Here is a 71923-nt window from a genome sequence, read left to right as displayed (position 1 = left end):
TTCCCACTAAGTTACCTGTAAAAATTAAGGGATAATAACTAAACACATACACAGAGTCTTCGCAGAAAGGCTAATGGAATTGGAATCTAACCTTAACCTAGTTATCACTAACTCACTCACTCACTGTCACTATTATTGTTATGTTTGTTGTTGTTGTTGCTGCTATGGTGATTGCTTGAGTTGCCACCTTTTCTCCCAAGCTTGAGCTGAGAAATCTCCAACTGTGTCTTCATGAAAAACTGCATTCTCTGCAACTCCAAGTCCTTGGCAAACTTCATCCTCTGCTTCTCCATCTCCACCACCTGCTGCAGCTTCGAGCTCTCTGCTTGCTCGTAAGCCTCACCAAACTTGAGAATCGCCTGAGTCAGTTCCCTCACCGCACTACCCCAACCCTTCCCCTTTCTTACTCCTTCCCTTCCTTTCACTGAATTCGAATTCATCACCCTCGGCCTCTTCCTCTCATAGCTTTCCGGCGGAAAACTGTCGCTAGAAACCGGCGACGACACTTCTCTTTCCGATGAATCGGAATCCACCGTAGGAGCACGCCGCCGGAACTGAATCTTCTGGTTCTTCAACTGAACCTGTTGCTGTTGCTGCGGCGGCGGCGGCTGATGCTTTTGAGGATGATACTGATTCGCGCCGCCGCGAATTCCTACCGGAATCCCTAACGGCACTTTCTGCTGCTGCAAATTGCTGTTCCCGACGCCGCTGGTTCCGGCGACGCCGGGGATCTTGGCGGTAGGGCCGATCAGCTGTTCTAATCTCTCGAAGAACGGCCACTTACTGGTTGCGCCGCCGCCTCCGGCAGCGATCTTCGCCTTTTCCGATTTGTACTTCTTCTTCACCGTGTCGATCCGGTTCTTGCACTGGATGTCGGTCTTCGGCGCCTTCGTGTAGTCCTCCCTGCCGCTCACGATCTCCGCCACCTCCTGCCAGTGCTTCTGCTTCAGATTCCCCCTGCTCAGTTCCAGATACCTCTCTCCCCACGCGTCGATCAGCACCGCCGTCGCGCCTTCGCTCCAGCAATCCTCCCTCCCTCCGCCGCCGTTGTTTCCCCTCGGCTGCTGCTGAATCGGAAGCGCTAATGCCAAGCTGTTCGCCGCCGGAGGCGGCTGCGGCGCCGGCGCCGCAACCGTCACCGTTATCCTACCATTCTCCCTCGGGGAAGACGCCGGAGATCCGCTCGCCGGCGACGGGTGTGACTGGATCTCGTCGTCGTCGTCCATGATCTCCTCGCCGCCGATCTACCGTGAAAATTCGCAGAAACGAAGAGAGAGAACGAGAGAAACTAGAGAGAGAGAGAGAGAGAAACAAAACGAAGTTAGGGTTTTTATTTATTTTTATTTTTATTTTTATTTAATTTAATTTTTGCCGGCGAGAATTTATCGACGCCTTTTCTTGCTTTGTTCGTTTTTTTTTTTTTTAACGAAAATTGGGAAAAAATGTTTAGCACCTTTTTTTGGGTTTTGTTTGGATGGAGTGACGGAAGGGGTGAGTTGACGGTGACCGTCGACACGTGGGAGGAAGAAGGTTTACGTGGCAGAATGTGATTGGATTGGAGCTAGCACTCCGTCACCGGCTAGTTGGTAAACCTTCTCTGTTATCACTCTGGTTGGTTCATGATTTTGACGATAAACACTACGTTCGTGTCTCTGAATTACCCATCAAACCTGCCTCCGTGGTCTCCGGCGATATTCCCAATTTACCCTCTTCATTTATTACCTTTTTAAACATATTGTTTTTTTTTTTTGATTAAACAAAAAACCATTTATTACGGGATATGGTGTCTTTTAAAATATTGATAATTGTAGATATTAATTAAGGGAAAAGTATTTGTTATTTTAAATGACATAAAGTTATGTCATTTTAAGAGAGATACAGACACAGAAAATTTGAATTTTAAATTAAAAAAACACCCACTTTCTCTCTCCCATGATTTCCGTTTTTCTGTGTCTATCTCTCTCCTAAAATAACATAACTTATGTCATTTAAAATGACAAACACCAAACCCATTAATTAATTAAATTGAATTTTTTTTTCTTTTTTACCGGAGAGTGAGGGTAAGAAAGGAAAGGGGGAAATTTATTGGTTGTGGCATTGTGGGTGAGGTGTAGCCTGGTTGAAGGAGAGATGACGTAGAAGAACCGGTAACTCATAGGCCACGGGGAGGAACAGCTTTTTTGTGTTGTTTTTGTTTTAATTTTACCTCTTTAGAGGCGTGACGTCAATTGTGTTTCCCGTTAAGTGATTTGTAGGTGTGCCTAAGTATGGTGTGTTATGATGCAATGTTTCCACTCTTTTTTCTATGGATTTATGTGAGGAGGGATATTTTTACTATCAAAATTTTTTACTACCAACTAATTACCTATCTAATCACCATTGGATTAATATTTTCTCTTTTTTGAAAAAGTTTTTAGCGTTCTCTCTTTGATTCAATGGTGATTAGATAGATAGTAAGTTAGTAGTAGAAAATTTTGATAGTAAGAATATCCCCTCTCGGATTCATACATAAGAGAGAGGCTTGGGAAAATGGAATGGCTAAGTTCATAATCTAGTTCTATATGGGTAAGTTTTATTTACATTAAAATTTTCAAACCTATTAAAAGTATTTCGTAACGGGGTAAGCTAATTCTCCTAAATGAGAGAGAGATAGTACAATAGGTTAAGGTGCATGAGAGTTCCGCATCAAAAGATCACCTCTCTTTTTTCTTTCTCTGAGTTGTTATGCATGATTAAGACATTACAACATGATTAAGACATTATAGATTCCTCACTCCCTAGTCCATGCCCCATTGTCTCTCCGTTGTCAATCTACCTCCGGTCCTTTCAACGGTTTGTTCTTCACATACCATCGTCTCCTTGTGGATAAAACTGTATCTCTGAACCCATCGATTTCTGCATCTCAATTGATTATATTGATAAGCAACCATCTGAATTAGCGAAATTTTTTGAGAGGGAGGATATTTACTAATAATTTACTACCAATCTAATCATCATTGGATCAAAAAGAGAGAATGCTAAAAAGTTTATGAAAAGAGAGAAATGTTGATCCAATGGTGATTAAATTGATAGTAAGTTAGTAGTGAAAAATTTTGGTAGTAAAAATATCTCCCTCTAAGAATTATAGCATTTTGGAAGAAAAGTTTGTGAAGATACTCTTTCCTCCTTGTGATCATGCAAGTATATATCAGGCTCAGCTAATAGTTGGATGCTTTGATTACAACTCATCAAGGAAAAAATATGCAGTTCTAAATAAGGAGAGACTTGAAAGATCAATCACTTATAAGATGTTTGTTTCCAATGAGCAACACTCAATCAAGATGTGCCCCCCAATACTTCTAAGTGCATACAATGATTTTTAGGAAAAAAAATTCAAAGAACTTTTTTTTTTGGTCCAATTTCAAAGATTTTTTTTTTTGGGTCCAATTTCAAAGATTTTTCCAATTAAATCACATTTTTAATCATACTTCTAAGTGCGTACAATGATTTTTAGGGAAAAAATTTCAAAGATTTTTTTTTTTTGGGTACAATTTCAAAGATTTTTTAATAAGAAGCCAAACACTATCACAAATGCAACCCCCCATAAATGGAGATGCGGGGTATCAAACCCCGTACCTCTCGCATGCAAAGCGAGCGCTCTACCGTTTGAGCTACATCCCCAATTGTTGGCTATTGTTCGTGACTATACTACAGATAAAATAATTCGTATTTATTCATTTCAATTTCAAAAATATGACCAATAGAACTTGTACAGGACTTTAAAAACTGTATAAAAGACAATTGAATGATATAAATAATGAAATTTATAATGAATTGTGAATAGATAAATTATATTAAGATAGAAGAGACGTAAAAATGTAATGCCATAGAACTCCATTTTATATTTCTTAGGATTATATCTATATCATAATTCAATAATTATGGGATCACCGATCACTTTAGAAAAATAAACAACAATTTTAAGCTCAAAACACGTCTAGAAAATTAGGAAGAAGAGCTATACGTAGACTTAGTTTCAGTAGTTAAGGTGATTGGTGATCAAGGTTGAAATTCTTTATTATTATTCTTGTTATTATTTTATTTCTTTGTGAAGAGGATGAAATTAAAATTATAAAGCAGAACAAAGTCTACGGCTAGCAATGCCCTTGAAGTCTCTATTAACTAGTACATTACATTTATCCGAAGCTTCTCGCAAAATGTGTAACTCCCAATCAGCAAAAGAATAATCCATATATGATAATTTATCTTCAACTAATGTTGTCAAAATTGAGTTTCTACGTAAAAACGAAAGAGGATGGTAGAAACGTAAACCGTAGAAACGACAAGAAACATAAAGTTTCTACTATTTAAGGTCAAGATACAAAATTATATATATATGCATATAAAAAATCACATAAGTCACTACTCAAAATTCAATGAACAACTTCATATTTAAAATATATAAATCTTATAACAATATAAGACATAAGTCCAAAAAAATAAAAAAAAGTTTAACAACTTATACAACCAAGTTCCAAAACATCAAAGAATAAAGTTTAATAACTACTAAATTATATCAATTGATTCAAATCAAATACATCATTTTGCATCAGTTGCGTGTCCTCAATGTTCTCTTCTCTTCCTCTTATAACAAGTTCATTTGCAAAAAAATACAATAGATTGATTAAAAACTCACCTCAGTTTGGTACCCAAACTTTTCACTAGTGGCTTCTCCCTCTTCTTTCTTTGCAATAGTGACCTCGCAAGAGGGATTTTTTTTTCCAAATAACTAGAAGAAGATATTGTGCATTTTGATTTAGGGGAAGTGGAAATAGATTCTTTTTTTAAAAAAGGGTCATGTGTTTTTATCATTTTTACACGAAGTTTTTACCAGTTTTTACTGAGGAGAATTTTTACTTGCGTTTTAACACGTATCACTTTAGTAAAAACATAGAAACGTAAGTTTTTACACTAGCTTTTGACAACAATGTCTGCAACCATATAGCCCTCCCTATAGGTGTGTTCCAACCTAGTATTCCATTGCCGCTACATTAGATCACCAATCCTATTAACTAGAGGAGTTAGGGGTGCTGTCTAGGGGTGTTAATAGGCCAAGTCGGGCCGAGCTTTGATCTTAAAAGGCTAAGCTTATGTTTAAATGTGTCAGTCTAGCCTTGCCTGTTACCTGTCATGAATATAATTATCAGCATGTGGCCTGACTTTTTTACAAAAAATAAAAGTCTGGTTTAACCTGTTAGCTTGTTAAAAAAAATAAGAACAAAAATTTATTCAAACAGAAAATATAATCAACAACACTAATAATTCCATGAAGGTTCATAAATTTAATATATATCCAAACAGCATAATATAGAACAAAATTATTCAAAAAGTCTGTTTAACCAATAAAATGGGGTGAAATGGGTTGAGAAGAGAGAGGAGGATATTATGAGTAGTATAAAAAATATAAAATAAAATAAAAAGTTAGTATACTGGGCCAGCCTGAGAGGCTTTAAGACCGAGCTTTTGAATTTCAGCCTGAGACTTTTTTATTAAACGACTTTTTATACAAGTCCAAGCCTAGTTCTAACAATCAATTTTAAACATGTAAGCTCAAACCTTCACGAGTCGAGCCAAAGACCCCTGGTTTGTTTACCACCCCTAGTGTTGTCCCTCACAACCCTTCAAAATAAGATTGATGGCTACTGGAGAATCCCAATTAATACAAGGTTTCCTTAGTTCGAGATTCCACGCAAGAGTCATGCTATTGAGTAATCTCCACGGTTCCGCTCTGGTGGATGATCCCATCCCAAGGTTTTTGCAAAACCCAATCAGCCACTTGCCAGAATCATCTTTGATCATACCTCCGCAGCTTGATCTCCTACCTCCATCATACTTGAACCATCTACATTAAGCTTACACCATTTTTCGACTGGGAATTTCCAGCTAATGAGTCTCTGCATTTTACCACGTGCTTGAAGACCTTGATTACGCAATATTCTATGAGTTTCATTTGAATGGGAAATAAAGGTTTTCGCTCTTCTTATGGTTGATTGTTGGTTTATGTTCTTCTATTCAAAAATCCAACTATTTCGAGCTCTCCAAATCAACCAGCATATAGTTCCAAAGAGTTTGACCCAGTCATAGCTCTGAAATAGCATTTTCGTCTCCAAATTTTGTTTAAACCAGCTGGTAAAAAAAACTTGGAAGAAGTCAGGTCACCACTGTGTCACTCCAAGAGAGTCCCATAATTACATATTCCAACTACAATCTCTGAGAACATGTAAAATATCTTCCTCTACCTCATTGCATCTTATACACATGCCATTGTTTGAGAGATGCCTTTGAAGTATCTTTATATTAGTCAAAATAAGATTATTGGATGTCATTCAGAGAAACATCTGAATTCTCTTATTCCCTTTCCAAGACCATGCCACGTCCACTGTCGCCAACTGATTCCCCTCTACTTCCTCCATAAGAATCCTATAAGCCTACTTTGTTGAAAAATTTCCATCATTGATGTGGCCCCATATGACAGAATCAGAGCCTTGGTCAATGTTATTATTCTTGTTATTATATATACTAAAGTTGAGCTTTAGAGTAACAATTCACTAGAGTTCAAAATAATTGGAAAACAGAGTATGGATTGTTTTGTCTAATTGACATTTTGTGGATCAATTCTGAAGCTTACAAAGAAGTTCATACATGTGTCATAAGACTCATAACCGTTTTAAACGAGAGAGACAAATATAAAAATAAAATTGTAAGATCACGGTGGGTCATGTATGTCCAATCAGAGATTAGTATGTCTATGTAGGATCAAGATGCTTTCTCTCAAGTATCTATCGATGAAATACCTTAGAAAGTAGAAAATCACTATACACTATAATAGACGGCATAGTCAGGGCGTAGAGTGTATGCGCAGTGACAACTAAAAGAGAGAGTCAAGAAGTGTATGTATACGTAGGCTTTACCTTTTATTTAAGGGGGTAGCAAAACAGCTCATGACCAGCGGGTCGAGCCACACGCGACACGCTAAAATATGTGTTGTGTTGAACCGCGAGTTCAAAAGGGTTGTGTACGGGTTCAAGTTTTTGACACAAATTAGTGTCGTGTTGTGTCACGAATCGAGTATATTTTTATAATTCACATTATAAAATTATATTTGTGTCGTGTTAATTTGTGGGTATGCGTATCAATTTAAGGTTTATTTTTCTTTATTTTTTCTAAAAAAACAAATTATTAATTTTTTCGTGTCGTGTCGACCCACGACCCGTAGCGGGTCGTATCCAGGTTTGAGTTTGTGACCCATAAATGAAAACGTGTCGTGTACGGGTTGAGCGATTTCTTGTTCGTGTCGTGTCGACTCGTTTTGTCTTCCCTATTTATAGAGTTTATATGTTGATAGTGAAATTCTGGATCTCTGGTGGATTTTTTAGGTCCAATGCTTGATCCAGTGATATCGTACTAGGATTAGTATAATTAAAAAAATCTTAATATCCCTCTTAATTGTTTTCCCTTCTCAACCATTCTAGAATGTAAGCCGTAACATCAGGTGCACAACAAAAACTAATGAACACTTAAATAAATAATAGTAGGTATTATCATAATTATTTTGCAACTTTTTATTTTATAACATTTGCTTTATTATAGGCAAAAAAATTAATTTAATGCTTTTTAATAAAAAAATTACACATTTATTACACTTTTTCAAAAAATTACACATATGTTGCACAATGTCACGCCCAAATTGGGCGTCACATGTGACGCCCCATTTCGGCATGACACCCTAATGGGTGACCTAAATAGGGCGTCACATGTGACGCCCAATTTGAGCGTGACACATGCGGCCCTGATGCCCCCTTTGGGCGTGAATGGGTCAAAAAATTCTATATAATCCCTACCACTCTATGCATTCTTCACATCTCTTCTCTACCATCAATTCTTACATCTTACAAACACAATTGTTATCTTTAAATTAATATTTGACTTTTATTTCTTATTTTATTTAAGAATGAGTTCACATTCTAATTCTGTTCGTGTTGTGTTATATTACAATGGTAGGAAGGTAGAAGGTCGACGATGTGTCATGTTTGAAGGTGAAAAAAGTCGACACGTATCAAACGCAACACAATCGTTGGCGAACTGCATCAGAGAATTTGGCAAAATTTAAGTCTTTAAGGTAACCAATGTATCACTCATATCACCACAAGGTTATGGCAATCCGAACAATACATTAGTTTGCAAGTGGTTGACGATGAAGACGTGGAGATGATAATGGAAGAATTTTTCAACTAGTCAATGAAAGATTTTATGGAGTTGTATGTCGACATCGCCGCATCGGAGGATGTTCCAGTACCGGTGAAGTCAGTTGCTTTAAATTCTCCTCGTCTTCCTCCAACATCTGTCGCTCATGCTTCTCCAGTTGGTAACATTTCTGAGGGAGATGAAAATGATCCGACTTGGGAAATGCATGACGAAGACGACGACGATGATGATGAAAATATCGCAATGGAAGAACGTCTTCTGGCGGAGGATGCTAGTGCTTCAGAAGGAGATGAAGGTGGTGATATGGGCGCGTCACAAATCCCAGTATACCATGAACCAGTGGTCGCGCAACTCCCGCAACTGCATGACGTTGCATCCTCAAATTAGGTAATCATGATGAGGTTAATTTATGTAATTTATATAATTTATAAATTTATATAATCATGATCACCCTCTGCATCAGTCCACCGGGTATATAAACGATCCAAGAATGAGATGCGGAGGTCACCTGATCCACGAAACTCACTGGCCAGTGGCTCCGCACCAAAAACGGCAGCACAAACAGCAGGCCAATCCTCGTTTGTAGATCTGGTAACGACAAGGTCGTCAGTAGGTAATCCAAGTATGCCGGCCACATCCTGCAAGGTGATCGTCATCTCACCCTGGTTCATGTGGAAAGTATGTGTCTCTGGTCTCCATCGCTCGACCAGAGCACTAATCAATGGGGCATCAATCTGAGATAAGTTATACAATTATCACATGTTAACGAATCGTATTACATAATCACATAAATACATAAGTCGAAAATTGCATACCTTGATATGCGCATGCGTGCAACATGTATAAATCCAGCTTGTGTGAGGTAGTCAACGACAACCTCTAGAATATTGCCGGTAGGTGGCCCCCCTTGTGGTTTCCCACACTTGGTTTTCAACTTTCGCACATGTTCTGTATTCCACACTCGCTGTGAAATATGGGCACTCTGCGTCATTTTACGAAGGACCCCCCTTTTATACGACCCAGGGATGATGTACATGGTAGGATCGGTAGGCTCTCGATCCGATGCAGATCCCGCAGATGATGATGAATCACACATGAGAACAAACTATATAATATAAAACAACATTGCAATTAATCACATATAACAGCAAATTTTACGTACAAATTAATTAAGCTATACCCTAATTTATTACCCAAAAATATTAAGCATAAATGCTACGTATTTACTTCAATCGTAATTAATGACATAATATTAATACGTTGTACACTAATTTATTTGTAACTAAATAAGACGGAAACCACGGACACTAATTAAATCGTAATGACATAATATTTAACCCAGAGTCACTAATAATTTCATAATTGTATACTAATAATAACACCTAAGTCTTTAAAAAGTTCTCAATGCACTACCGCATTCATAACATCATACAAAAATTACGAAGTCATTATCACTATTTTCTAAGTCACTAATATACGCTAAACCTTAATGCATAATGAAATAATAATACTAAGTCATTACAACATCCATAGCATGGTAAAAAATTCTTAAGTCACTATTATTATTTTCTAAGTCTCTAATATACGATAAATACTAACATATTTGTAACGTAGCACTGTAATTTAAACGTATATATAGCAGGTATTAGAAACTTACCTAAGTTGGCAGAGCTTCGTACGAAAATTTCACCGTTGACTTGAGAGCACAATTTGGTTAGAGAGAGGTTAGAGTGAGAGTGAAATAGTAAAAATAGAAAAATGAGGATTTTTATAGGGCTGGTGGGTGACGCCCCTTTTGGGCGTCACATGTCACGCCTGGTTTGGGCATGACCCACCAGGACGTGACGCCCCTTTTGGGCGTGATATGTGACGCCCAGTAGGGACATGACATTGTACAATAAATGTGTAATTTTTTGAAAAAATGTAATAATGCGTAATTTTTTTATTAAAAAACATTAAATTAATTTTTTTGCCGTTTATTATATGAATAAAAAAACATAGAGAGTCCAAAAAGAACTCTTTTATTATTTAATTTAGTTATACAAAGCCGTATAATCTGGCACATTTTCTGGTGCAATTCGCCCAGAATGTTCATGAACCATTTATTCTGAATGACTCATGAACCAAAAAAAAAAAAAAGACTCATAAGGAACGTTTCTTTGTAAAAGTTTATAATCTGAATCACTATTATATAACTCATAAGCTTTTAGCTGTTGAAGCTAAATCACAATTATATAATCTGAATGACATGAACCATTTAACATCTGCATTAGAATATAGCCTAAAAGTTTTTTCATCTAAAAGCAATGTTCTTCTGCAGCTACATTTGTCTAGTTTAATTATTCTTCCCCAAATAAGGTATGGCTTCTGTTCTATTCACTTCGTCAACTTCTATGGCCACCCTCTCCTTCAATTCTGGCGTCAGAACAACAACAACTCGCCAAATGAAGAACCTATTATGCAGGGAAGCTCTATGTTTGGGGGGCTAAGACTTGTGAATAAAATCCAGTTGAAAAGGGCAACACCATCATCTTTTTCACTCGCTGGTGGCATTGAAACTAAAATATCTTGCTCAATTGAAATAATTTCACACATTTTCTCATAATAAATATTTCTATCTTAGGTCTCTATTGGCTTATTTAATGTGTTGCATCTACTGGCTGAAGGCTCAACCAAAAACTTTGCAAATTGTCCAAACTCCAAAGCACCATTGCAAAGCAACTTTCCATTGATGAAGCCACATTGACTCCCCAAACTAAATTTGCAGATTTGGGTGCTTATTCTCTAGACACTGTGAGGCCTCAAATATTAAACAGTACCTTTTAGTTGTATGATAGAAAATAAGTATTAACCAATGCAACAGGTGCATTGTCAAATGTTTTGGTATGTTCATATATATTTGAACAGGTTGAAATCATGATGGCTTTGGAAGAAGATGCTGCTGATCTGATTGAGAAGGTGAAGATTGCAGTCACACCATAGCTTTCTTTAGTTACTGTCCTTGATATTTTGACAAAGTTGATCATAGAAAGATTAATTTAATTTCTAAGTGTTTGTTATCTCCACATTCTCTTCAAAAGTGATTTTTCTTTGCATTCTTCAAATAATTAGTCTTTTGAGTTGATTGCTTGAGATCATAACTTTTCATGTAACGATTATCAATGACTTAATATTTAATACACACTCAACCTTGGGAGTATGTATATATGAAGATCTTTCAATGAAATTTCTCATAAAATGAGCATTACTTAGGCCCCAAATGGAAGTATAAAATATGGAAGAATAGCCTTGAATACAAACTAATTGTATTGAAACATCAAACATTAAGCTACAGAGGTCTAACAAAAGCAGAAACATAATAACTTAAAAAGCTTCATTGAGTTCTAGCGAAAGAGATTTCAGAGTACAGAACCGATATTTACAACAGCCAAAAACTCGGAAAAGGGAAAAACAAAAACCGTATGTTCAAATATACAGAAGGTGGCTTTCTTCTCCTTTACATCCTCAGAATCCCATTAAGCATGTGGTGAGTCTGATGCAAAAGACCCTGCATAATCTGAGCCGTTTTATTTGTAGCTTACTCATACATAATATATATATATATATATATTAATAAGAAGAAGAAGATATGTCATGCAAGATGATATATGATTCCCTTTGGAAATTGGAATCTTTGTTGTCATATGTACAGAAAACGTAGTCCCTCTGCCTCTGCCTAACGATAATCAAAGCAAAACATGTAACTTCCTCTCTCAACAACGATCCAAAGCACTCATAATCACCCTGCAAACCATTAAAAAAAGTTGACACCAAAAAAAATAAAAAAATTTAAAAAAGTGAATGAAATTGCAAAGGGCATATGTGTCATTTCACGAAGTAGAAATAAAAAACAAAAACAAAAATTAGAGAACCAGTCTATACTCAGACTTCTATGCTCGCCGCTCGCCGCCGCACCCTCTGACGATTTTCTCCTCGTGAATTTCTTGAAATCCCCACCTGGCGTCTCCGCTACAAAAAAAAAAAAAATTAAAAAGATTATTTTGTTAAGAAATTAAGTCACAAAACTTTAATTAAAAAAACTATGGCATAATATTGTAACTATCATATTAAAAAAAAAAAAATTAAGAGTTTAAGAAATTACACTAATTGTATATTGATTTAGCCCAATTGAAGAAATGTAACAATTTTTGTTAGACTCAAATTCAACTAAAAGTTGAACTTTTAACATTTTATTTTGTTAAACTCAATCCAAAAATCTGACCAATTCTCATAACTATGGATTTGTATTTTTATAGTAATTGAAGAAATGAAAAAAAAAAAAAAAAAACAGAGAAACAGAGAGTATAAGAGCATGAGGCTTGCTATTAAGGAAAGAAAAAAGAAAAAGAAAAAAACTTTAGAAAAGTTCATAAAAAGAATAAGTAACAAAAAGTATTCAGAATAACACGATAATATTAAATTGAGTTAAAATGAACGTTGGAAGGTTCTGTTTCCTTCTTCTTGTTTTTTTTGTTTATTTTCATGTCATGCAAACATAGTACAAACAGGAAGAAACGAAAACATCTGAGTATTACAAGCAACAACGAAGAGAGAGAGAGAGAGAGAGAGAGAGAGAGAGAGGTGTTACGGGTTAAAGGGGAGCGAGGGGTGATAGGCACAGAAGGAGAGACAGGATCCGAGGTTGTGGTTCTGAAATTGGAGTGGGTCCGAACAATGGTGATGCTGCGACTGATGGGTACATCCTTCCCCACCGGCGCCACCTGTGACCGGTTGGTTGTGGTGGAGAAGGAGTTGTACTTGCGGAGTTTGCCCAAGCCCGTTTCCGGTGTGGGCCCGGCCAACGTTTCGTCCCATAGCTTGTGAAGAAAACCCATCAAATATATATATGTGTTCTAGCAATTTACAACACAAAGTTCAAAGATTGAGGGAACGAAACGACAGAGAGAAGAAGAACAGGTTAAGGTGGAAACAAAATCTGTTTTTTATTTTTTATTTTTTATTTTTTTATGTGTGTTTGGTGAGAGTGTGAGGGGGTCTTTATAGAGAGAAGATGAAGATCAGGCTGATGACGTGATAAGGTTAATGGAATTATTGACGGCTAAGTTAGTTTGTAAACTTAGCTCCGACTAATGTGGCTTTGTTATCAGCCATCAAATTGATACCCCCTTTTGCTATAATTTAACTTCTTCTATATTGACTCCTCCTAATTTTGCACAATTTTCTTTTGCAAATCTAGTAGCCGAAATTAGTATTTTTGTAATTTGTAGTATGACTTGCTAATTTGTTATCTTTCTTTATTGAACATGTGGCTTGTAATCGAGAAATATAAAATTATTAACTAAATCTCACCAACCGACTTCTTTAAAAAATTAAAATAATTTTTTATATGATAAAAAAGTGTTGTGAATGACTTTGATTTTTTTGTATAGGTGACAATATGTGTTGAGTCTGGCGGGTCAACCCGTCAACCCGTCAAAACGGGACAGATTGTGTTGAAGTTTTCAATTCACCAACCCACTTAAACCGTCCCGCCTAAAAGTGGATCAAAATAAATTCAATCCATCGCGGGACAGTTGACCCGTTGGGTTATAATTTCTTTTTTTATAATTAAATAGTATTTCATTTGTCATTAAATTTTTGTAATATCCAAATTTTTTTTATCTTAGTACTTCCTAGAAAAAATAAAGAATAACAATTTTATTTATAACAAATGTTACCTATATTTGAAAACAAATAAGTTTTTAACGAATATTTAACTGAATATTAGTATACATTTAAAATTGAGATCGGAAAAATTAAAAGAAGTGTAAAATAATATTACAAAAATTCAAAAACTACTTTTTTTTTTAAAATTTTAATTAATTTTTTTTAATTGACGGGTTGGTGGGTTGACCGGCCAACCTAATATAAAATGGGATAGATTCATTTTTTCAGCCCACATCTAATGTCGGGCCAACCCGTCCCACCCTATTTTTGGCAGATCGGGGCGGATTATCTCAAATTGTCACCCCTAATTATTAGTGTTCTTATATTAATAAAAATAATTAGATATTATAAAATTTCTTGATGCAGGTATAATATTATCATCCACTCTTTAAATACCATGGGTTTTAATGAAAACGCATGTTAGAGAAATATAAAATTATTAATATAATATTATCCAACTACTTAATATTTTGGTTATTGAAAGGGTTACATTTATAACTATTTTTGTTTACAACTCTTAAAATTTAATTATATTTCGAGAAATACACTCTCAAATATATATATATATATATATATATATATATATGGGGCAAGATATTCTTACAGCAGTGTAAGAGTTAGAAGTCTTACACTCAATCTTGACCATTGATCCACTTGTATCCAATGACTCACATTACTAAAAAATTAAAGCCCTTAGATATAATTGGGATCAACGGACAAGATTGAGAGTGTAACTTACACTGGTGTAAAATGATCCTGACCCTATATATATAGGTACTTCAACTGCCAAGTATTCTTTAGAATATAGTTAAAGTAATAAAAGTTGTAAATAAAAAAAAAATTGCTAACATAACCTAACCCTTTAATTAGTAAAGTTTTTAATAAAACTATTGGGACTAGTAGCATATAAAAATTTCCATCACTCGAGAAGAGAAAGGATGTAATATAGTGAATAATTAGTGAGCCGAAAAAGAGAACCAAGCCAGCCGCTAATAAGATCCAAAAACATGGGAAGGAAGTAAAAAGGACACCAAGTCAAAGTAGAAAAAACTGGGCCCCAATTCATTTTTACTCACCACTTACAAGTTGCAACTACACATCAATTGGATAAGTTCCCACGAAATCTTGTATGATTATCATAGTAGTTTAATATTATATACTGAATTTCTGAATTTTTTACTCACCATTTTCAAGTTACAACTACACGTCAACCGGATAAGCTCCCATTAAATTTGGGATGATTATTGTATATAGTAATTTAATATTAATATTATGTATTTAATTTCTAAATTACAAGTTGTAGTTTGTTAATTTTTTTAATTATTAGTGAAATGTTTCAAGATATGTGACAAATTAAATCATTAAGACTTTTACTCCCTTAATTAGTGTAAAGAGGGAAAACAACCGAACTAGTTTTCACATCTCAATACATTACGACCAACTTATAAAGATCCATTAAGGAGTCACATTTCTATTTTCTCATAATGGGCATATGAACTTTACTATAGAAAATCACTTTCTCGTTGCACACAATGTACACATAGTGGTGTGCATTCTCACTCACACTAATGAAGCAACAACGGGCAAAACAATTTAACTCCCCTCTCTTTTATTATTAGAGAATATTTTTCACTTATATATATATATATATATATATATATATATATATATATATAGAGGTAGGATCTTTTGATATCGGTGTCAAATTTGAAGTTTGACACCTTATCTGAGAGCCGTTAGATCAAAAAAGATCAACGACTCTGATTTGTAAGCATGTGATACCATTAATCTTTTTTGATCTAACGGCTCTCAGATGAGGTGTCAAATTTTAAATTTGACACCGGTGTCAAAGGATCCTATCTCATATATATATATATATATCTCCACCTGAAGATATATCTTGCACCCATCACCTTTATAAATTATTACTCTGTCAAATTCTAGAGTCACCATGCCCTTTTACATTCTCTCTCTCAGCCACACATCAGATAACACTTATGGTGACTCTCCTAATTAAAGCTCTGTACCACCACTTTCTTGAATACCTATATAAGAAGATATTACATCCCTTTAGAGACACAGACTTAACTCTAACTCCACATTAGCTCACAAACTCTCTTTATGTAGGAACAAAATTTTAGTACTCTCATCCCATGTGCACCTTGTAACATCCCTAAACGAGCCGGTTCAATTAACATATATATGATACAAACAGAAACAGCGGAAGACTTAACTTACGAAAATATGAGCTAACTTTTTCTTTTTCTTTAATCCTTTTTCACATGACATATCACATTGCATACTTCTTCTTTGACGGAGACGAAAATCGAACAGAGCAACCTCTGTAAATCGGACAACTGGGGATTTGCAAATCCCACTCTCAAGGTACCCTGATATAAAATTTATACAATATATACTTTCAGACATACCAGATATCCATATAGGATCATATACCCATCCATGGGCGCATGCATAACTTGACTCTGAGTCACTATGTCTAACATCATGCAATCCAACACATAAACATAAACTGAATACTACATCATCATATCAACATGCCTGAATACTCAAATGTACATGCATCCAACTGAAAGACATGTACAAAATATATACAGGCCATATACAAAATAAAGGATCAGACATCATGATCACCAAATGAATAGAACACTATACAACAGTATATGTTCTCCAAAAATAACATCTATAATAAAGAGTAGCCTCCGGCTACCCAGAACTCCATATTCTCATACTAGTACCTCTAGCCACGGGTGGTGTCCTTATCCCATGAGGGCTCTTCAATTAACTGTGTTCCTGAAATCATATCCCCAAACGGGGTTAGAGACGAATCTCAAGTAAGCTCCAGGTTTATAGAGAACTCTTTATACCCTGGGCTCACTTCCTGCATGACAGTCAGATGCATAATATACAAAACATCATATATCATAATATATTGAACATATCTCGTATAACATATCATATAATCAAATATCATAACTAAAAAAAGCATATACACAAATCTTATCAGGGACGTACACAGTCATTCCCAAGGGATGACCCCAAGCGGAAATCAACGCACGTAACAAATATCATATACAAAACCATCACAATAATCACATCAGGACAAAGCATATCATATCAGAGATGTACGTAGTCATTTCCAAGGGATGACCCCAAGTAGAAATCAACATACATGTTCCCAAGGGAGGACCTCAAGCGAAACCAAAAACATATCAGAGATGTACACTATCAATCCTGAGGGATGACCCCAAGCAGACATCAGTGCACATAGGATCAATGGCCAGAGATCATCACATAACAGAGTGTACACAATCAATCCCAAGGGAAGACCCTAAGCGGAAATCAGTGCACATATTCCCAAGGGAGAACCCCAAACGGAACTCAACATATAACAGATATATACACAGTCAGACCCAAGGGAGGACCCCAAGCGGACATCAGTGCATAAACAAATCAATGTCCAAAAATCATTACAGAAATCATATCGAAACATATCAAAGTAAACACATCAAAAGATATCAAAGTAAACACATCAAAATATATCGAATCAAACACATCAAAACATATCAAATTAAACACATCAAAACATATCATATCACATCATTATATAGCTCTATATGAATGCATCTATATCATATATCTCATATATATCATGCAACCTGACCACAGTCTGTATACTATGGCGGAACACAAAGTAGGAGCGCACCCCATAAACATAGAGCTTACCTCTTGGAGCTTTACAATTTGCTCACTTGTAACACAAGTTACCTATTTAGCTCCAAAGGAATCCAAACACGCTCAGTCCCTAAGCAACCTAGAGAAAGAATCCAAAACAAAACTCAATAAAATAATATAATGTCATGTAAATATACAAGAAACATACTTTAGTGTTTATTTTCTTTTTACTTAATCATATTAAGTCATGAGTGAGTGGTTCTTTGTTCAACAAATTCCCACAAAATTTCACATATTCACTTAGTCTTAGGATAGTCCCAAAAGGCATTTAAAACACTCATTACTCCTCTTAGCACCTAAAAGCCTATTTTTCCCAATTTAAGGCAGAGTGCCCTTTACAAAGGAGCTATAAGATTTCTCTTCAAAATCATACTAAAGCCATGCATTAGAAACTAAACACATCACCAAAATAATTTTTAACATAATCAACCCGCACATAACCCTATAGGCCAAATTCAAAGAGAAGGGTTTTCCAAAAGGATTATCTTTTATACTTCCAATTTAATCACTCAATTCACACTTCCAAATACATATAATCCTCCACAAACCAAGCAATTAAATTTTTGCACATACACCCCTACCATCACTACATGGCTGAATTCAAGGGAGGGAGATGCAAGGAAATTTCTCAACATTCAAACTCATAGTCATGCTTATTTAGCACTATAACTTCATTAACAACACTAATCCATCATAAATTTCAATATTCCAACTCAATAATATTCCATAACATATGCTCATAATATTCAAAACTTAAATCATGACATTTAAACCATTGGAATAATGATCTCTTACCTCAAATCACCTATACAAGGCTTGGGGAACAAAACCCAAGCTTGGTTCCATCTAAAAATTCACTTCTCTCACTTGGATGAATAGTAACCGAATTTTGAGAGGAAGAGATCTCTTCACACAAGCCTTTTCAGCCTAAGCAAAGTAGTGGAATGGATTCACCATGATCTCTACTTAAAATTTCATGTATAGCACTTTGTGTTTTGGTGGCTAGATGAGTGAGAAAGAGAGGAGAGAGAGAGAGAAAAAACCCTAACCCCTCCCACAACCATGAAGCTGAAGAAGGAAGCCGACAGTGGCGCGAGAAAAGGAAGAGAATTTAAAGGATTTTACGGTAAGTAAAGTTAAGTTACTTTAACTGGGTAACAACTTATCTATCTACACACCACCATTCAATAACAAACTTTACCCAATGAACTAGAATATTTTTCTAGTCATATTTCTAATTTTACTTTCACTTTTTGGGTAACTTTGCTTACACGCATTTTTATCCATTAACTGTCATTTTAATTCCTTTTTCATCAAATGTGACTTTATTTCTCTTACTTCTAATTATTCTTCAATATTAAATCCACAACTACTAGTGAAGGTTATTATACACCTCATCAATGGGTGTATCACACATCAGCCTGACATATTTTTTGAAAAGATAAGGGAGAAAAACTTTAATATTCAATTATATATTCTCCGAAACACATAGTTTATAATTTTATTTTAAACTAATTTTTCAGTTTACGTAGTAGGTTTAGCAATGAATTTTATCTAAGTGTCACACCCCATGAACTTATCTCATGTGATAAATCAATGAAATTTGTAGATAAAATTAGGGATGTAAATGAGCTGTGCCGAGTCAAGCTTTAGCTTAAACGAGCCAAGCCTACAAAAATATTTTGATCTTGGTTTGACCCATTAGCCTAGTACGAGCTAAATTATAGGTTTGACTTGAGTCATTTATAATTATAAAATATATTTTTTCCAAACGTATACATCCAAATGTTGAGACTATAAATGCATCAAATTCTGTATTCCTTCGTCAGAGAAAAACAATCAAATAATCCACTAAGTCCTCATATAATTACATCTTTCATGCTAGAAGCAGATCTTCTTGCAGACCTTTTTGGTTTTTTGTTAGAATATGTCAGGATTTATAAATAATATGTAATAAATTGAGAAAAGTAAAGAAGAAGAAATTCAATTAAAATTTAAAAGGGATTTTAAAGGAATGCAATTAGTTTATTGGGCATCTTTTTGGTTTGGTCAGTTGCTTGCTTGTGGAGTTAAAAATGATTATTGTTTTATTAGTTACCAGAGTTGCGATAAGTAGAAGGTTAGGGTAAAGTCGTGAAAAGGCGAGTGACTGAGGGAGGAAATGAGAGACCAGTAGTCAGAGAGCTTATTTGTGAAAATGTGTCTGTGAGAGAATGCCAATAGACAACCCTAAAAAAATAAGGTTACAAAAGTAGGATTAATGATTCAATGACATAAAAATATATTATTTATTAGGAAAAACTTCATTTTCACCCATTGTGATTTTGTGATTTATCATTTAACCCCTGAGATTTTAAACTTATCACTTAGACCCACTGTGCTGAAATATTTTGTCATTTAACCTCCTATGATTTTAAATTTTCACTTAGACCCCTTGTGGTTACAAATTTTTTCACTTAGACATCTTATGATTTAGAAAATAATTTTTTTTTTTAAAAATATTTTCTCTTCTTTTTGTTTTATATCCTCATGTAAATGCATTTAAGGTTTAAAAAATATTTTAAGTTATTTATTCTGAATTTTAAAAAATATCCTCATTTATCTTAATTTTTTTATTTATTTTAAAAATATATTTGTAATTAAAAAATATTATTTAAGATAAATTAAATATGTATTATCAAAATAAGATATTTACTTTCTTTAGATAATTTTATAACGATATCGGGTAAAAAATAGATAAAATAAAATAATATTTGATTTGAATTTATTTTCTTGATAAAAATAAGTGAATTATTTAAAAAATTATTTTTATTTTTTAAACACAATGCATTCGGTGAGGATCAAAAATAAAAAAGAGGGAACATTTATTTTAAATTTTTATTTTTGTAACCATAAGGGGTTTAAGTAAAAAAATTTCTAACCACGATGTGTTTAAGTGAAAGTTTGAAACCACGAGGGGCTAAATGATAAAATATTTAAGCACAATGGGTCTAAGCGATAAGTTTAAAATCACAGGGGGTCAAATGATAAAACACAAAACCATAATGGGTGAAAATGAAGTTTTCCCTATTTATTATAATAATATATCAGGGCAGTTCATGGGCTTTCAAGCCAAACCTAATTAAATTAGGTCTGGGCTTGTTTGCTAAACAAACTTTTTTTAAAGTTTGAGTCCGTTTTATTTATTAAATATGTCAAACCAAACCAAGCTTAAAGCAAGTCAAGTCTTGGACCCTGACAAATCACTTAACCCATTTACACCCCCATAAAATCAAGTAATTCAATAAATGAAACATGTAATGTGGAAAAAAATGAACTTGGATTATTTTGAACCAATCCAAGTACAATTTCTAAACTGCCACTACTGTCTAAATCTTATGGAACTATGAAAACACAGCAAATTGCTATAAAATCCTTAAAAAAATTAAAGTGACTTTTTGGTAATTAGCTTTCCTATTGTAAAAGAAGAGTGTGGGGTCTTCAAATTTTTTCTGCCTAATGTCTGATAAAGGATAAGATATATTAAGTTAGTTATGTCAGTTATTTGTTAGTCAGATTCTTCTTTTATCTGTTCTAGTCTTTCTCCTCTGTTATATATATAGCAGCTTGTAATCCTTTCCTTATATAATACAATACATTGAGAATTGTTCAGTTTACATTCCATTTACATTTCTTGTTTTCACTCTGAGAGTGAGATTTCGTTTATGTCATCAAGGTCTGATACCTTACATGGTATCAGAGCCAGCAACGATCCATGGAGTCCCCTAAATCTACTGCATCATCGACAAGCAATGCAAATGCATCAGCAACAGCAACCAAACTCATCATGAAGAGTTTCTATAATCCGATTGGTGACAAGCTAGATGAAGATACCTTTCTTCCTTGGCAACAGCTTGCCCTTGCTTCCATTCATGGGCACAATCTTCAACATCATCTCACCAATGACAAGATTCCTCCTCAATATACCGAAGAAGCAAATCAAGATCCTAAAACTGAAACACCAGACTACATCCATTGGCATCAACAGGACAATCTTCTAGTTTCTTGGCTTCTTTCCTCCATGAATATGTCCTTCAAAAATCGAATGGTAGGTTGCCATTTTGCTCATGAAATTTGGACCAAACTACAAGTCTATTTTGCTTCTCATACTCAAGCCAAAATCAAGCAATTAAAGAATCAATTAAAGTCAGTCAAGAAGACTTGCCCAGCATGCGAATACCTTCTGCAGATCAAGAAAGTGGTAGACTCATTAGGAGCAGATGGTTCTCCTCTCACAGAAGCTGAACATTCAGAAGCAATTCTTGATGGCCTCAATGAAGAATATGCTCCCCTCATCTCTTCTGCAATGTCCAGAACTCCCCCTTTTACAGTCATTGAATTAGAAGCCTTTTTACTTGCTCAAGAAAACATGCTTGAAAGATTCAAGAAACCTGATAATGTCACACCTATTCAATCTCATTTTATGCAAAGACCTCCATCTCAACCCAACAATGGTGGTCGTTTCTTTGCAGGCCGCAGAGGCAGAGGTGGAAGATTCTTTAGAGGTGGTAGAGGTTCACCCTAATCTTGGAACACAAATCGTTTACAGTGCCACATTTGCGGAAGACCAGGTCACCTTGCATGGAGGTGTTTCTATCGGTTTGATTCTTCTTACCAGAATGCTTCTCAAAGCACCACTCCATCCTCCTCACAAAACACTCAACATATGCGCATACCTCTACCTCCACCTCTTTCCTTTCATAATCCTGCAACTTACTTAGCAGAACCTGCTACACTTCTTGAAAATTCTTGGTATCCTGATTCTGGCACCACCAATCACCTCACACATGACATTGGTAATCTCTCTTCCATATCTGAGTATAGTGGCTCAGATCATGTTCTAGCTGGTAATGGTGCAGGTATGCCTATTACACATACTGGTTTTTCATCTTTTACTTCGCATGATTCCTCCTTTACTTTCAGACTTGACAATCTTCTCCATGTCCCTCACATTACCAAAAATTTAATTAGTGTATCACAGTTTGCAAGGGATAACAAGCTATACTTTGAATTTTACCCTGATTTTTGCCTTGTTAAATGTCAGGTAACCAAGGATATAGTCCTCAAGGGCAAGCTTAAAGATGGCCTCTATCAATTCACTGATGTTCATATTAATAAAATGCCCCATAATCCCAATCCCCCCATGGCATTGTCCACTTCTTCTGTTTCTTTTGATTTGTGGCACAAACGATTAGGCCATGCTAGTTCTCCTATTGTAAAATCTGTATTGCAACAATGTAACATTTTTGTTTCTGTCAATAACCTCAATCTTCATCCATCTGTGTGTGAAGCTTGTAGTCTTGGAAAAATCCACCAGTTACCTCATTTTTCGTCTACTACTCACTATGCTGCTCCCTTGGACTTAATTTTTTCTGATGTTTGGGGTCCAACACCCTTTGTTGGTTTATCAGGTAGTAGATATTATGTATTATTTGTGGATGCTTATACAAGATTTGGTACTCTTTATCTTATCCAAAATAAATCTCAAGTATATTCTGTGTTTATGCAATATAAGGCAATGATTGAAACCTTAACTGGCTTAAAAATCAAGAACCTACAAACTGACAATGCTAAGGAGTTTATTTCCACTTCCTTTGTTCAGTTTCTTCACACTCATGGCATCACACATAGACTGACTGTTCCTTACTCTCATCAACAGAATGGGAGAATCGAAAGAAAGCATAGACACATCACAGAAGTAGGTTTGGCTCTTTTAGCAAATGCCAAATTACCCTTTTCTTATTGGGAAGAGGCATTCTCCACTGCCATTTATCTTATAAACAGATTACCAACTCCTGTTCTTCAATACAAGTCACCTTTTGAATTGTTGTATCATAATAAACCCGATTATAGTTTTCTTAAGGTATTTGGATGTACTTGTTTTCCTTTGCTTAGACCTTACAACAAAAATAAACTCAATTTCAAATCCCATAAATGTGTATTTTTAGGTTATGCTATGAACCACAAAGGCTCCAAATGCCTCTCACCTACAGGAAAAATTTTCATTTCCAGAGATGTTATATTTGATGAAAATGATTTCTCTTATGCTACTCTTTTTCCTACTGTTTCCATGTCAACTCATACACCCACTTCCACTACAATTCCTCAAATACCTCTAGTTTCTCAAGAATTTGTTATCACTCATCCAACAATCTCCACTTCTATACCTACAGGTTCTACTAATACATCTTCTAGTCCTCCAATTCTAGGTTCAGCTCAGACATCTACTTCACATTTTTCTGCTGATGCACCAATACCACCACATCAGTCTTCAACTCATACTTCTGACCCTCCACTAATTCATCACATGCAAACCAGAAGCAAGTCTGGCATCTACAAACCCAAAACTTACAATACTTCTGTTCAACAGCATCTTTCTAATCTACATGACACTGAACCCGCAAACATCTCTCAAGCTATCAACTGTCCTCACTGGAAGCAGGCCATGACAGAAGAATTTCAAGCTCTTATCAACAATAATACTTGGACTTTGGTACCTCCTCCACCTGGAATTCAACCAATTGGTTGTAAATGGATATTTAGAATTAAAAGGAAACTTGATGGCAGCATCCAAAGATACAAAGCCAGGCTTGTGGCAAAAGGTTTCCAACAAAAGGAAGGCTTCGATTTCGGTGAAGTTTTTATCCCTGTTGTAAAACCTACAACCATTCAATTGATTCTGTCCATAGCCCTTACTCAAGGATGGATCATTAGACAATTTGACTTCAATAATGCTTTCCTATGTGGAGTTCTAGATGAGATTGTCTATATGTCCCAGCCTGATGGTTTTCACGCCACAGATTCTCCACATGTTTGCAAACTCAACAAGGCTATCTATGGTCTCAAACAAGCTCCTCAAGCTTGGTTTCATACCCTCACTCTGACTTTGCAGAAATTTGGCTTCACTAACACCAAATCTGATGCCTCCCTCTTCACCAGATTCACATCTACTTCAATCACCTATATTTTAGTATATGTTGATGATATTCTCATCACTGGTAACAATTCCTCTGAAATAGCCTCTCTTATATCCAACCTCAACAGTATCTTCTCTTTAAAAGATCTTGGTTCCCTTCACTATTTCCTTGGTTTAGAAGTTGTTCACACCTCACCTACTATTCTCCTTTTAACTCAAACCAAATACATCTCTGATCTCCTCGACAAAGCCCATATGACTTCCGCTAAACCTATGCCAACTCCTATGATAACAAATCAGAAGTTGTCTGCAACAGGTGACACTGCTTTCTCTGATCCCACTTTATACAGATCAATTGTTGGAGGACTTCAATATGCCACCATAACAAGACCAGATCTTTCCTTTGTTGTCAACAAAGTCAGTCAATTTATGCACAATCCTCTTGAAGTTCATTGGAAAGCAGTAAAACGAATCTTAAGATATCTTGCTGGCACTCTTACTCATGGTATTGTTTTTCACAAGTCCACAGATTTTCGGTTAATAGCTTTTTGTGATTCAGACTGGGGGTCTGACATTGATGATCGCAAGTCAACTAGTGGTTTTTGTGTGTTTCTTGGATCCAATCTAATTTCTTGGTAAAGCAAGAAACAACATGTAGTCTCCAGGTCCAGCACAGAGGCAGAATTTCGTAGTTTAGTCTTTGGCTGAAATTGCTTGGCTTCAGTCACTACTTCTTGAATTACACATATCCTGCAGCACTTTACCTACTGTATTTTGTGATAACTCTAGTGCTGTGATGTTGGCAGCAAATCCAATCCTCCATAATAGAACCAAGCATTTCGAATTGGATCTCTATTTTGTCAGAGATCGTGTTCTTCAAAAACAGGTTTTTGTTCAGCATATTCCAGGTTCAGAACAAATAGCTGACATCCTTACAAAACATATTCCTGCTGCTGCTTATTCTAAATTTCGATACAAACTCAGGGTTATTCCATTGCCCATGAGTTTGAGGGGGATCATAAAGGATAAGATATATTAAGTTAGTTATGTCAGTTATTTGTTAGTTAGATTCTTCTTTTATCTGTTCTAGTCTTTCTCCTCTGCTATATATATAGCAGCTTGTAATCCTTTTCTTATATAATACAACACATTGAGAATTGTTCAGTTTACATTCCTTTTACATTTCTTGTTTTCACTCTGAGAGTGGGATTTCATTTATGTCATCAAGGTCTGATACCTTACAATGTCACTAAGACTTCTTATTTTTTTGCTAATGTAACTAGCTTGATCTTGCAATGTGAATCCTTCATTTTGTGTGATTTTGCAGTCTGTCCGGCCTCCATGATTAATTACTTATACTTTATGCGTGTTCTTCCATTTATTAATGATGGTTTGTGCTCAGTTAAATAAAATGGGAAATATAATTGCCACTTTTAATTGTGTATAAACACCAAATAAGCGTGCATGCATTTAGCATAAAAAGAAATGGCTATCGTGCTATTTAATAGCTCTTCTACATCATTTATAACATTCAATTCCTCTAAGTTTTTTTTTTATATAGAATTCTTATTTACAACGTCAATATTGTCATTATACAACTTATGAGAATCAATTAACTCCAAAATTTATATGCGGGTCAGTTGTCCTATTGCCAACATTAGTATCGCTACTCATTATTCTTTATATAGCAATCTCGATACTATTAGCATTTTTGGGTAATTTTAGCATTAAAATGTGATAACATTAATACTATATAGCTTTTATTCATGTAAGACAATCTCATTATCAAGCAAATTCATATTTTACCAGTTAAGGGAGTAAAGTTTTCATTATCAAGCTCATTCAAATATTATCGCCTGATTAGAAAATCAACTGGAAGACATGCTATCCAAATCCTACAGCTGCTAATTTTTTAATTGCATTTTTGTTTATTATAAAATAAAGTTTTTTTTTTCCCTACGTTGGTTATAGTTTATAATTGAAAAACAATCGCACATCATTGGAGCCCTCGTTAGCCATTATCATTGTAGAACTTACATAAAACACATTCAGATGTTTTATTTTTTTTGTTAGTTATTATCTTGTGATGGGTCTTTAGTTAACATCAGAATAAAGTAAACGTGCTCTTTGGTTGAGTGTTTCCTATAAGATGCCTATGCAAATAAAAGTGGCAAACTAAGACAATCATGTTTGGTAGACCGTTTTTCTTAAGTTCTCCATCTAATATATTTGCATAGCATTCTTCATCTGGTCCCAAGTTCTCCATCTAATATATTTGCATAGCATTCTTCATCTGGTCCCAGAAAGCAGGCTATTGTCACTGTCAGGAAAGACAAATTGGAGGTGGTTTTTCATCGTTACCCAGCTAAATGCAAAAGTGCAATCGGAAGTCAGACCATAATACCCTTATCCTTACCCAGCTTAATTTCATCGTTACCCAGTCTGAGTTGAGTTGATCTTCCGTTCGCCGCCGTCGCTATTCTCTACTCCACTGGCAGGCTCGACAATGATGGCGGTGGAGGTATGTTATCATTGCTGTCAAAAATCCAATCTTTTTGCTGTTTAGAAAAATGGGTTTTCCATAATCTTCACTCCTCTATCTGTCTCTTCTTCAATGGTTCCTTTTGGAGGTTGTTTGATTTATAGAAGAACAAAAAACCCCATTGCATTGCTTATGGTTTCAATCCTTAAAATTCTTGAGATATTGTCACTGGGAATGGAATAAAAATTTGAACTTGGCCCCAAACGAGAAGAAGCAAAGCAGGGTTTTGGGTTCAAACTATTTTGGATAAGCCACAAGCTGCTGACGTTGCATTACAAAGTCGCATGGTGGATATCATGGATCATAGACGAGTTGAGTGTATTGTACTTGTATCAGATGATTATGATTTCCTTGATGTAATCAAGGAAGCAAAGCTACGATGTCTCAAGACAGTTGTAATTGGGGATATTTTTGTAATTGTCACTTATTTTCTCATTTATATTTTACCTCAAATCAAACATATACTTTGTAAATCTTACCTAATTTGCCAGGTAAATTTTTTTACAACCAAACAATTTTTTTACATTTTCCTACCATACTCACTTTCCAATCATTTTCCTATCAATTACATTTCCCTAGTATTCAAAAAAATTCTCTTGTTATCAAAAAAAAAAAAAAAAAAATTCTCTTTCTCTAAGTGTCAAGCACTTTCAACCTTGCTTGGAAATGTCCCGCCATCTTAAAAGACCCCACAAAGACTTATATTTTGTGGATCTAAAGACTAAGGATAATAGACCCATACAAACTCGTAGAACTTTCAGGGTCAATGCTGCCTCCAATAATGCTGCTTCCTATGATAGTGAAAGCTACCAGCACTAATTAGGGTTTTAAATATTGTACAATGTCATAGCTTCTTTTACACTTCTCTTTTCCCCTAAAAGACACAGTAATAATAATAAAATAAAAGTTTTAGATAATATACGAGAGTTATTAATCTTATGTTACATAAGATATGTATCTTGTATGGATGAAACAAAGTTGTGGGACCCACAATTTAAAAAAATATAAAAAAAGAAAAGAAAAAATGGACACAAAATTTCATGAGTGTGTAACATAAAATAGTTGTCTTATGTGACCTAAGACAACTATTTCCCTAATATATATTAAAACTGTTTCCATTTCTTCTTTGTTGAAAACGACATTTGAGTTATGATTTTTATGACTTGAAATTTGAAAGAAAAACACAAGCTTTCAAAGTACTGTTTTTGTGAACAGTTACCAAATAAGCCTAACTTTCACAGTTTTTTTTTTTTTTTTCTGAAGATTGATGTTGTCATTTTTTGAAACCTTTTTACATTATATATTTTAAGGAAAAGCCTATTTTCAAAATCAATCTTGTCGTAAATTATTAATGAAACGCATATAATAAAACAAATGATATATAGCACATGATATATCTACCAAAAGGCTTAAAATTCCATGAATTTATGACAGCTGACAACTTCAAATTTTATATATGTAAATTTTATGAACTCTACCTATCTATAGACTTCATTTGCCAATGCAGGATTCAAATTTTATTAGCAGTACTCTGTGATTAAGGCCCACAATGCCTAAGCAAAGATTAATTCTTAACTCAAAAAGTGTGAGGACTGAGGAGCCACTTGGTAATCTTATATGGATTTAATGTTAAATTTTTTTTTCTGCTACAGTTGTATCAAACTAAATGGGTTCCATTATAAAGAAAAAAGAGAAAAAAATTAATGGAACTCACTCATTTTTATATGGGTGTAGTAGAGACATTTTTTTCTATAATAAAAATAAAAATATTTTTCCCATCTTTTATATATATATATAGAGATAAACATTTCTACAGCCACTTTATATAAAATTATCTACAGTTATCCAAAAATTATGTCATTTTGATTAATGAAGGGTGTTTCTGTAATTTTAGGTGAATTAATGAAGGATGTTTCCGTAATTTTGTTTATTTTTTTATCATAAGCATTTTACTGAAACACCCTTCACTAGTTCACCTAAAATTACAGAAACACCATTCATTAATCAAAACGATGTAGTTTTTGAATAGCTGTAGATAACCTTATATAAAATGGTTGTAAAAATATTTTTTCCATATATATACATGAGTCACAAAAGAGGATAATTTGCCATTTTCATTCACTAAAATAATATCAAGACTAAAAATATTCAATTATGTAAGTTGTCATAATATTACGGAGACTTCTTTCAAATGTACAATTTAAGTAAATTTCTAGAATTGCCATACTGGCATTTATATTATTTTTCTTTCATAATTTTTCTTTCACCAATTTTTTCTTTTTTAAAAGTCATTGACAAGTTCATTCTAAATTTTGGAGATGTTCATATTATCATATAAGCATGATTTTCTTTGCCATAGTTATTTTCTAGAGTTGATGAATGCTTAATTTTATGGCCGAGCACTTAATTTTGTCCTGACCCGAACTCCAATAGGCCCTTATATGCCTAATTTTTGTTTACCCATAAGGTATTCTGATCAGGCCTAACAATATAACTACACTCAAAATTATTTACATAATCAAAAGCATTTCAAAGTAAATTGATTTTTTTTTTTTTTTGATAACAAGTAAATTGATTTTTAACGCAATGAAGACAAGTACAAATACCGTACAAGATACATGAAAAAGCGACAAGTTAATTTTTGTAAAAAATGCATGTCAAATATTGACTCGCAATCAATATTTTCTAGCATATGGTTATTGCTTTGACATATGTTCGACTTACGATCAATATTTTTTTATATGCAGTCAACATTTATGCAGATTCAAATTTTATTTCCTTTTATTTTATTTTTAACTATATATGAAAAATTAATTTATAAATTAAATATTTTCTGTTATAAAATTTGATATAAAAAATTAACAAGATATGAAAAATTATATTTATGTTAAGAAATTTGAATATTTAATTGGTTATATAATTTATTATGGGCTGCTATATGTATTAAATATAAACTATATTATATATATTAAAAATTATTTAATATTAAAATGTGTCCAAATATATCAAAATATAATATTTTTTGAAATTAACATATTAAAATATCATGTCATATCGTATCTTGGTATAATATAAAGTAGTGCAACATAACTGCTTGTTCAGTGAAAATTCAGGGTTTTTCCTAAAAAAAGTAAACATTCACTAGAGGTGTTCGCGATCTGGATTGGATCGGTTTTGAAAGCAAAAATCATCGGATCCAATCCCTTCGGTTTGATTATATAATCATCCATTCGGTTTGGATTTTTTTTTCAAATCCGATCCAATCCAATTTTTTCGGTTTGGATTAAATCGATTTTTGATTTTTTGAAAATCCTAAAATTTATTTCATAATTATTGTGCAAATAATATTTTTTGTATATATTGACTTTGTAATTTTTTTTTTTTGAAATACAAAAGCATTAGTAAACTGTAATATATATTTTTTTGGCAATGAGGTATGAAACTCTACAAAGATAAAATTTGGTTGATGAGATGTGACTAAATTTTTTCTTGGATTTAGTTGATGGGTTAATGAGTCTTGGGTTTAGAAATTTTTAGCCTATGATTAGAGAAAGACCCAAGTAGGTAGAGGAAAATTAATATATTGGATCGGTTTAGATTGGATCGATTTTCATCAACCCATCAAAAAACCAATCCAATCTAATTAAAATTTGTGGTTTTTTTTCAGTTTTCGGTTTATTCGATTTTCGATTTTTCAATTCGGTCATCGCGGTTTGAATCGATTTGGATCGGTTGATGAACACTCCTACTATGTACAGTCTAGTTACTATTTATTGCAATATATATATATAAATATATATATATATGTATTATATATATATATATATAATATATATATGTATTTCAACAAAATAAATAAATAAATCACGATACTTCAAATTGTGAAGAAGTTGATAATAATAAAAAAAATTCAGACTAAAATGATAAAATTTATATTTTTAAAGAAAAAAAAAAAGAGATTTAATTTTTTGTTTTTTCAAGTTTTTAAGGTAAGAAAATGCTTTAATCGAGGCAAATAGTAGTATAGTGCGATAAGTTGATGATTTAATCAACACTTACATTATACTTACCGATAATTTAATATCAACGGAGGTTTTGGATCCTTTTATGAAAAATTGATTATATGATCACGTTATTTGCTCATAATCACTTTTTTAAAAATTATATATTTTTTTCTCTTATCTCATTATCAATAACTATGATTAAAAAATATATATTTACAAAAAATAAAAATAAAAAAATATAATCACTTTTTAACATGAGAAGATCCAAATCCACTTTTTATTCAAATCTAAACCATCTATATAATAATGAGGGCCCTATTCATTACTCCTGCTAAAAACTAGCTTCGATTTTTTCTTAAAGAGAACTTGCACGTATTAACTTTATCTTTGTGTAATTTGATTTTAGGATTTAATTATTATTTAGGATTAATGTTTCTACTGCAATAATCGGAGATAAAGTTATTTTTTTAATTTCAAAATATATCATTTTAGAATTTGAAAAAAAAGATGTAGGTATTTTAATAAAACTCATAATAAAAATAAGTAAAATATAAAATGGGATTAACGTTATCTTATCATAGTAAAAATAAAATTATTTTCTTCAATCCCAAAATAAAGTTGTTTTGCGGCTTAGAACAAAACAAATAAAGGGTATTTTTGAATTTTTTTTGTCATAACATGTATTTTACTAAAATATTCTTTATTTATTTTTTAAACATTAAAATGACGTCATTTTGATATCCACTTTTAGGGTGTGTTTGATTGGAGGTTTTTGAGGAGATTGATAGGCAAATGTGAAGTGGGGAAATTAGGTGCCCATGTTTGGTTGAGAGAAGCTCCAAATTTATCTACATAAATGAGTATGCTAGCAAACCACTTTGTCTATCATTTTGGGAAGAGATTGTCGGCCAAAAAAACCGTTTTCATATGTGGTATTTTTGGTTAGCTATGTATTTGGTTTAGTGGGTGTAATCATTGTTGTCAAAAACTAGTGTAAAAACGTAAAAACTTACGTTTTTACTAGAGTGGTGCGTGTTAAAACTCAAGTAAAAACTATCATTGATAAAAACTGGTAGAAACGTCGCGTAAAAATGGTAAAAATTTGCGTTTTTACCGTTTTGACCGTTTTTACATAAACTAAAAAATTAATAATAAAAAAATATTTACAATTTTTTTAAAAAAAAATCAAATTTTTTCGTTTTCCTCAAATCATATTCACAGTATCTTAATATCTTTTTGTTTAGATATATGTTTTTTATAATTATGTCTTATGAAGCTGCAATTTTATTATAAGTTATGCTATGAGAATCATTTTGTGTTTTTGGATCATTGTATGCATTAAAAGAAGTGGAATTATATCCTTATGAGCGATGATCCAAAATTTGCATAGTGTATAAAGCAGTTAGAGCAGATTGATTATTCATTACTTGTTAATTATCACTGTTTATAATTTTGATACTTTGTTATGAAAAATAATTTTTCTTTTTAGATAGATAAGTGGCTCAACACACATTTTCATTATGTGATATTTTTTTACATGCATATATATAATTTTGTATCTTGACTTTAAATGGTAGAAAGTAAAAACTTTATGTTTCGTATCGTTTCTACGTTTTACATTTCTATCAACCCTTTCCATTTCTATGTAGAAACTCGAGTATGACAACATTGGGTGTAATAAGCAAAAGACCAACGTACCCTCTGTTACCAGCGTACTTCAATATTTTAATATTTTAATATTGTAATGTTGCCATCTACTTTTGATTCTTATAAAAGACAAATAATTTATTATTATTTTAGAAAATATCATCTTTTGTTTCTGTCCATGCATTACTATCTGTAATTCATATTTTTTTTCCTTTTTTCCTTTTTTTATAAAGAAAAAAACAAACACGATTTGAATACCTTAGCTTTTCGTTTTAATTCATGGCCGTTTTTATAATTGATTCATTTTTGAAAAACAAGGTTATTTTTGTAATAGTACATTTTTTTCCCATCTATATTTTTTTTTTTTTTGATAACATCCCCATCTATATTTTACCAAAAGCCAAACATAGACTTTACAAAAGTTACTTAATTTTCTCGATAAAATTTTTCTCAACCAAACAATTATATTTACATTTTCCTACCAAACTCACTTCCCAACCATTTCCCTACTAATCACATTTCTCTATGATTCATAAAAATTTCTCCTCAACCAAACGTCCCCTTAAGAGATAATTTTATCTCGAAAAATATTATTTTCATATAAAATTCCATGTGTTTTTTTTTTAACTCCAAAACACAATTTGAGGGTGCAAGAAATATAAAATTATCTCCTATTATAAAAGAAATACTTTTCTTTTATTATTTATGCCAAAATTTAGCCAATCCTACTCAATTGAGAAAAGAAGAAAAAAAAGGCAGAGCGCTTATCGTCTATTTTTTTAATAAAGTAAAACACACTTATTCATGTACCAAAAAAAAAAAAAAAAAAAAAAAAAAAACACTTATTCTGGGCTAACAACTTGGCCAAGGCCCAATATAGCTCGTATCTTGTCATCTTCAATTCCTCACAAGATACTTTACTCCCTAATATTTCATAATTAGTTTCGTTAATAGTATCCCATCGTATTATGTAGACTCTATTTCGTAAGGGAAACTATGTAGTGACTGTTTGTGATTTTTTTTTAGATTCTCTTCTCTTTATAAGCATAAGTAAAACAGTAGCTTTTATAATAAAAAGAGTTTTTTTTCACAACGAAGAAAAAAAATCAAAAGTCAAAAGTTCATAAGAAGAAGTTTTTTTAAATTATATCAGCTTATTTTTAATTTGAGTTTTTAAGTAACTTTTAAATTAAATTTTTTATATAATCATCAAATAACCTTTAATTTTTTTTTATTTTTTTTTTTAATTTCAGCCTAAAAATAACTTTTACTTAAAAAAAAAATGTCAAACAGGCTTTTAGTGTTATCCACACGCAAGGATATTTCTAATAAAAAATTCTTACCTTTTATATAAAAGTAAGGTTATCTTCAATGTTATAAAAATCAGACTGGAACGATCGGATTGACCCGGAATCCGATAAATTGATCATCTGACCGGTTCGGTTATCTAATTGGATCGGCTAAGTACCAAACCAGTTGCGATTCGTACGACCTGGTCGGTTTTGGTGAAAATCGGTGACTCGGCCCAGATAATTAAAAAAAAAATTCAAAAAAAAAGTTTTCCAAAAATTTTTCATAATTGACAAATTTAAGTAATCTGTTTCTTATTGACTCAATACTAATATTATCTCAGTTATGCAGAGAATTTTGATTTGATTTATAATTAGAAATGTCATTTACTGAACCAGAAATACTAGTATCACAAGCATAATATGTTTGTTTGATCCTTTATTGGATGATAATGTATAATTTATTATTATTTTATATTAAAATATTTAGAATTTAAATTATTATTTTTTAACTATTGAATATGTTTATAATTTTTTTAATATAAATTTTAAATTTACATATAATTATTGGGTCATACAATTTATGCACTGATCTAATAATTGAACCAATGACCTAAAATCTTAACCAAGTGAATAATCGAAGCAGTTTTAATACCACTAGTTACCTCTCCTATTATTGTATCTGATCCTAATCGCTCCAATCTCTACACTTTGGCACTTGAGTGTTCGAATACTTTACGGGTACATTATCTTTTTCTGTTGAATCGTGGCCATTGCCATCAATACTTCCAAAAAAGTTATAGAGTACGCATTAATTGGAGACAACCATACTTCCATTGCCGTCAATACTTCCATTCAGTCTACTTTATCGGACTTGACAACACATTGTGCATTTCAAAAAACAAGCGATTGCTTTTGGAATGTTACTTGAATAATCAAATTTGCAAAAAATAATTTGTGGAAAATTGTTTTTATGTGTTATTTGATTATACAAAAACGATGAGGAACTGATAATATATTAAAGGGTTTAAGTTTTCTTATGTTGTAGGATTGTAGGAGATAAAAAAAGTAGAGAGAAATTAAATGTGGGTCCCATATTTTATATTTAAAAAAAAAAAGAAAAATTAATTGACACGGAAAATGAATTAGTGTAGGAAAATGATGTACTCTTATGTAGCATAAGAGTATTATTTCCCTATATTAAATACATAGGAACTTTATTAAACTTATAATTCATTTGATGCCAAAAATCTTTATTGCATAATGTTAACCAAAACACAATTCCGTCTTTTGACTTTTCATATATTTTTCTCCTGTCATTCAAGGTTGGAAGGAGAATATTTTTCCTTTCAACATTGCCACAGACGATTAGACTTCAAGATAAATTGCAATGTGATTTTTTTTTTCCAGTAATCTGAAGGTTATTCTTTAGTCGTAACTGAAGACTAATTCTTAATTGAGCACTGTCAGACCTTTTCGGGAGCGGCTCTTCCAAATTCTTTTTTTCATTTCCAGAACTCAAACTCAAACCTCTGATTAAAGAATTCAAACTCCTTATCACCTGTGCCAAAAGAGTTTGGTACTGCAATGTGAATTTTTGTAGGTAAAGATCTTCTAATGAGATAATAAAGTAGTGATTCACGGTTTTTTGACCCTTATAACTTTTTTTTAATAATTAATTACCAAATTGACCTTGATTATAAATTATTTTAAAAATTTAACCTCCTCAACAAACATAACACAAATCTGCCCCTGTTTGACCGTTGACCACCAAGCTTATCTGGGTACACCCCTCCCTACTCAGGTATTTCTTAAAAAAATTTGCCTACCCGGATAAGAAGGGGTGTACCTGGGTATAGTTCTTGAATCTGGAAAAATAGTTGAATTATTTACCCGGATAAAGAAGGGTGTACCGGATAAATCTTTACCATAAACTCCATATGTGAAGAAAGCGCATTTACGTTATCACCATCTTTACCATAAACCTCATCTTCTTGATTGAAGCTTTGAAGGTTTTATCATCAGCGCAATAAAACACACTCTGCTCCTCAAAAGCATAATACTCTATTACTTTTTGTATACCCCGGAGCTCTACTATAGAAGGACTTGGAAGAAACAGCGCTAAGAGTGTTTCCCATGTGATCTTTCTTTGTGCCTAACTGGGTTCACATAATAAATGAGGACAACTTCTATAAATTTATGTAAAAAAAAAAAAGAGGAGGACTCATTCTCTATTCATGATGCATCTTCATTGAACAATAGTAGCGTTCTTCTTCCGCGACATAGAAAATGTGATATCCCATCAAAAAAAATTTGATTTCAATGGAACTATTTCTTTATTATTTCATCCACTCATATCGCATATATACTTTGCTACTTTATTCTTTTTGTGTGATTTGTCATTGGCCTTATGTCGCGGATTTTATTCTTAGTGTGTAATGTTTTTTTTTTTTTTTTTGGTTGTTTTTGAATTTTTAGACCATCTTTGTTACATGGGATATTACAAAGGAAAATAGAAATCTTGTGTTAAAGACTTATACCCCAACAGAACATCAAAGCATCAAACATGATCTATCGTGTTGCAGAAATCCTGTGTTAAAGATTGAGATTTCAGAGATTTACCCGGGTACACCCCTCCTTATCCGGGTAAATAATTCAACCATTTGTTCAGATTCAAGAACTATACTTGGGTACACCCCTCCTTACTCGAGTAGGAAATTTTTTTAAAAAAATACCCGGGTAAGGAGGGGTGTACCCGGGTAGGCTTGGTGGTTAACGGTCAAACATGGACAGATTGATGTTATGTTTGTTGGGGAGGTTAAATTTTTGAAATAGTTTATAATCAAGGTTAATTTGATAATTAATTATAAAAAAAAAGTTATAAGAATAAAAAGTCAGTGATTCACATTAGAACTTTGTGTCAGTGTTTAAAATGGAGATAGGAATTTATTTGTACCTGCGAAAAGATTGTCACAACGTACATAACATTTAATTCAAAGTACAAAACTACTTAGTTATACACCCCAACAAGCTCTGAGGCAACTAGTCAAAATGCAAAATATCATATTTGACTAACTTATAAAATATAGTACTAGGATAATATCTGAATCTCATCGGGGTCATATTTCATATGTCATTCCAACCTTGAGAAGTCTCTTGTGAGGGATTGCCATTGATTTATACCCTTGCCGAAAATTCTTTCTAAGGAAGCTATATGCATAGTTGACAACAATCTTATTGAAGATGGATGATTTTGGGTCTGCCACAACCTCTGCTTCCCCTAGCATATACACCACACCCTTCTCCATTGCCTTCTCTATAAATTCTATCTCATTTTCAACTCCCTCAATGGGTGGGGTAGTGACAATGGATGACTTGGCCACAACTAATGATTGAATGGAATCTGAAGAGGCACGAGACACATCTAGTGCACCTTGGTCTGGGATAATAGTGGAACCTTGTGGTACCATCTCACACTCATTGTTGTTAGGAATAGGTACTTGTTCAGTTGTTGTTGTTGTTCCCTCAATCTCATGCATAAAGCTCTCTTGTCGAATATATTCCTTAAGGTGATGCACTAACTGGGACTCAAACTCAAGAGGATCCATAACAGCATCTTTGTAACCATACCTCACAACACAACGAAACATTCTGTATTCTCTCGGCTCCACTTGCCGAAACAAGAACCTCTCTTCCAATATAACTCTACTAATAGGAATTGCCTTAATGGAAACAAACACAACAACTGAATGGATGGATGGTATGCTGGCAATGAAATGTGGGAATATAGGAGGAATTCCTTGTACAAGCTCAGAATAGAGAAGTCCAATTCCAGGAACGCGATTAATACTTGGGTTGTTGGTCAGTTTTCTCAAATAATCAGTGGAAACCTTGTTCTTGAGTTCAAACATGTACCTTTCCTTGTGTACATAATGCCAGATTCCCATGACCATGGTCAAGAAGAGAGCAAATACAATAGGAAGAAAACCACCTTCGACGAATTTGGTTAGTTGTGCAGAAAAATAAACCAATTCAATGCAACTGAATGGCAAAAAGAATAGAGCAACCAGCCATATGCTTTTCTTCCGTATAACCAACATTATGAAGGAAACCAGGCATGTTGTGATCAACATATCACAAACTACCGCAATGCCTGCATCAAACATATGAGTTTGACACTTGTTATATATGCTGTGCTAATACAATAAAACTTAGAATTTTTTATGCTTATGTATAGATTTCTAGAAAAGGGGTTTATAAGCATAATTACCATATGCATGACTAATTTTTTCTGTGGTCTTGAAGGCAGCACTGACCACAATACATGCAACCATGAACATGTAGTTGACCTCAGGAATATACACCTGACCCATGTGCTTAGTAGAAGTATGCACAATCTTAACCCTTGGGAAACAACCCATACTTTGAGCCTGTGAAATGATGGAAAATGCTCCTGAAATCATTGCCTGGCTTGCTATGATGGCAGCAGCAACAGCCACAACAAATGTTGGCCAATATAACTTGTCTATATGTTATACATTCACAATACAGGGGAAAAGGAAAAAGTTAACACCAATTAAACTTTTTATTAAATTAAAAGAATTTTCAAATGTGTATTGACTAATCTATAAAAATTAATCAATTTACCAGGGATACATGCATAGAAAGAATTAGACACTTGGCCAGGGAACTTTCCTAGATATGCTGCTTGTCCGCAGTATGCAGCCAATATTGCAGGAAATGTTATGGAAGAGAAGCTAATCTGCAATGTATGTATGTTACAATCTCAGTTTAATTGTATTTCGGAATATATAGTTTTATTTTGTGAAAGAAAATCACCAATTTTGTTTTCTTTGTCATGATTTATTTACGTCTACTTTTACATTAATTTTAATTTTTACAGAAGAATTGGATCACACATCTTTAGATGGTGTTTGGTTGGGAGCTTTTCAGGGAATATTTATCTTTCTCAAGTATGGCTTTTAGAAACACCATGTTTGTTTCAACGGTTTTCACCAAAAATCCATCTATCCAATTTGTCTGGATTCATGAGAAACATAGATACCCGCACTATTTAGAAACCCAATTTGAAGGTGGGATTTTTCGGAAAACCGGTTATCTGGCTTTTAATGTATTGTTGATTTCGTAAAGTTACCTAATTTTCTCAGTAAAGCTTTTCCCCACCAAACAACTTTTTTTTACATTTTTCTACCTATCTCACTTTATCTATCTTTTCAATCATTTCTCTATCTATCTCATTTTTCTATTATTTCAAAAAAAAATTCCACAACCAAACCAAAGACTCTCAGTCATGTGAGTTCTGCATATTCTTGTCCTGTTACGTGGACAGGGGAGATAATCATTAACCTATTGAGTTAATTGTATATTACAATTATGTATTTATTTACTTACTTGAATGGCTCGCACATTGAAGTGACCCAAGTCAGCAAACATGGCCTCAGAACCTATGATAATGCATAACTATATGTTACTGTTAATTAGAATTAATTAAAAAGATTAAAAGCATAGATGACTAGATTCGACTCACCTGTGGTGCACAAAAAGGCTCCACCTAGTGATATCCATCCTTGTTTACCATTCCGTTTGAAGTATTCAACTATATATTTTGGATTAAAAGCACGTAATACTCCAATGTCATGTGTGAATAAATTGTAGAGACCAATTCCTCCGTTCAATAAAAACCACATTAAGAGAATTGGAGCGAATGAAGAGCCTACTTTGTCAGTACCATATCGTTGCACAGAAAAAAGGAATATTAATATCACTACAGTGATCCCCACAACAGCATCTGAAAAATATGTAAAAGCTATATATGTTAAACATATTACATTCATGATAAACACAGCAAAAAAATTATATAGTAAAAAAAAAAGTATATTAAATCAAGTACCTTGACCTAACGACTTACTGATCCCGCTCACCGCAGAAAGAACTGCACATACATTTGAACAATATATATTTATGTCAAACTCTCCAACCAAGTCCTAATTTTGACTGATATAATGATATTTTCCTTTTATATCATTTTTTGTGCAAAAAGTTAAAAAAAAAATTCTTTTGTGATAATGTTGTTATTATAATTATACTAATAATAATTATTAATTTATTTAATATTATAAAATTAATCTTATGTGTAATCAAGAAGTTGTTCTAATAATAGTTTTGGTTTTGTTTTATTTTATTTTATTTTGTACTTAATGAATTTAATATCTAAAACTTATTAAATGAGTATACGAAAATGAAAGGTAGCTAATAATTAACCTGAAACTGATGGAGTAAGGATGCCATCTCCAATAACCATGGAAGTTCCCATAATGGTTACAAGTAAAAGCAGAACCCTTGCAATATGACTCTTCTCAAGCCTCTGCTTTAGCTTTTGTGTTCTTTTGAGCTTATTAGATGGTGTTTGGAGACTGTAATTAGAGAGCTCCTTGTCCTCTGGTTGTTCATTTGGAATCAAACTCAACTTCGCATTCCTACATATCAATGAATAGAGCGCAAACGCTCCACCTATTTAATGCAAAACAATCTTAAGTTATTCATTTTTCAATAAGGAAAATAATTTTTCTACATTGTAAGAAGATAATTATCTCACGTAATAAAAACAAAGTGAAACTTACGGATAAAAACATAAAAAAATATAGAAGTGGACACACTTCTCTTTTGTATTCATTTTGTGTGCATTGAAAAAGAGAAATATAACTCTTTCAATAAAGTTATCAGTCACTTATTTCGAAAACAAACGCGTTTTCATTAATAGGAGGATAAGGACAAAATTCTACACAAGAATCAAAGCATACGAATCAGCTCTGAATTTTTGTTTACACCTAAAAATAATAAAACAAAATAATAAATAAAAGAGTTGAGTAAAAAGATTCATCTTACCATTGCCGTTGTCGTTAAACCGAAGTACGATGAAGACATATTTAAGCATGGGGAGGAGTATAATGGTGTAGATTATAATTGACAAGACTCCGAGAATGTCATCTTTGTGACGAACACCATTGTTGAAAGTGCTTTGGAACACATAAAGTGGAGATGTGCCAAGATCACCATATACTATGCCTATGCTTTGAAATGCTAAACTCAGAGTAGTCATCCAACCCAACTGTTCATCATCATCATTCACAAACTGTTACGAATATTTACATGTTGTATATATGTATCACAAAATTTGATTTTAAATAAAGTACATGATATCATTTATGATCATTTAATCATATACATTTTTTTCAGATAGCATTTATTATAACCTCACAAAAATAATAAAAATAAGGTATTACGCTTACCTTTTTTTTATATTTATTGTACTTACTCTTCTCTAATATTATTATATTAAAATCTTAAAAGCAAAGAAAAACAACAAAAATATTTTAAAGAGGATAGAGAATGGATGCATATAAATATTCTAATATTATTATATTAGAATCTTAAAAAAAATAAAAATAAAGATAGCATGAAGAGGAGAGAAAAATGATGAATATAAATTAATATTTTGATCTAACAATTTTGGTAAATGTAAAAAAATATATATATAATATTCTATCTCAAAATAATATTATATTTAACAAATATTTCGAATTAGTTGAAAAACAAAAAACAAAAGGAAGACTAAAATGCAAGGTACAAGGTTGAAAGAGAGACCGTGGAGGAGTGGTTTGCATTCATAGAAACTCTTCCAGCTTCCAAATCGAGAGAGTCCACACGGCGAAGCTTTGGCCATGAAGGTTTTCGGTCTTTGAAGTTGTTTTCTGGTGTCTCCTTCAACGTTTTGGTGTCTCCTCCTTCCATGTCCATACCATCTCCTTCTGAAGACATTTGAGGAATGCTAAAGAAGAGTGTGATCACTTTTTTCAAAACAGAGATCTCTTGGTTTGATGGGTGTTGTGCTTTGGTTTGCATTGGATTTTATAGCCACCCAACGCTACATCTTGGTACTCTCAGTTCATTATCATTAATTACACACTACCACTAGAGGTTAACTTTAATAACCGGTTGTTTCATAGTAGAGTGTGGTCTTTAGATATTTTTCTTATTTTTAACTTTTAAGAGTGTCATTTAATGTCATTCGATAAGTTTAATATTTAATATACAAATACCTAATATGTATTTGAATTTGCTCTCTTTTTTTAGGAAAGAATTTGCACGTTTTTACTTTATAGGAAAACGTAATCGAAATGTTTCTTAAAAATACATGTCTAATCTTATTAAGTACACTGAATCATTGAGCACAATCTTTTTTGTGAGGTAAGATATATGTCTAAAAGTTCAATTGATTTTAATTTAAAGTTCTAGCAAGAGTGTATAAAGGTGGATATGGCCAAATGGGCACAAGAGATTGAAGGTACCCCTACCACCGAATTTGGAAGGCATGGCAGGAGGCTACAGCGGCCTAGAAACTAAGTTTTGGCTTTTTTTGACCGTATTAGTGCAAATTCCAAAATTATTGATGTGACTAAGTGCCTGCTTATATATATTAGCGAAGTAATACATAACGACGCATGTAATATTGTGGTGGCTGACGAGCGTGAGGAGTAATTATTGGTGCAAAGAGCTACGTATAAAAAGTGGCTCATGATACGCTTCCAGCGGAAAGATTCATAAATGAATCAAATACACATCCAAAAAAGGGGATTTCAAAAATTGTACAAGTATAAGACTCTACAGTTGAGGATAACTTATAATAATTAATTATTAATTGGTACTACCTAGACTAACAAGATGTATCTACTTTTCAGTAGTGCAGAACAGAAGAACTTCATAGTTAAGCGTGCTTAACTTGGAGCAATTTTGGGATATGTGATCTCTTAGAAAGTTTTTCCAAAACGTGTGTGAGTGAGGATAAAACACATTGAACAGTCTCGTGTTAATTTGTGGGGAAAATCATTGATTCTTGAAGCGGTCGGGCGTTAGAAGTGGTATCAGAGCAGGGTCTCTCTCCTAGTACAATGTGGTTCGAGGACGAACCAGACAAAAGCTGGTGGTGGCTGACGAGGGCGGGGAGTGATCGCCGGTGCAAAGAGATACAGACAAGGAGCGGCTCCTGACAGGCTTCCAGTGGAGGGATACATGAATGAATCGAATACACACTCGAAGAGAGGGATTCCAAAAATTGCACAAGTATAACACTCTACAGTTGCAAGTGGTATCGGAGTAGGGTCTCTCTCTTAGTAGTATGGTGTGGTTCGAGGACGAATCAGACGGAAGCTGGTGGGCATGTAACATCCCGGTGGCTGACGAGGGCAGGGAGTGATCACCGGTGCAAAGAGGCCCGGACAAGGAGCTGCTCCTGACAGTATTCCAGCGGAAGGGCACATGAATGAATAGAATACACACTCAAAAGAGAGGGATTCCAAAGAGTGTACAAGTATAGGACTCTACAGTTGGGGATAGTTTATAAGAATTAATTGGTATTAACGAGACTAACAAAATGCATCTACTTTTCGTAGCTCAAAACAGAATAATTTCATAGTTAAGCGTGCTTAACTTGGAGCAATTTTGGGATGAGTGACCTACTGGGAAGTTTTCCCATGAAGTATGTGAGTGAGGACAAAGCACAATGAAAAGTCACATGTTAGTTTGTAGGGAATATCATTGATTCTTAAAGCGGTCGGGTATTACAATGCATATGTGTGCTCATAGTGTTTCGCACATGTCAATTATGAGTTCCACGTGACAGGTTATAGAAACGTCAAAAGGTGGCACTGCATTTTTCATGAATGTTCAAATTTTCTGATTCAAGCGCGTTTTTGTGTTACGAAAATGACGCGTCTCTAAGCATGCCCCGCAAGAGTAGGCATGGTACCAATGCGCACTTGTTACAAAAGCCAACTTCACCGCTGGCTCTTCCCCCACCCTCTCATGTTAGTTTGTGAGGACAATCATTGATTCTTGAAGCGGCTGAACGTTACAATGCATATGTGTACTCATAGTGTTTCGCACATGTCAACTATGAGTTCCACGTGATAGTGACAAGTTATAAAAGCACCTAAAGGTGGCATCGCATTTTTCACGAATGTTCAAATTTTCTGACTCACAGCTGATTCAAGCGTGTTTTTGTGTTACGAAAATGACGCAAAAACTATGAAAAAACTACTTTTTGTGTTCAACTTTAATTATGAATAATTTTTGACAATATTTTGCTTCTGTATTTATAAATTAATTAATTTATATTTTATTTATTTATTGTTATGCATTTTTCGATGTATGTATGTACTGTTATTTTTGTCGTAGTTATAAACTTAATTATTTAGCTACTAAATACTTATTTATAATTCAAAGTTTATTATTAAATTAATAGTATGTCATTAAATTTATATCGAGTTAGTTTTAAAGTAGTTTAAATCAAATTTAATTTAATTTATTTTTTATTTTTTATGTGCTTACATAATTATTTCCATTCACACAAGCATTAAAGACACGCATGCCCAATTGATATATAAAATATTAAATCATACCTAAATTATGAAACTTATTTAAAAAATAATAATAATTTAAAATAGAACATCAAATTAGAGAAGCAAAATGATCATTTAATCAATGTTGGGAATGTAGCAATGTTGTCAAACTCGAGTTTCTACGTAGAAATGAAAAGGGTTGATAAAAACGTAAAATGTAGAAACGACACGAAACGTAAAGTTTCTACTTTTTACTTTTTACTACTTAAAGTCAAGATACAAAATTATATATGTATGCATGTAAAAAAATTCATATAATGAACATGTGTGTTGAGCCACTTATTTATCTAAAAAGGAAATTTGTTTTTGATAACCAAGTATCAAAATTATAAACAATGATAACTAACAAGTAACAAGTAATGGATAACCAATCTTCTCTAATTGTTTTATACACTCTGAAGATTTTGGATCATCACTCATCAAGATATAATTCCACTTCTTTCAATGCACACAATGATCTAAAAATACAAAACGATTCTCATAGCATAACTTATAATATAATTGCAGCTTTACAAGATATAATTATAAAAGACATATATCCAAACAAAAAGATATAAAGATATTGTGCATATAATTTGGGGAGAACGAAAATTGGGTTTTTTTTTAATTTCTTATTTTGTAAATTTTTTTTTTAAAAAAAAGTTGTTTTAAGTAAAAACGGTCAAAACGTAAGTTTTTACCGTTTTTACGTTTTTACACGGCATTTTTACCAGCTTTTACTAAGGATAGTTTTTACTTGCGTTCTAACACGCACCAAACTAGTAAAAACGTAAGTTCTTACGTTCTTACGTTTTTACACTAGTTTTGACAACAATGGTATGTAGTACGTGAAAATCCACTCACAATTGTATAGACAAGAATATAAAAGGACAATCTTTAACACGCATAAAGCATCAAAGGATAATATTTTCAGTACTAGAAACACTCAGTATATATCTTATCAAATATAAAAAAAAATTAACACAATTATTTTACTCTTGTCTTTATGATTATTTTCTTTTATATTTTTTTTATTTTTAGGAAATGGAGTATCTACTCCTTGTGTATTGAAAATATGCTCACATCACATACATGACTTGTTCAATACTGCATCAGAGATGCATCATTTTCAGTAACGCGTTACACTAACACAGTGACGCGCTTGAGTCAGCTGTGTGTCAAATGTTTTTTATATTCGTGAAAAACACGATTCCACCTTTACCGTGTCATTGTAACTTGCCAGGTGAAACTTGCAGCTGACAAGTGTGAGACTGTGCAGCGCGTCTCTTTACATTACTTTTGTAATATGTTTGATGAGAAGCTTAGTCAGATCATTGATTTTGGAATTTGCATCATTATGGTCAAAAAGGCTAAGGGCTTGTTTGAAATCTGTTTTAAAAATTAGTTTTTTAATTGTTAGAACAAAAAAAAAAAATTTGATAAGGCCTACTTTATAATACAAAATTTAAAAATTATAATTTTTTTGTTTTTAGAATCAAATTTAGAAAATATGTCTAAGTTATTTTTGTTTTTAACTTAAAAAAAACACATATTTTCATAACTATATTACAAAACGGTTTTAAGAAAAAAAAAAAAAACAGAACTATTAGTACTGATATAAACTATGCTCTTCCCTAGTCCTTTCCCTCACTAAATGTTTAGTTGTATGGCTTCTCATATGCTTAGTAACAACCCAAGATAATGGATTTCCCAAAACCAGAATGCCAAGGTTGAGGCCTAAAAAATAACAAATATACCAACAAAACCCAGCACAATTGGTGGCTATGATGCAGTGACACGAGACACGGGACACGACACGACACGCCGACACGTTAATTCTAAAAAATGGCATATTTCGACACGTTGGGCCACGTTTTGATATTAAATAATATTTTTAATATACATAATATAATTTATATTTAATACATATGACAACCCATAATAAGTCATATAACCAATCAAATATTCAAATTTCATAACTTAAATATAAAAAATAATAATTTTTCGTACCTTGTTAATTTTTCATGTCAAATCTCATAACAGAAAAAAATTGATTTATAAATAATTTTTTTTATTTTTAGTTAATAAAATAAAATTAAGACTAAAAAAAAAACATGTCCGAGCGTGTCGAAGGGTTAACTACGTGTCCGAAAAACGTGTCGAAGAGTTGACCACGTGTCCCAAATGTTGACCACCTGTCGGAGCGTGTCCGTGTCGGACACGAGTCCGACACGCATTTTTCTTAAAAAATGGTTGTTCGGTATTGCAGGTTGGTGGTAGATAGCTGGGTTCCTTAAGCATGCTGACAGGGGTTCGATTTCTGACCGTGTGTATGGAGAAGGCTTTATTGGGAGAGATTTATCCACTTAATTTGATCTTCCGCCACAAAAAGATTAGTATTCAGTTGTCGGCTGTCAGATACCTTGGAAAACCAAAAAAAGAAAATCATATATATATATATATATATATATATATATATATATATATATATATATATATATATATGATGAATATTGGTTTTTTTCTTTGGACTACCTCCTGCAATTTCTCATTTTCCCTTCTCGATATCTTGGAGGTGCCTTACTTCTCTTCATTAGGGGTGTGCAAAAAAACTGGTTCACTTACCCTGCCCTTGACCCGACCTTGACCTGACCCATAAATACCTATATTTTTTGAACTGGTGTAAATACTGACCCACTTTTATTTGGGTCAGTTTTAGACCTGACTTGTTTTAATATTGACTCATTGACCCAAAACTTGACCCATACCCATTATGTGAAAAAAAAAGAAAATCACAATTACATTAAAAGAAAAGTTTTAACGTAAAACAATTACGTCAAAATTTTTTAACGAAAAATATTTTCATCAAAATTTGTGACTAAAAACATTTCTCTAAAAAAAATTGACGGAATATTTTTTTTGTCAAATTTTTTTACGGAATCTAAATTGCGTCAAAATATTTCACAAAAAAATATATTCATCAAAAATTTCGGCGAAACACATTTCCATCGAAATTTTTTGACGGAAAAAAATTTCATCAAAATTCTTTACAGATTTCGAATTTCGGCGAAATTTTTCGACGGAAACATTTTCATTAAACTTTTTGGCAAAAAAAAATTTTGTTGAAAGTTTTAGCGAAACACATTTCTATCGAAATTTTTTGACTAAATATTTTGTCAAGTTTTTTGATAAAAAATATTTCCATCAAAATTTTCAACGGAACACATTTCTGTAAAATAATTTTGTAAATATTTTTGACAAAAAATATCTCAATAAAAATTTTGACGGAAAAAATATTCTGTCAAAATTCTTTAGAGAATCTAAATTTCGTCGAAAGTTTTGAATGAAACATTTTTCTCGAAACAATTTCCGTTAAATTTTTTCGTCAGAACACATTTCCATCGAAATTTTGAACGAAAAACATTCCGTCAAAATTTTTGATAGAATTTTTTTTTCGTTTAAAACATTTGATGGAAGAAATCATTTTCGTCAAAATTTTTGTCGGAAACTAAATTTCGATAGAAAAATTGTTTTTTTAAAAATTTTCATTAGAGAACAAATTTCGTTGCTTTTCGACAAAAAGTATTCCGACGAAAAAATAATTTTGTGACGAAATTCTCGTCATTTGCAATGACGAAATTTCGACGAAATTTGTGAGGAAACCAAGTCAAAAACGGGTCAGGTCATATTTGACCCACTTCATAAACCAAATCAGACCCACTTCAGAAACCAAGTCAGGTCAGATCCGATCCAGTTCTAAACTAGTTCAACAAAATCCAAACCAAATCAGACCTGACTTAAATCAAATTAAAGTGGGTCGGATCAAAATACCTGACCTATAAAATTCATGTTGGGTCGAGTCAGATAAAAACCTGACCCGACCTGACCCACGCATAGCGCTAGTCTTTACATAAGAACAAATAAAATACTAAATTAACTTGAAGCTATATGTACTGGAGCAGTTTTCAATAAACAAAGTTATGTGGCACGATCTTAATCGTCCAAACCCTTAATGCTTAAAATAATATTAACAATTAACAAAGGGTTTTATTAGTGTTATGTAACATAATGTAAGTGTTGTTTCCAACTCTCACATCAAAAGAGAGACAAAAAGTAGAATGATCAAAGAGAAAGAAAAACATGTGGACTCCACCTCTTTAATGTGTGTGTAGGAAAGTGAAGTTATATTATGTTAAATGATAAACATAAAACTCATTAACAAATTCCCTAAAGGAATGTCCTTGAAACTCATTAAAAAATAAATAAAAAATAAAAATAGCTACGCGAGTGTCCAATTTGGAAACTAAATGCCCCTACTGAAAAACAACATTAAGATCCTGAACGATCAAACGGCCTATATTTTGTGGGTTTAAAGACTAAGGAAAATGGAGCCATACAAACCCGTAGAATTGCAGTCATTGCTGCCTCCGATAATGTCGTAGCTCTAGTTTTGTAACCTATGATAGTGAAAGCCACCAGCACTAATTAGGGTTCTAAATATTGTCAATGTCATAGCTTTTTTTACACTTCTCTTCTTCCTCAAAAGAACAATAATAAAAATAAAAAGTTTTAGATAATATATTAAAAATGTTTCCAAATAAGTTATGTCATTTCTTCTTTATTGAAAATGACATTTGAGTTATGATTTTCATAACTTGACAATAGAAAGAAAACGAGGTAGGATCATTTGACACCTCATCTGAGAGCCCTTAGATTGAAAAAGATCAATGGCTCTGATTTGTGAGCATGTGACACTATTGATCTTTTCTGATCTAACGACTCTCAGATGAGATGTCAAATTTTAAATTTGACACTGATGTCAAAGGATCCTACCTCAAATAAAACACAAACTTTCAAAATTCTGGTTTTGTGAATAGAATGCAGATACCAAATATGCCTAACTTTCACAGTTTTTTTTTTCGGAATAGAATATTGTAACAACCAATTAGAATTATTATCAATCAATTTTACCGTTAGATCGATTACGTTGATCCACCTATTATATTTATTTCCTTTTTTGTATGGTTAAAATTTTCCATATTTAATGCTTTCACATTAAATATGGAGAATCATAACCATACAAATGTAGAAATAAATATAAAGTATTAAATATGAGGAATCATAATCATACAAAGATGACAATAAATATAAACGTTGGATCAACATAATCAATCTAATAGTAAGATTAATTGGTAGTAACATTGACAGTAACCCTAATTGATTGTTACAATATCTTGCCTATTTCTTTTCTTTTCTTTTTTCTGAAGATTTATGTTGTCGTTTTCTGAAATCTTTTTACTGAAAGGCTTATTTTCAAAATCAATCTTGTCGTAAATTATTAACGAATCGCTTATAATAAAACAAAGAGAGAAGTATTTGTTAAAATTATCTCCAGGTAGCTCAAAACGACGTCGTTTTGAGATTATAAGATTAAAAAATTATGATGATAAAGACTAATATAACCCTGCAATATATTATAATTACAAAAATATCTTGATTTTCGTCCCAAAACGATATTATTTTGAGCTTACCGGAGATAACTTATCTCCATTGACTGAATAAATCCTTTACCCTAAAACAAATGATATAGCACATGATACATCCACCAAAACACTTGAAATTCCACGAATTTATGGCAGTTGACAACTTAAAAAATTTACGTAAATTTTATGAACTCTACCTATCTATATAGACTTTATTTGGCAATGCATGATTCAAATTTTATTGGAAGTACTCTGCGATTAAGGCCCACAATGCCTAAGCAAAGATTGATTCTTAACTCAGTAAGTGTGATGAGCATTTGGTAATCTTATATATATATGTATATGAGTCACAAAAGAGGATAGTTTTCCATTTTCATTCTCTAAAACAATATCAAGACTAAAAATGTTCAAATATGAAAGTTGTCATGATATTATCAAATGCACAATTTTAGTAAATTTCTAGAGTTGCCAGACTGGCGTTTATTTTATATTTCTTTCATAATTTCTCTTTCACTAGTTTTTTTTTTTTTTTCTAGTCATTGACAAGTTCATTCTAAAGTTTGGAGATGTTCATTTATCATAATTGAATAATTTTCTTTACCATAGTTAATTTCTAGAGTTAGATGAATGCTTAATTTTATGGCCCACTTTATTTTTGTCTTGGCCCGAACTCTAATAGGCCCTTATATCTATTTTATCATGTGCCTAATATGGTATTCTGATCAGGCCTAACAATAATATAGTAAATTATGACGAGTGAGCCCACCTACTTAGTACAAGAAAACAAACCATTAAAATGTCCACATGAAGTCTTGAATTTTGGGCCATCTCGAGGCATCTTGTATTGTTTGACTTATCGATGTTGTTTAGGAACTACCAGAGTACCAGTTTCTGAACCGCTTTCAATTGAAAAACATAACTCTGATGTCACAATTTTTGAAATAAACCAGTAGTACAATTTTCACTTAAAATTAAGGGTTCACTTTTTTTTGCAGTTATTGCAGATAAGTTATCTATAATAAGCCTAATACGACGTCGTTTTGGGACGAAAATCATGGTATTTTTGTAATTTTAATTTATTTCAGGATTATTATAGTCTTTATTAGTGGCGGACCCAGGAAATTTTTTTTATGTCTGCACACTTAGTGCTTTAGTGAATTTTTTTTAAAGATCATAATCATGATCCAATTTTTGCTTCCACTTCAAAAATAAAGCTTTGGTGAATCAACCAAAGTTTTAAGAAAATAATTGATAATAATAATTAAAAAATAAATAAACACCACAAAAAGACATTTGTAAAATATAGTATAATTGTAGGGGTTAATCGATCAAAAACTCACATTTGTCGATGTCTATTTGATCCAAAGTTAATCAGTTTTGTTTCATAAAAAAACATGAAAAATTTCGTGTGATTCTCCTCCACTCTTTATCTTTTTCCTTTTAATCTTCTTATTTTTTTTTATTTTTTACTTGACTTGAATCACATACCCTATGTAAAAAAAAAATTCCCTCCTCAACTTTATGTCTGCAAGTGCAGACAATAAAACCAACGTAGGTCCGCCATTGGTCTTTATAATTATAATTATTTAATTTTTCAATGCTAAAACAACGTCGTTTTGTGAATAAATGCAGATAACTTATCTGCATTAACTGCAGAAGTATTATTCTGTAAAATTAATCATGTCATGTTAAATTGTTATGTTACATGTTTTTTTGACTGACTAAATGTATATACTATATACATTAAGAATACACAAAAATTTCTCTAAAATGGAACATTTTTCATGACGTGGATTCTCTGTGATCAAGTTTTTTCTATTATATCGTAAATTAAATTTATGTATCCAATAAAATTAGAAATGAAACTTGAGTTATCTATTTAAACTTTACCTAATCACTAATCCAAAATATTTAATGATAAACCAATATATTGGTATGCGTGTACTTAATCACTAAGAGATATTCTTGTAAAAATCTCTTAATCTTAACCTGAATGATCTGACTTTAATCGAATAAGAGAAACAAATTATTAAAGAACTTGATCACAATAAAAAAATAAAAAAAGAACTTTGAGTAACAATTTGTAATGGGTCTATTTATTAAAGCATAAAGGGCCATTTTTTCTCTACACTACCAATTATATACTAATTGATGCACGCTTGCCACTCTCACTTGGGGGAGTGAACTATGAGTTGGAATCCTTATGGCAAGGCTTGGATTAAGCAAGGAAGATCTTGTAGTTTTCTATATAAACTTCCACCGTTCAATGTTTGTACTTTGTACGTAACATTCAACTTATGGAATAAATCTTTGGTACTACTGTTGTACCAAAGATTCAGTGCATCACACCAATGAAAATATTACATATAAGTTAATTTTTTTTATCAGATTTTTCTCTCTCCTCTGATGTGTAATGTTCTCATTGATGAGATGCACTGAATCTAGGTACAGCAGTAGTATCAAAGATTTATTCCAACTTATGAGTTGTGTCTATGGTATACGATGGATTATCTTGTGGGGAGTGTCCTTATATCTAGTAATTGTTTTTGAAGTCCCAATTTGTCTCTAAAACCGTGCTCCACTACCACAACTTGAACACTGCTTAGTTTTTTATTACACTTCCAAACTACTGCTACTTGTTATCCATAATATAATAATGATTTTTGAGTTAAAAAAATTTGAGCATCTCGGAATTCCAGAACATTGCATTAAGTAACAAATGAGTACCAATCAATGAGAATGACAACAACTCTGCAAGTTGTAGGTGCTGAGATTTTCCCTTTTATCTCAAATGCTTAGAAATTATGCACACCTCACCAATCTACATTCCATGTTAAACACAAATTACACAACTTGTGTGACAAAAGCCAACCAATTATTTATGGCGTCAAGGACCCAAGAATCAGAATGCTAGCATTGAAAGTATTTGGCTACTTGCTTGGTATTTGGGTCCCAAAAAGCTTTCAAAGCCAAAAGTGATGGAGAAGTGTGTATCTGATGAATATCTGCTTTATTTGATTTGACAAAGTTACTGCACCATGCTCAAGTTTCCATAGCACGTGGGGTCTCTCCCACGTGCTGTAGGACCTCTCCATTTATAAAATTAATACCACCCACCAGCCATTTTTCTTTGCTTGGATTCATCTTTTTCTTGTCATACAACCATTATCTCTAATGGCTCCACTCCACATATTGTCATGTTGCAGAAAATATCTCACAGAAAGTGAGAAAGCATAATGTATTCCACAACATATGAAATAGTGATTTGCTCAATATAACAGCGAATTAATTTTGTGTTCTGTTATTCTCATCCTTTCTTTCCCTTATCAAATTTAGGCAAAAATAGAAGAATATATTCCTTTCAAATTGTAGTGAACATGAAGAACTGTACCACATTGCTGCAATAAATGGCTAATATTGCACTTTTGGCTATTTTTCTGAAAAAGAAATATTAGCAATTTGCATAAATGCAGAGGCCAAAACTTCAATTGATTTTAATTTAAAGTCCTAGCAAGAGTGTACAATGGTAAATAAGGGTACATGGCAGGAGGCTACAGTGGCCTAGAACTAACTTTGTGATCTCCCACTAAAGTTGTATGGCTCCTCATGTGCTTAGTAAAAACTTAAGATTATTGATTTCCCAAAACCAGAATGCCAAGGTTGAGGCACAAAAAGTAACATGCTATCATGTTCATTACTTAGAGGAAATTCCAAGGTAGTCACTAGAGGAAACATCATTGTCATATGAGATTTTTTGCTTTCTGCCTTTTCTCTGTCTACTACTACTACCTCCTCCTGGAATTCCTCCTTTTCCCTTCTTGATATCTTGGAGGTTTTTCACCTGTCTTCACATCAAGAACAAGAAAATACTAAATCAACATGAAGCTATATGTACTGGAACATTTTCCCAATAAACAAAGCCGCTTTTGCATGTAAGTACAGCTATAATGCATGAAATATGTCATGTAACGTCTGATAAAGACTGATACAGATATGACTTGGAACTTTCAGAAAACACTTCATTACCAGCCAAAGAACCTGAGATTAGATGACATTGTGTAAGGAGAAGACCAGAGGGAATCACTTACCACTTTCACATACTCCATTGTTTTGTATCCTCAATCATTGGAATTTGGTAATGGTAATTTACAAGACCGACCTTGAGGACATGAATAACACAAAAGATACAAACTGATTAAAAGACTCTTATATAACCAATTAAATCTATCTTACCATAATCTACAAAGCTACATACCCGAACAGATTGTGCAAATCTCTATATCATCCCCATAACCTCAAAAATCAGGTCTTCTTTAAACTAAACTAAAGAACTCAATTACATGGTACTGGTTTTGCTTTATTAAACACAGGCCTGGAGAGGAAAGAATCCCACAATCCTCCAGAATCATACAAAACACATGTAACTTGCAGAGAACAGAAACTAGACTGAGCATGTAATATTTTGGGACTCTTTGGTGGGGAGGGTTCAAGGTTGGGGATTTAGGCCCCAAAACCCCTATCATTTGCATGCCCTTTCCCACTTCATTTCTCATAATCATTATGTATGCCATGGATGTTACATCAAATGAAAAACATGAGTATATACTAACCCCTAAACAGAAGTTCTGGTAACTGGCATTGAAGTCAGAAGAATCCTCTGCCTTCCCAAAATTCATTTCAGTGGAATTGCGTTTATTTGAATTAGAACTTTCACTATAACTCATATACTTAGATGAAGCAGAGCAACCAGCAGCAGTAAGAGAGGTGCTTCCATCTAATCCAATATCCGCTTGAAACATATCTTCAAACAGATGCTGCAACTCCTCAAAACTCTCCTTTCCATTTTCCTGCTATTTTATGCATAAAATTATCAATTGTCTACGCCCGATAAACATTTAACAACAACCTTTTGAAGCCTTCAACTCTTGATCAAATTGCCACCAAAATGTCAGACCAAGGATGTTGTTTTCAAAACTAGCAAACTGTAAGGAATTCAAAGACCTATACTAACTAATAATCCAAAAAGAATACGTGACTATGTGGCAAAATTAAAAATTGTTATGTAAATTATTCTAATTTAGACATGAACGTTAAAAGGTGTTGTCTATCTGTCCTCAACTACTCAACTACTTGTTGTTTTGGCATACAGCAAGAAACTTCAATTATAGCTTCCCCATTTTCATAGCATTTGGACCCAAAAAAATACTAACATAGTGAGGGGGGAATCCCAAAAAAGAAAAAGCCGTAACACTGGAGTGGCCCACTCAAAACACAAAAAGCTATAACTACATAGTATTTGACAAAAGCAGCCACTATATATGTTTATGTCTAGTTTTATGATCCAATATCCACTAAACCAAAAAATATATATTAAACAACACTTTTTGTGTCTCGCTTTACCACCCAACATTCCAATAACTATATAAAAGAAAAGGTTGCAATGAAATTAAAGGGGCTGCTCACATTTGATTGAGTCTGACTCATCATCGTTACCATTTCGTTCAAGAAGTCCCCCATGCCCTGCAAAAGCAAATTCACTATTAGATTAACTCATCAAAATTATTGGATCACGATTCACGAACACTCCTCCATTTGGTGGAAACAAGATCCAATTCTATGAATTATTCCCTCTTATTGAAATCCATAAACATGACCATGTGATGTGTAACACACCAACTGACTTGACTTGTAAAAAAAGTTTATGCCTTAGTGGGAATCCCATAGAATAGAGTCAAGCATTTGTGGACAAATTGGATTCTAATTAATCCCAAAGAAGATACCTCTTTTTTCAGCAAGTTAAAAATAAAATAAAATATATGGACAGTGCAAAAACCAGAAACGTGACAAGACTGCATATGACAGAACAACACCAATAATCTCAAAAAAATAAAAATAAATAAATAAATAAACCCCAAATAAAGAATAAGAAAATTGAAAAAGACAGATTCCCAAACCCAAATTGGTTACTGTGAAAAAAAAAAAAAGGCTGCTTCTACTCTTCAAGGAAGGGAATGAAACATAGGATAAACAGAAGGACATGTTAGCTGTAGGACTGAGGTAAGTGACTTACGTTTTCGTCGTCATCACTGTCGTAGACTCCTACGTCGTACATTAACCTCTTGTTCGTGTCAGATAAAACTGTAACAGAGAAAAACACTACCATTTAGACCAAATAGAAATGAAAATTAAAAAAATTCCAACTTTTCTTCAATTTGGAGTAGAAAATGAACCAATGAATCATGGGTCAATATTCAAAAAGGAAGTAAACACCAAATTGAATTACCAGAATAGGCTTGTTGGATTGCTTGGAATTTCTTCTTAGCTTCTTCCACGAACTTGGAATTCCCGGATGCTGAACAACGATCTGGGTGCCATTTCTATTTTCCAATCAAACAAAATATCTTTCTTAACTTCCATGACAACAATAATTCATAATTGGGTTGTTTCAACCATGAAAAGGGTGATTTTGGGAAGAGACATGTGAAGGAAATTTAGAAGAAGAGAAAAAGGGGTTCTAAGAAGAAGAAAGTTTAACAGAGAAGCATTGAGATTCAATTCTAACCAGTGCAAGTTTCTTATAGGCATTCCTTAGCTCTGATTCAGTGCACTCCTTATTCAAACCCAGAATCGCATAAAAATCATTGCTTTTGTCTCCATCATTAGCCATTATTCCCAACAATAAATAAATAAAAACACACACTTTCACAACCAATAGCTCTGAAAAACTCTCCTCAGAACCAATCAACTATCAAACTAAGGTTTCTTGTCGACGAATTGAATCAACATAGCACAACCAAAACACACAAACTCCGTACAACCTTAGCATAAAAGAAAGGCACGAAAATCACACACATACATATAATCACAATAATATTACTATTATATAATAGTATTACTACTATTATAATACAAGTTGGATGACAACTTGTGTTTGGGCTACATGTTTATGAATTGAGACACGGAACTTAGCATTTTGCTTTTGATTCCGTGGAGTGAAGGGTGAAAGCACAAGGGAAAAAACTCTCTCCTTCTTTAGCCTCATGAACACTCCAGAAACATGTAGTGCTGCAACTTATATAGTTTATTTTATTTTAGTTTCATGTTATTTAAATGAAGATATTTTTCTCATGATATAGGAAATAAAACACATATAAAATAGAGTCTATTCCATTTTTTTCTTTTTTTATTACATTTATTTTTTAGTGTGTTACATGTTATAAATTGGGACACTGACTAAAGTGACACTGTTTATCAAAAATTTTATCCAAATGTCATGCGAACAATACTTTTTACCAGGCTGACACGCGACATAATTCACTACGATAGATAACAAATTATGTTTACTAATAATTTCGTGACACGTGGCTACATTGTGTATCAAATTCGCTACCACTGATAACGAAGTTCAGTCAGATTTTTTCGACGAAAATGTGCCACGTGTCACAAAATTATTGGCGAACATAATTCGTTAACAGTCGTAGCAAATTTTGTCAGGTGACAATCTGGTAAAAAGTACTGTTTGTGTGATATTTGGATAAAAAAATTGTCAAATAATGATATTTTGGTCAATGTTCCTTATAAATTATGTCGTGTAATATGAAAAATATATTTTTCTTATTTAATTTAATATAAGAATAATGTTTGGTTTTTTAGTAATTAAAATAAAGCAATGTTTTTTGGCTGTGGGGCGTGGATTAAGTGTTGTGATGTAAGGCTGAGATTCCATGCTGATGCAGATATTTTGTGGGATTTTGTCTCCAGAAGCTTCTTTATGAATGTGAAAATCCTTTTTTCTATGTTTGTTGTGACTGGGTTTGTGAATTGTTAGAGGAGAAAATTGGAAGTTCCCACTATATTATACTAATGTTTAACAGCACGGCTTGTAGAATTGATTGCTTGCTCTCTCTATTGTCATTGTCACATTCACATAATGCAGAAACTGAAAAAAAAGGTTACGGAGCTCACTTTTGGAAATAGGTTATGTTTGTGGAAAAGTGTATTGCTAAATGTTTTTATTTAATCATAACCTACAAATAAAGTGACATAGGTTACTAATCTACGATAGACTAAGCTGAGCACTGAATATTATGGATTTGGACCATTGAAAAAGCGACACCATTAATTGTCCTCAGGCATGCAGGGTAAAAAAGCAGAATACCTTTTACTTTACATGTGATTTTGTCCCTGTTTAAGTTCATCTAGTATCCAAAATTTGTTCTTGTTTATCTCTGGTTGTTTAATTTTTCATTTGAAGTACTAAATTTTCTACGAAATGTAAAAAAGTATGGTACGGATCAAAGAGTATAGTAGCAATCACATTTGAGAGTAAAATATAAAATTATAATTGTGGATTGAAAATCAATAAAGTTAATTTTAAAAATTTCTTAATTTGTTGTTATACATATACATGTATTTTATGGAAATCTTAAAATTTTGCACTTTACCTTCAAACTAAAATATATTTCCTTACCAATAAAATTTCTGCTTAGTTCATAATATATATATATATATATATATATATGGGATCTATTTATTTCATGTTGCATGAAAGAATTATCTAATACAACAGAAACAAGATAATGAGGTTCATTATTTAAAAATAAAATAAAATAATGGATCTTACTACTTTATTTTTGTTGCATGAAATACATGAAATAATTATTTCCTTATATATATAGTAATATTTTCTTATATCACTTAAAGAAAAAATATATATTATACAAAATTTTAACAAGTTGATTTTTATACATCTAACGATAGTAATTTATTAATAATTAATTAATAAAAATAACTTAAAAATTATAATAATGTGATACACGGAAATCAATAATTAATATTTGATATAAGATCTATTACTCCTCTTTAAGTATAAGTTAATTATGTCTCTATATATATAAACCCTAAAGTGGTGGTCCTGCAAGAAATGCCGACGTGGAAACCCCTGAAATCACGTGCCACGCCACAGAAGACGACTAGAATGTGAATTCTTAACCATATATACTCTATGCTCATCCTAGAGAGTTAAAGAAGATAGGTGTTGTTATCAAAAAAAAAAAAAAAAAAAAAGAAAAAGAAAGAAGATAGGTGACACTGTCTTACATTACAATTCAACTATAGGGTTAAAGAGTTCATTCATATGTGGAGTACTTTTGGCCATATATAGCCACGAATTGTCCATATCAGGCAATAGAAATCTCCTTCATAATAGAGTGCGTTTCCATGCTGATGTAAACTTTTTTTACCACATTAAACGGTTGGTAAGGTAATTCAAAACAAATCTAGTATTTTTATATAAATCCTCATTAATTACCTTGTGTTGGCTTTAGATTAATGAATCTTATACGCCTCTCATTAATAGAATAGTTTTTAATATTTTAGTTGTTATATAAGTGTAGAAGTTATATCCATTATTTTATAATAAAATTTTCAGTTTTTTTTTTCTAGCAAGAGTTATATAACTTTATCTTCTTAATAGCACTTCTCTTTTATAAAAGGAATCTATTAATCTCACGTTGCATGAGATAATTATCTCATGCAACAAAGATAAATTGTGGGGTTCACTATTTTTAAAAATAAAAAATAATGAACCCTACTATTTTATTTCTGTTGCATGAGATAATTATCTCGTGCAACATAAGATAATTATTTCCCGACATTTTTGCCAACATAATCCTTTGTGTGGGGAAACAAGCCCTTTAGCATTCTATCTTTCAGTCAGAATTTGCTGCTCATTTGAGCTTTAAATGAAAGGATTGGAGCAACTCCTTTTCTAAGCAGATTATTTTAGTACCACATGTGTGCCTATATATATGAAAGCAAATAAGAGACGAAATAAAAAAGCTAATATTAACCATTCATCTAAAACAATTTTAGTAAATCAGAATCAAATTTCAAAATGAAAAAAAAAACTGAAACATACAGAAAATTTATAAGATAATTTTTTTGGTGCAAAAATCTATGAAACACAAAAAAAAATTGTAATTTATTTTTTGTAATGGGGAGGGGCATAGCCCCAAATACAAAATACAAATATAATTTATTTTGATAACATAAAAATATAACATAAATCAATTATGTCAAACAGGTTCAATTTTTTTTATTTAAATTTATTTTTTCAATTATCTTATATGTTTTATCATTTTTTATTTAATGGATAAATATATATTTTAATAATTTAGTATATAATTTAACAATCAAAGTTTAATAAATTATTTTATTAAATAAATTTTTATATATTAAATAATAAATTTTTTTAATTACTTTACAAAAGTAAATGTTACATTTATATAAAAAAAATCATAAAATATTAAAAACTCATAATTCATTTAAATAATAAAAAATATAATTCCTATTTATAGGCTCACTAGATTTTGTGCAAAATTCCTATTTAATTTTTTTTTCTTCAAAAATAGATCATCACATTCGCAATAAGAAGAACCACCATGTCCTTTCTTCCCCTTGTGTTTTTTTGAGGATGTGGATTCTATGATGTTAAAATTTCACTTTATTTAATTATGTAAAATTTTTATATTTATCTCTCTCTTCGCATACATTAAATAAATGGGATTAAATTATTATTAATAAAGAAAGAGAGAAACTCAAAAAAATTATATAACCAAATCATATGAAATTTTAACACGAGAGTATCTATTTCCGTTTTTGGAAGGTATTTCTCCACGACTATCTATAAAATCCCCATCTCGTCATCTCAATCGTCTAAGAATTTGTGGGCCACACCACACAACGCAATAGATTCTGGCATGACTGCACCCAATTTTTTTATTTTTCTTCAGCTGCCTAAACTTGACCAATAAGGCAATTGCAACTTTTTTTTTTCACAAGTTGCATTTTGATAAACACCATATGACAGTTAAACGCAGCCAAGATATAACCACTTTTCTTTAGTCAATTAACGCATATGGGCAAATAAACTTTAACCACATTTCCAACTTGGTAATGATGCAAAGAAAGCAAAATGAAAAGAATACAAAATAGCAAGTTGCAGCAAGAATAGTAAATCAACTCTCAAAGTGGCTGTGACCATGGACAAAACCTTTATTACATGGATCAATTTACGAAGTCCCTTTCAATTCCTAACTTCAAAGTTAAACACAACATAGTAAATACTCATCGGTATTGCTCTATCATAAACAGCTGAGTTCTGTGAGTAATGCCAAAAATGTACTTATCTCCACAGAATACTTTTACACATATTAACTATGAAATAAAATATCGTAAACCGTATCTCTTTATGAATTTTTCTAAGTTTATCTCAATGCCCGATAGCACTGTGATGAGATGGGATATTTCTTCCGAAGAATGCATGACATAAGTCCTACTTATAATCAACATCCCACCGACTATCAACTGTTCAGCTTTAGTCAAAGATAATAAGGATTAGCTAGTGGCATGTATTGAAAGAAGGAAAAAAAATCTATATTCCATGCATTTTTGCCCCAATTATACACGAGATGAGTCATACTAATAATCAACATCCCACCTGCTTATCAACTGTTCAGCTTGAGCTAAGGATTAATTAGCGGCATGTATTGAAAGAGGAAGAAAAAATCTATACTCCATGCACTTGTACCCCAATTATAGGATCCATAACATGTCCAAGTTGTTAATACTTGATATTCTACTAATGACAAATGACAAGATGCTTATGACAAAAAGCCAACTAAATTGTAAGCAAATGTTATCGAAGTTAGAAGTCCTCATTGAAGAAGAAGGTAACAGGCCAACAGCCAATTTGGCAAACCGGAGTTGTAAGCAAATATACCATGGCATGAGGGGATCACAGTTGCTGAAAGCAGCTAGCTTTAGTTTAGGCAATCATGGGTACAAGACAAGTTGATAATGATATTATATTTGACCGTATCATAAGGTTGATGGTAATGCACCTTTCTATCAAATTCACACCACTTAATTGCTAACTGACAACCTCATAATTTCAAGGTGACAATAAATCTTGAATCTTCTACTACACAACAACATCAACATCAACACTACCTTTATCCCAAACTAGTTGGGGTCAATGGTAGATGAACCCAAAAAAAAAGTTAAATAGATAATGAATTCTACTACACATTATGAAAATAATGAATTCTGCTTTCTGGAAATGCTTCCATGTGAATATGAAATCCAAATCCGTTATTGGACCTACTATAGCAGTCATGACTACCAGAAGAGCACATTGACAGTGGAATAACTAATGAATATATTTTCCCTATATGAAACATAAATAGATACATTATTATTACAAACAAGGTCAGAATTTATCACCCTAAAAGAAGAGCAAAATTCTTAACTTTTATCTGTAACCTATAATTCATTCAGTTCTCATGGCCTTGATCCAATCAAGTTCAACTCTGAAATCACCCGGTCCAGATCTAGCACCTGGAACACCACCCTCAGCATTGACAGACAGAGACATGCCCAGAACACGGGATGGATTCATTTCCATTTCTGCATCTATAACATTCCCTCTCCAGGTAGGTAAATATCGAGCTAGAGGAATCTGGTCAATCATTGAAATTACTAAGCACATATCCAAAGTGTTGAAATTCACAATAGAAAAGAATGCAACCAAATGTGCAAGTATGACCACTTCAGAGCATAGTATGGGCCCATGATACCAACACTTCACTTTCACATTTACAGAAAATCAACAAGATACAAAACCTAGCAACAATTATTCCATCATAAGTTGTCTACTCAATTTGAAATAGTAAAGATCAGTCCCCAGCAAGACCTGGACTACTACTAGCAATCTTGATACTTTAATGAGTAGCAATGAGAGACGCTGATAAAATTGACAAAAGCAGTTCTGAGTACAAGTAACACAGAAATTTCAATGTGAAGCAAAAGTTCTGCATAAATAAGTAAATAACAAAAGACACATTTGTTATCCACAAAAGCTGCCTCCTATAATGCCCAATAAGCTTTCCAACTTCTAAGCTCTATGATCACGTATTAAACTGTTAATAATCCAGAGATTCGTAAAACCAACACAAAACAGCATCCTAGTTCTAATCACAATCTAGACCTGTCTAAACATTGCAGTCGTGAGGCTTCAAAGAAAAGTAGATGGAATGCTACAAAAGCAGCGTGCATGGGCTTTCAATGCATCTGGATTGATAAGTCCTTTAATCCCAAAGGAAAAGCATTCGCATCAAGGTAAACTACTTTTTGCAATTTAATTTGGCATAACCAGTAAGATAGTATACGGCTGCAAAAAATAGTCACAAGCAACAGTGCAATATATATGTCACTCAAATCTTACAAAATCGCAGGTTATCTCAGCACAATGAGAGCCTAATCCATCACATGAGTCATTAAGGTTGTAAGCAGTGAGATGCAAATATAACATACCTTTGCAATATACCAGTTGTCTTTAGGCACATAAACAAAAGCTTGCCACGAATTATCTTCCATCTGTCCAGGGGAATTGACCCAATTCTCCGTGTAGATCTGCACCAAAATCAGACTAGTTTGAGTTGAATGCTTGCAAAACTACCCATGAATGAAATTTAAACCCAATTCCTAGCATAATATTTTGGCATTGACAATGAAAAAAGGTCACTCACAGTAGATATGTAACATCTTCCATCTCCTTTAATTTTCATAGCAACAGTATCATATGAATCCAAATCAATGAAGCCATTAAACTGCAAAGGTGTAAAAAATGCAGAAAGATATCTCAATTTAATATAAAATTTAAAATTAGCTACCAATAGTAAGATCAAATCCAATATCTACCAGCCATACATATCAGTTTCATGTATATAAATAGTTATCAAATGCGGATTGCGGCATCTCGCGGCCAACCCCGAGAAACGCTATAGCGTTATAGCGGGTTGCGGTTGCGGAAATAGCGGAATAAATATATGACAAAAATAAACATTTTTAAAGGAAGAGATAGCAGAAGTGACAGAGACAGACACAGATAGACTAAAAAACCCTTAAATTTTATCTGTTACACATTTAAATTTAGGACAAAATTGACATTTTGCCTTATGACAGCAATATGGCCACAAATGCGATCGCAATGGCCGCTATTGCGTTCCGGTGTGGCGCGGCGCGGTTTCTTGCGGCGAGGCACCGCAACGCCCATACGGCGCGGCTCGCGGCGCTATTGCAGCGCAATTAACTACTATGGTATATATAGGAAAGAGGAACTTTGACACAACAGTCGGTTATGTCACACGACTCGGAGGGTCCTAGGTTTGATTCATGTAATGAATGAGTCTCTTGTAAATGTAAGATAAAGCTACCTACTATAAAACCACACACAATGGGGCTTATCCTTCCTTAGACCCTGTGCTTTTTTTATGTACTACACATGTCAAATGTTGTGGTTAACATAACAATCTTAAACTGTTTGGCAATGTAATAGTTGAACTAGTAGTGTTTTGAGGGAAAGAAAAAGTAACCTTTTTGGAGCGCATTCCACAGAAGCCACCACGAGTAATGTTCCATTTACATTTAGAATCCACATTGACATCCAATGAAAGGTTTCCAGAGAAGATTCCAGAACTTAGTCCATTTTCAGATTGAGTTATCTGCAGAGATGCAGAGGACAAACCTAACAATGAAACATTTAAAAACATTGAGAATTAATTAAAATATTTATAAAATAAATAAAATAAAAAATTGGAAATTTTAATATTAAGTGTGGTAGCATGAAATGATGATCCACCTCCAAATTCAGAATCAGAATACAAATGCCACTTGCTTAATTCTTGCTTGGAATTAAAACTGAATATGTATTTTTCCGGTGGAGGCATCAAATCATCGAGGTTACCGGCTATAACTGTTATTTCAATGCACACAAAGAGTTAGAGAAAAGAGAGAGAGAGAGAGAGAGAGAGAGAGAGAGAGAGAATGAATCAACATGTTCATGTAAAGTTACCTAACAGTTTCAGTTACCTCTCTTAGTAGCATCCACAGAAGCTTGCAACAGTCTTCGGAATCTCGACATCTCTCTCTCTCTCTCTCTCTCTCTCTCACACACACACACACCGCCACCTCAACAGGCGGCGACACCTTCAACCATCAACCACATCTGTAAATGGGCCATGGGTCTTCTTTTTTTCGGGCTTCTTCATTCATGCTTGTCCCAATTTCTTATTACCCACTAAAATTTTGTCCACTATTGTTTTCATGGTGCATTTTAAAAGATAAAGCATAAAATTATTATTATTCATTAAAAAAAAATTAAAGAGTGAATTTCAATAGTTTCATGATTTGTTATATTTGTGCGTTTATTTTAACATCATCAAATATTGATTTTTTTTAGTTAACTATTTTAAATCTTCACTTTATTTAAATTATTTAAATTTAACATCAACATTGACACAACATTTTTTCCAAATTTTAGATCATCTCAATTTATAGTTACAAAATAAAATAAAAGGTTATAGTTAATAAGTCTCTCTCAAGAAGTTGATTTTAAACACCTAATTTAGGGACACTGACCAATGTGCCACGCTTTGGCAAATAAATTATCAGAATGCCACGTGAACAGTAAAATTTCACAAACTGCCACGCGTGATAATTCGCTACACAGTGTAGCGAATTACGTTTGCAAATAATTCGCTACACTGTGTAGCGAATTATGCCAAGTCAGATTGCCCCGTCAGCGAGAATGCCACGTGTCAACTTTGGCGTAATTCGCTGGGGTGTGTAGCGAATTACTCCTAACAGAAACCTGCTGCGCAGCAGCTTGCTGGACACGTGTCAATCATGCACAAGTTCGCTACACACCCTAGCGAACTTGCTTCAAATTTTTTTTATAAATCCCCTCCGCCCCCCACCTCTCCAACCTCACTCCTTCTCTCTCTAAGTGTGGTCTCTCTCTCTCTCTCTAAAGGTTAGTTTTGTTTTTTCTTTAGTTTTTTTTGTTTTAAAATTTTATTTAAGTTATTATTTAATGTTTAGTAGTAGTTAATGTAGTTATTTGGGTTAGTGTTTTTTTTTTTTTTGTTGTTGTTTCAATATTGTATTTAATTTATGATTTAATGCATTATTTAATGTTTAATAGTAGTTAGTATAGATTTTTGAAACATTAGGTTAGTTAATGTAGTTATTTGGGTTAGTTTTGGTTAAATCCATTTTATTTAATGTATTATTTAATGCATTATTTAATGTTTAATATTAGTTAGTGTAGATTTTTGAAACATTAGGTTAGTTAATGTAGATATTTCAAACATTAGGTTAGTTAAAGTATTATTTAAGGTTCATTCTCTTTCATATAAAGTTAAGTTATTTTAGTTTTATATTTATGCTATTAAAAATTTTCCTATAATCTGAATTATTTTTTATCTACAGAAATGTTCATTCTCTTAAAAATTTCCCTATAAATTTAATTTTATAAGTATGCTTTAATAATTTTGTAATATAATTTAATGTTAATATAATTTATTTTCTTTTTTGATTAGGCTTTAATAATTTTATAATATTAGTTAGTGTTGATTTTTTAAATGTTAGGTTAGAAATTTGTTAATTTATTTAAAGCATAAACTTCAATTAGTTGTAAACTATTCAATTGTTTTGTTTGTATTTATTTAGGGTTATATTAATGTATTTTTAGTTTTTGATTATAATTTGGGTTAATAATTTATGTTAATAGTGAACATAATTATAACTTTTACGTAAGTCATAAATAAATAATTGTTTTCATGGTTGTGCATTATAATTGTGCAATTATATAATTTTGCATTCTGTCGGTTTAAATTATCGCTAATATGCTGATTTTATGCTTGTAATTAGATCTAAGGAGCATGATGATGCAGCTCGTCCTGGGTCACCACGTAGCGTGATTGACCCTGGGCCGGAGATTAATACTCTCCTCGACTTTGCAGGACAGACATATTTCCACACATGTGTGGAACACCTGTGAAGATCCGAATGTCAATGATCGTGTAATTAATGTGCGCCATGCTACAACCCATAATCACCTTGACATTCCCGAGGAGATTCAGCCATGGCTGATGCAGGCTGGGTTCTACCATGTTGCCCGCTTACCCAACCATGAGGTTAGTATATTTGTATGAATAACTACGTAATCACCATAGAATATTGTATTGTGATAATTTATGTTGACTCTGATGATGTCATCTCATTATGTTATGCTCTCAGATAGACCATCACCTTGTCTCTGCGCTTGTCAAGCGATGGCGCCCAGAGACACGGACTTTTCATATGACTATGAGCGAGGTCACCATCACCTTGGAGGATGTCCATCATTTATTAGGGTTGCCCACAGATGGTGAGGTTGTGTCCGGGCGCCACAGATGACATCCCTTTAAGGATTTGTGCCGTGACTTCTTAGGTCTTGAGCCCACAGCTGGTCGGGATCTGAATGGAGGTTTGTTGGGTCTCCACTATCTACGGGAGAAGTTTAAGGATTACGCAGACCACGCCGGTAATGAGGTTGACCGTAGGAGGTATACACGCGCATTAATATTGCGGATACTAGGTGGTATGTTGTTTGTGGACACTGCCTCCAGCTTCGTCCCTGCGAAATATTTATTATATCTTGATGATTTCCAGCGACGTGGGACGTATAGTTGGGGCTCTGCAGTTCTTGCACTCTTATATAAGGAGTTATGCAAAGTGACTGACTGGAGACGTTCAGATATGGGTGGTTGTGCACTGTTACTGCAATTATGGGTCTGGACCAGGTTCCCGACTATCTCTCCTCCACTCCTTGAGGTCATCGATAAGTATGCCATTTATGGAGCGAGGTATGTATCCTTTGACTATGTCACTTGTTCCTCTTTTCGTCCTTTTTATTGTTTATATTGCTGTTTGTAATATAATATATTATCATAAATGCAGGTTTAACAGTTATGATCAGTGCCAGACTGTGTTTAATCACATTCGCAGGTACCGCCATCATATGGACGTGATGCGTAGACGACAGTGTCGTTGGAGACCATACCTGGGCTTGACCCATAATGTACCTCCTGCAGACACTGCCCGCAGATGGATTTCAGTTTGTCCACTAATTTGTTATCAGATCGTTGTTTACCAGCAGCCCGATAGAGTTCTTCGGCAATTTGGTTTTCAGCAGCCTATTCCTGAACCCCCAATTCATTGTCTTGAGCTGTTGACACTTAGCATTACCGGTAAGACAAATGTCGATTGGAGGGAACGACATGGATTCTACATCGCGCAGTGGGAGGACAGGGATTCTCTGGTTCTTCAAGATCTTTTGCCTTTCGCGCAAGGCGATCACGGCCACCTGTCTGTTAACAGTGAGTACATTAGGTGGTATCATAGAGTTACCCGTCGATGGATGACGCGCAGGACTGCGGTTGCGACACACGTGGTACGTATTATTTCTCTTGTTAAGTTGTTTACATCGGATTTTACGGTTACTAACATGTTCTTGAAATGTATGTTGTACAGGCTGATCGCGCGGAGACCGTGGTCCATATGTCTTCACCAGAGGGTCGTGTATCGTTCAGTTTGGATCAGATTTATCACGAGGCAGTCAGGTGTCTCGCAGCGTGTGATGATATTAATAGATTGACGGACCCTGGAGAGGTTGCAGCCCCACCAGTAGTGCGATCTACTCGAGATCCTCCTCCTGTCCAGCGTCGTAGTTGACGTGCACGCATAGAGGGTTTTCCCCTTCACCACTCCACGCCTCCTGTTGTTGATACGCCTGTTGTAGTCCCTCCATTTCCGCCCGTCCCCCCGGTATGTATTATTCTTCAGGGTTTCCATCAGGTCCATCTCAGCAGTATTGGTGGCCCCCAGCCTATACTAGTGCTCAGCCTGGGTTTCATCTTACCCCGTATCCACCCTGGCCCACATGTCCTCCTACGGGCCAGTACGGGTTTCCATCTCAGCCGTACCCCATGTATGCAGGTTGTAGTAGTTCACAGCCTACACAGGGATTAGACTCATTCACAGAGTATTACAGGGCTACTGCTCCACCTCACGATCCATCACATTCATATGCTCAGCCGCATGCGCAGGTTCATGTGCAGTCTGAGGCTGAGGATTCTGATGCGGTCATGGCCACTCCGACAACATACTCCACTAGTTTTTTGCAGTCGCCACATTCTCAGCCATTTGGGGAGTTTTCAGCACATGATTTAGCGGAGGCCATGGGGGAGGCCGCCTCGGGGGATGTTGTTGCTGATGTTGACCCAGTTGCTGCTGCTGATGCTGAGGGGATTAGAAGAAACCTTGTTAGACAGGCCAGGTTTACATGCATGCTATCACCATTTGACCACGACACGTCGAAGTGTGCGAGGTATCATGGTCGACCACACTGATGTGGTGATATCTGTAGTGTAGGGCGTATTTGGATTTTATGGTTATTGTACATGGACTCTTGACACTTTATTTTTACTACTTATTTCTCATAGTGTAGGGCGTATTTAGACTCATATGGATATTTGTAGTGTAGGTGCTGTTAACTGTGCTTTATTTATTGGCAGCTATTTCAAACTTATGCTTATAATTATTCGTAACGTATGCTTATGTGCCATTTGCGGCCTCCTGTTTGTGGACAATTGCAATGAACGCCGTAAATACATTGCCCAATCTGTTTATCATGATAGAAATATGCCACGCTAATAAAACGATTACATTACACAGATGATCTACATACAACACTAAACCCACACTAATATATTTTATAATACAACACATACGTTACCCTTTAGTACATATATCACATTAAGTGGGTGGTTGTGGTTGTTGTCGCGACGGACAATGCCGTTTATTATGACCAACCTCTCTACAATAACCGCATGTTGTTCGTGTAATTGCACCCTCCCGCGAATCCATTTCATTGTGAATGCGTGTACTTCTAGGCCTTCCCCTTTGACGTCTCAAAGACACATCCAGAATAATTGTTGCATGTGCAAATGGTGGTATGAAATCCTCGTTACCAATTGGATACCATTGCGGCGAATAAATTTCACATTGATTCTTCGCACTATAGGCAGGATCTATGTACTGTGTGGGATCGTGATGCATGGATCTACATGTCGCAATGACATGGCTACACGGGAACCTAAACGCAGTGAACTCACCACACTGGCATGTACGATTAGATAGCGATACTGACCATTTTTTACCCCCACGATGAGTACGTACATTATACGACTCCTGAACTTTAAATCTTGTCTTTTGCACATCGTAAGAAGTTACATAATGTGTCACGGCCGTTCGTTGATTTTCCACATATTTTCGCCACACAACTTTGGCAAAGCGATTACCTCTTTCCATCTCCTCACGTTCTTCCTGTCCGTGCTCCAAAAAATACGCCACCAGTCTACTGTACGTTATACGCACAAGTGAGGTAATTGGAAGGTTTCGTGCACCTTTGAGAACTTTATTAACACACTCTGACAGGTTTGTTGTCATGTGGCCAAACCGTCTTCCTTGTTCATCGCAGGAGATACTCCACTTCTCTTTAGGTATGCGATCAATCCAGGCAGCTATTTGCGGGCTTGTTTCTTTAAATTTTTCCAAACCAGCATCAAAGTCCAAACGCAAAGTTGTATTGCCTACACATCGCACACCAATATATTACAAAACATCCCATTATACGAATCAAATAAGATAAAAACATACCTAACTTCTTCAACTGCTTCTTCAACATAACATTCTTGAATTTGTGATTAAAACTACTGCCCACGTGGCGAAGGCAATAAACATGATATGCCTGTGGTGGGGCCCATCCGAGAGCAACATTGTTTACCGCAGACAGGATACCCGGATGTCGATCAGAAATGAGACATATTCCATGCTTTTGTGTCACAAGCATTCGAATAAGAGCCAAGAACCAAGACCAGTTATCAGTATTCTCGGCTGAAACGATAGCGAATGCAATTGGAAGAATGTTATTGTTGCCGTCTACTGCTGTCGCAATCATGAGGGTTCCCCAATACTTGCCATAAAGATGAGTGCCATCAATGAGGATAATTGGCTTGCAATAATTGAAGGCTTCACAACACTGTTTAAATGTCCAAAACACCCTTTTGAAGACCTTGTGAGCTTGGTCTAGGCATCCAGCAATGAAATGGTCACTCAAATCAAGCTTATAGGCGGATCCTGGTGAAAAACATAACATGTAATCCAACCACCTGGGTAGGAAGGCATACGACTCATCCTAGTCACCGTATACTTTTACAATAGCCTTTTGCTTTGCCTTCCATGCCTTCCTATATGATATATGGAATCCAAGGATCGTAGCTATCCTTTCTTGGATTAGCGCAATCTTGACACTAGGCTCCTCTCTTATCATTTTTGCATATGGTGAAGCAAGAATGTATTAGTTAACTGTAACATCAAATAATTTAAAAATTGAAACATTAAGTTGTACCCACCTAAGATCAATGAACAAATCAGATTTGAGTCCAACTGCTGGTGATCCTGGGTAAGACTCTGACTTACACATGTATGTTCGTTGTTCCATATGCCTATAATCCATTCACTGCCACCTTTTTTTTGGTATGCTCTCATCCTCCATGGACAACCGACGTTATGATTTTGACAAACCATTATCAACCTTTTCTTATCACTTTTCTCTACGACTGTTGTGCGATTATTTTCCATACAATATTGTTTAATTGCCATTTGTACATCATTTTTGGTGTCGAACAATTGATCCTTATATAGCTCGTGGCCCATCTGCCAGTTAGGTATTTGTGCTCCATGCATATCTTCCAATTCTTGATCTGGATATTTCCAATTAACATTCGTGAAATGGCTGATTCCATCCCAAAATGGTACATTATCATTTCCTGTACAATAACATATCCAAAACCCCAAAATCATATAATTTGATTATATGACATAACATAAACCACT

The 71923-nt window shown here is 33.5% G+C and overlaps 7 protein-coding genes and 1 non-coding gene across 17 annotated transcripts in view; all 8 read right to left on the bottom strand.

Annotated features, from left to right (window-relative positions):
• The window catches only part of LOC133317384 (trihelix transcription factor ASIL2-like), a 1693-nt gene extending 171 nt beyond the window's left edge, over window positions 1-1522 (bottom strand). Inside the window, exon 1 of the mRNA XM_061519243.1 lies at window positions 1-1522. This exon is cut by the window's left edge and continues 171 nt beyond it. Coding sequence (XP_061375227.1) covers window positions 117-1226 — 1110 coding nt within the window. The 5' untranslated portion in view covers window positions 1227-1522 and the 3' untranslated portion in view covers window positions 1-116.
• A 2065-nt stretch (window positions 1523-3587) lies between these two features.
• Window positions 3588-3660, bottom strand: TRNAA-UGC (transfer RNA alanine (anticodon UGC)). Its single transcript has one exon. It is a non-coding gene; the product is annotated as a tRNA-Ala (tRNA).
• Window positions 3661-8669: 5009 nt separating this feature from the next.
• On the bottom strand, window positions 8670-9235 carry LOC133317383 (protein MAIN-LIKE 2-like). The gene is made up of 2 exons (XM_061519242.1): window positions 9060-9235; window positions 8670-8958 (listed from the first exon to the last, which is right to left on the bottom strand). Exons 1-2 carry the CDS (start codon window positions 9233-9235, stop codon window positions 8670-8672), a joined length of 465 nt encoding a protein of 154 aa, XP_061375226.1.
• Window positions 9236-11540: 2305 nt separating this feature from the next.
• On the bottom strand, window positions 11541-13297 carry LOC133317385 (dormancy-associated protein homolog 4). 3 transcript variants are annotated; one of them, XM_061519244.1, is made up of 3 exons: window positions 12872-13297; window positions 12156-12252; window positions 11541-12027 (listed from the first exon to the last, which is right to left on the bottom strand). In XM_061519244.1, exons 1-3 carry the CDS (start codon window positions 13116-13118, stop codon window positions 11997-11999), a joined length of 375 nt encoding a protein of 124 aa, XP_061375228.1. In that variant the 5' UTR covers window positions 13119-13297; the 3' UTR covers window positions 11541-11996. The 3 variants fall into 3 exon arrangements, with proteins under 3 accessions (XP_061375228.1, XP_061375230.1, XP_061375229.1); XM_061519246.1 differs by having other exon boundaries at window positions 12172-12252; window positions 12872-13296; XM_061519245.1 differs by having other exon boundaries at window positions 12166-12252; window positions 12872-13294.
• A 23962-nt stretch (window positions 13298-37259) lies between these two features.
• Window positions 37260-41979, bottom strand: LOC133317382 (potassium transporter 5-like). The gene is made up of 9 exons (XM_061519241.1): window positions 41806-41979; window positions 41047-41269; window positions 40423-40671; window positions 40052-40093; window positions 39689-39949; window positions 39553-39605; window positions 38788-38902; window positions 38411-38665; window positions 37260-38293 (listed from the first exon to the last, which is right to left on the bottom strand). The coding sequence occupies exons 1-9, from the start codon at window positions 41977-41979 to the stop codon at window positions 37260-37262; spliced, it is 2406 nt and encodes an 801-aa protein (XP_061375225.1).
• Window positions 41980-53529: 11550 nt separating this feature from the next.
• Window positions 53530-57136, bottom strand: LOC133317381 (uncharacterized). Of its 6 annotated transcripts, none has more exons than XM_061519237.1 (7): window positions 56643-57136; window positions 56364-56457; window positions 56151-56218; window positions 55544-55600; window positions 54691-54930; window positions 54169-54239; window positions 53781-53921 (listed from the first exon to the last, which is right to left on the bottom strand). In XM_061519237.1, the coding sequence occupies exons 1-6, from the start codon at window positions 56745-56747 to the stop codon at window positions 54174-54176; spliced, it is 630 nt and encodes a 209-aa protein (XP_061375221.1). In that variant the 5' UTR covers window positions 56748-57136; the 3' UTR covers window positions 53781-53921; window positions 54169-54173. The 6 variants fall into 6 exon arrangements, with proteins under 6 accessions (XP_061375224.1, XP_061375218.1, XP_061375219.1 ...); XM_061519236.1 differs by having other exon boundaries at window positions 53787-53925; XM_061519239.1 differs by having other exon boundaries at window positions 53787-53925; window positions 54691-54927; window positions 56643-57135.
• Window positions 57137-62121: 4985 nt separating this feature from the next.
• Window positions 62122-65203, bottom strand: LOC133317386 (probable complex I intermediate-associated protein 30). Of its 3 annotated transcripts, none has more exons than XM_061519247.1 (6): window positions 65012-65203; window positions 64782-64895; window positions 64516-64667; window positions 63670-63750; window positions 63451-63553; window positions 62122-62620 (listed from the first exon to the last, which is right to left on the bottom strand). In XM_061519247.1, exons 1-6 carry the CDS (start codon window positions 65061-65063, stop codon window positions 62412-62414), a joined length of 711 nt encoding a protein of 236 aa, XP_061375231.1. In that variant the 5' UTR covers window positions 65064-65203; the 3' UTR covers window positions 62122-62411. The 3 variants fall into 3 exon arrangements, with proteins under 3 accessions (XP_061375231.1, XP_061375232.1, XP_061375233.1); XM_061519248.1 differs by having other exon boundaries at window positions 62128-62600; window positions 63455-63553; window positions 65012-65196; XM_061519249.1 differs by having other exon boundaries at window positions 62128-62600; window positions 63455-63553; window positions 64995-65155.
• Window positions 65204-69781: 4578 nt separating this feature from the next.
• Window positions 69782-71183, bottom strand: LOC133317378 (uncharacterized). The gene is made up of 2 exons (XM_061519232.1): window positions 70685-71183; window positions 69782-70617 (listed from the first exon to the last, which is right to left on the bottom strand). Exons 1-2 carry the CDS (start codon window positions 71181-71183, stop codon window positions 69782-69784), a joined length of 1335 nt encoding a protein of 444 aa, XP_061375216.1.
• Window positions 71184-71923: the final 740 nt, after the last annotated feature.

Source organism: Gastrolobium bilobum, unplaced genomic scaffold (genome assembly GCF_033153095.1).
Source record: "Gastrolobium bilobum isolate Gb01-03AN ecotype WA unplaced genomic scaffold, APGP_CSIRO_Gbil_v1 utg15185, whole genome shotgun sequence".
NCBI classification, from domain to species: domain Eukaryota; kingdom Viridiplantae; phylum Streptophyta; class Magnoliopsida; order Fabales; family Fabaceae; genus Gastrolobium; species Gastrolobium bilobum.
This window is presented reverse-complemented; position numbering and strand designations above follow the sequence as displayed.

Bases quoted from the DNA above. Each gene is read 5' to 3' on its own strand.
- LOC133317383 (XM_061519242.1), bottom strand. From the start codon at position 9,235: ATGACGCAGAGTGCCCATATTTCACAGCGAGTGTGGAATACAGAACAT. The intron at 8,959-9,059 runs GTATGCAATTTT...CCCATTGATTAG, and splicing joins GCACGCATGCGCATATCAAG to TGCTCTGGTCGAGCGATGGA.
- LOC133317385 (XM_061519244.1), bottom strand. From the start codon at position 13,118: ATGGGTTTTCTTCACAAGCTATGGGACGAAACGTTGGCCGGGCCCACA. The intron at 12,253-12,871 runs GTAACACCTCTC...TTTTTTTTGTAG, and splicing joins CCCTCGCTCCCCTTTAACCC to CGGAGACGCCAGGTGGGGAT. The intron at 12,028-12,155 runs GTTCTCTAATTT...AATGGTTTGCAG, and splicing joins AGAAGTCTGAGTATAGACTG to GGTGATTATGAGTGCTTTGG.
- LOC133317382 (XM_061519241.1), bottom strand. From the start codon at position 41,979: ATGTCTTCAGAAGGAGATGGTATGGACATGGAAGGAGGAGACACCAAA. The intron at 41,270-41,805 runs GTCTCTCTTTCA...GATGATGAACAG, and splicing joins ATGCAAACCACTCCTCCACG to TTGGGTTGGATGACTACTCT. The intron at 39,606-39,688 runs GTGAGTCGAATC...GCATTATCATAG, and splicing joins AGCCTTTTTGTGCACCACAG to GTTCTGAGGCCATGTTTGCT.
- LOC133317381 (XM_061519234.1), bottom strand. From the start codon at position 56,747: ATGGCTAATGATGGAGACAAAAGCAATGATTTTTATGCGATTCTGGGT. The intron at 56,219-56,363 runs GTAATTCAATTT...TCTCTGTTACAG, and splicing joins AATCCAACAAGCCTATTCTG to TTTTATCTGACACGAACAAG. The intron at 55,601-56,150 runs GTAAGTCACTTA...TTGCTTTTGCAG, and splicing joins ACAGTGATGACGACGAAAAC to GGCATGGGGGACTTCTTGAA.
- LOC133317386 (XM_061519247.1), bottom strand. From the start codon at position 65,063: ATGTCGAGATTCCGAAGACTGTTGCAAGCTTCTGTGGATGCTACTAAG. The intron at 64,896-65,011 runs GTAACTGAAACT...TTGAAATAACAG, and splicing joins TGTGGATGCTACTAAGAGAG to TTATAGCCGGTAACCTCGAT. The intron at 64,668-64,781 runs GTGGATCATCAT...TTTCATTGTTAG, and splicing joins TTCTGATTCTGAATTTGGAG to GTTTGTCCTCTGCATCTCTG.
- LOC133317378 (XM_061519232.1), bottom strand. From the start codon at position 71,183: ATGTTATGTTTTTCACCAGGATCCGCCTATAAGCTTGATTTGAGTGAC. The intron at 70,618-70,684 runs GTATGTTTTTAT...TGCGATGTGTAG, and splicing joins GAAGCAGTTGAAGAAGTTAG to GCAATACAACTTTGCGTTTG.